Source organism: Cydia strobilella, chromosome 19, assembly GCF_947568885.1.
Source record: "Cydia strobilella chromosome 19, ilCydStro3.1, whole genome shotgun sequence".
Taxonomy (NCBI): Eukaryota; Metazoa; Arthropoda; class Insecta; order Lepidoptera; family Tortricidae; genus Cydia; species Cydia strobilella.
This window is the reverse complement of record NC_086059.1, coordinates 8,686,590-8,758,678: the sequence shown is the minus strand read 5'-3', so window position 1 is coordinate 8,758,678 and position 72,089 is coordinate 8,686,590. Positions and strand designations below refer to the sequence as shown.

Sequence of the window (72,089 nt, the reverse complement as noted above, 5' to 3'; positions counted from 1 at the left end):
CGAGAGTAAAAAGTAAAAAATATCAGTTAATACCCCAGTTTGACAAAGCAAAAATTCACCAGTGTCCTTTTGGTTGACAACGTCACATTTAGTTACTTAATCAATAGTTAAGTAACTAAATGTGACGTTGTCAACCAAAAGGTACCACATTGTCGCTTGTTGATAAGGTTGATTTCTAATTGAAGCTACATGGAAATAGTGCCTTACTGACATGAGACAATAAGTACCCTTTTGGTTGAAAATGGCACAAATATCGACACTAAGTGTTATCGATATCGATATGATGCAAAAGGATATCAATTAAAAACGTCAGCTCTTTCATTACCTACTTATAAACCTTATTCTTTTGGAAACTATAATTGTTATCTGAATTTCGAGGTTTTACTCACTGGGTTATTATTACTATAGAGACGACATACCAAACAATGAAATTATCGCAATCACAACCTGTACCACACGACCAAAACGTCGTAAGCGCGAAGTCATGAGATTCACGGTCCGCTTCTATGTTTTGATGCCAAAACGGCAGCAACTCATGGCGCAAACTACTTGTTCTCTGTGCCGGTTCCATACTTTAGTAATAATAGTTAATTGGTTTTACTATAGTTAAGTGGTGATACTAAAATATATAAATAATGGTAAAAATAGTACCATTTTCATTAAATTTAAATGGAGCTACATGAATCAGTTGACAACCCTATTTGTGGATAGAACGCTTTAGTACTTGAGCGGACGTGAAGCGACGAGGTAAATAATCGATGAAATATTTCTGTTGAAAAGAATATATTCGTCATGAAAACATCTGTATCTTCTGTACCATATGTGCTGCTTAAAGTACCTTCAACTAGAAATACAATTATTATTGTATTTTTTTTTGTGGTGACACTGGTGACATTACTATGGGAATACTGTTTTGAGATAAATAAAATCGCTATAAATTAAAACGTATATTATTATTATCGACTTAGTAACAAAAATGTCGTTTTATAAATATATTTATATTGATATTGCAAGCATGTCTCCATAAGTCAGTTTCTTAAGAGGAAAAGGGACGGCCGTTTCTCCATACAAACGTAGTGCCCATTTTCCTCTCTGGATATTGACGTTATGGATTTTTTAGATTTTTTGATTATGATAAAAATTTTGAGCGAAAAACCAATTTTATACTATTTTTTTTAATGCTCTTATAATAATTAAAAAATTGAAAAAACAATCAAACGTAGTTGTGGTTGATATACAACAAATTGTGTCAAAATATTTTCTATACTGTCAATATCTAGAGAGGAAAATGAGGGCTACGTTTGCATCAAAAGGCGATTACGCGCGGGTCCTCCACTTTCGTCTCAAACACCAAGATAAATTAGCTCAGCGGCCAGCGTTCGCAGGCGGAGGTAAGCTAACCAAAGAGGTTTGCCGCACTACTATAAACATAAAAATATAAACTGAAATACAGTCATGCCATATACCTACTAAAGAAGAGGTGACGAAGCCCTTGAGTGGTCGAGGCCGGAATGGAACCGGCATGTTGAGCTAAGGCCCGGGGGACCTCTAGGACCTCTAGACCGGGTGGCCACAGCCGTATCTGTCCCAAATTCAAAGATTGTACTCGAGAATTTGGGACACCCGGAAACCGAATATCATTCTTCGAGCTCAGAGATTTTAAGCATTTTAATGAGAGAGTGCCAGAGGTATTTGCGCGAAAACTAAATGTATAAGTATACAGGCTGGCTTAAAAATAAATGCATTCCCGTTGCCAGGGAGGTTTTGGGATTATACTGAACAACTTTTACTATGGGATCAAATACAAAATCGCGAAAAAAAATATTACCCTCCATAGACACTGAACCAGCCAAAATGTATGAAACAACCATACCCCTGTTTTTTTTCGCGATTTCGGGGTTGGTCCTATAGTAAAAGTTGCTCAATATAATCCCAAAACCTCCCTAGCAACGGGAATGCACTTATTTTTTAGTCACCGTGTATAATATGTAAGTATCTAAACTATTAGTTTATATTTGAATTTTCAACTCTGATCCAAGAATGTACTCAATGTTGGCTTAGTTGAGTACTGAAAAGTCAGTCACACGTAACAGCCATATCTTCAATCACACCTTACTCAACTACAATGCTTCTTATATCCTCAGTTAAGTTTACCGCATACAATCCATTTTCTTTGTAAATTGTCCCATTTAATGCATATTAGAGTAGAAAGCTCCTAGTATTATCTGGAGCAATAAAAGTTGCGCTCAGATAACTGCAACTTATAGTTCGAGGCTGGGTATTAACACTGGCTTTAACGGTTCCACATTATTGGTATCCGTGCCAATATTTTACAATAGATAAAAAACTTTGCTAAAGCCACTCTGGTATGTAGTTCTGTGTCTGTGTATAGTTTATAAAATAGTAATAAAAGTTATGTAGTGTTTGGTGTTTTTAATGAAATTCCGGTTAGCGGAACACTTAATAATTTACAATTATATAAATGCATAAATATAAACTTTAAACTTTATAAATTTACAATTATATCTTACGTTGCATTTTTATAGGCCTGAGGCAAAGAGGGCACATGGTCCAATAATTGACAGAACAGATAATATTAGATTGGTAACCAAGGGATGAATAATGCTTTTTACCAGAGTTAAACATTCTAATTTTCATTTCGAATAAGAGGAAAGTAAAATACATAATTTTATTGGTTACCCACTAGCATAAAATTGTAAAAAAGAGCGCTTTCTCGCTAACAAACTGCATAAGCAGTTTGGCGAGTAACTTTAAAATTGATCATGGATATATGTGCCTTTAAAAAATAAATGAAAAAAAAAACGTAAAAAAATAGGTAGGTACTTACTTGGAAAGTAAAATGCTTTAGAGCAGAAACGTACCACTTTCTGCACACTTCATAGAACAACAATGACCCAATTTCATGCATGCCACCAGCATAAGAAATGAAATTTTTTAAAGGTACGTTTCGAAACGTTTTATAGCTACACGTGCGGATACAATAACCACAGATAGAATTACAAGTTGTATTCCAGCAGCTAGTATGCAGCTTAATACTCATAGTTCGAGGCTGGGTATTAACACTGGCTTCAACGGATCTATATTGTTATCGGTGGCAATATTTTACTAAGGCAGGTACGAAACTTAGCTAAAGCATAGAGAAATAGTGGGTGCTCTTACATAGTTGTGTCTAATTCACAGAAAAGTAATAGGAACAAGTTGTTGTATAACATGTTGTTCTCTAGTGTTTGACTTTTAGTAGGTACTTAGATTCATTTCGTATCTTCGTATATGTATACATATACACAGTAGCGGCAAATATTCTTTATAAGTTAATTAATTAATTTAATTTTAAAATTATATTTTAACTTTAATATAAATAACGTTAATATCCAGAGGAAAATAAGGACTACCTTTGTATGAAAAGGCGATTTCGCGCGGTCCGCCACTTTCGTCTTAACCTTCTTTAAGGATGACTCACGTTAGACCGGGCCGTGTCCGGGCCGGAGCTTCCGGCGCTTCGTTTTCTATGGAAAGCATCACGTGATCACCTGCCATGTCATAGAAAAGTAAGCGCCGGAAGCTCCGGCCCGGTCACGACCCGGTCTAACGTGAGTCACCCTTTATGCGGTATTATAAACTTCTCACCACGTTTCCCTAATGTTTCACGCTCAAATTGGCACAGCCAACCGCCGACAGTTTGCAAGATGCCGTCATTTATACACGTCGTAGGCGCGTCATATTTCATCGTTAGTCGGGTTTGAGACGATTAATGAATAACAATCTGTTAAAGCTATACTTAATTTGGACACCTAATAAAGTTTGGAAGGATTTAGCAGATTTTATTAAACACTTGCACCATTTCACTAACCCGGGTTAACCGGTTGAACCTGGAGTTACCATGGATATCAGTACAATTTGATACTGGATTAATGGTTTAACCGCTTAACCCCGGGTACAAGTACAAGATACAAGTGGCGCTTAACCGTAAAACTACCACGAAGCCCTAGTGTAAATTTCATTCGATAGCGTGATGAGCGTTCGCGTTTCCGTTATATCTATTTTTGTATGGGATTTCAAACAGCGCGCTCAAATCAAAATCCTATACAAAATGACACTTAACGCAAACGCGTCATGCCAGCCCAGCTCCTCGAGGAATCCTATCAAATCTTTGCTTTTGAGTAGAACCTCGGGGAGGTCACTCAGGGATCCGAGATGTTTTGTCCTGTATGGGGCCACTCCGCCGCATTCCAGCACCACGTGGGAGGCTGATTTTTCTGTCTCCATGCATACTCGTATGGACCTCGTGCAGCCAGTGGTGGCCGCGCATGCGAGCCTTTGGAGTATTTGTAGCTTGTCTCCTTTAGTGTAGGCATGACGCTACGTATGAAAAGGTTACGTCTAATTATAATTTAAATAATAATTTAAATATTAATAATTTGTTTAATTGTTAAATGACATCTAAATGCCAAGCACGTAGATGACTATATATAGTATATAAACCCTGTATTTCCGGCGCTTACTTTTCTATGACATGACAGGTGATCACGTGATGATTTCCATAGAAAACGAAGCGCCGGAAGCTCTGGCCCGGACACGGCCCGGTCTAACGTGAGTCATCCTTAAAACGTCAAAAACTGACCAAACAACGTAATAAAATTTGACATTTAAACAATAATCAATGGTGAGTGCTGTGTACTATACACACAACTTTACCTAATTAATATTTGATTCACGAGTGTACACACACACACACACACACATACCGAGATACTCTCATTCGATCATTCGGTCCATTCACGTCAGGTTTGGAAAATCGACCAATATCTAGTAGGTAAATTACCATATCAATTATCCCTTTTCCTTTCAAAAGCCGGTATCAAATAAACTTCGAATCGTACTCCCGAGGACGCCAATTCGGTAGGGACATCCTTTAAATGTGAGTTTTAGGTTTCATAAGTAAATATCGAAATATCAGTAAGTTTCTTAACTCGTGACATAACCTGTACTCATTTAATTCTTGACATGCGTAACTGAACTTTGAAGTTCTTTTTGACTACTAAATTACCACATTCATGCTTTTAATAAAACAAGAAAAAGTTAATAATTTCAACTTTGCGTAGCACGACTAGCACCTTGGCAACCCATCTAAGCTAACTTCTGTTGCACCGCCTATAAGTTATCTGCTTTGCCCGAAGGTTGACCGGTAGAGAATGCCTTGTAGCATTAAGTCCGCCTTTTGTACATTTGTATTTTCTTTTGTGCAATGAAGAATAAATAAATATCCAGAGAGGAAAATTGGGACTACGTTTGTATGGAGAAGTGGCGGTCCCATTTGCTCTTAAGGCAAAATTAAAAATAAAACGAATTCGCCTCCAATTTACAAGCACTGAACAACTTTAATTCAAATTAAATATTCACTTCGGCATATCTTTGGAGGGATAATTCTACTGTAATTATGCCATTCCGATCTCATTTCATTCCTTTGGAGGGAGATAACGGTAAGTTGAGTTCCAAGGGTTATTGGAAGGGCAGCGGACACGTTTTGAGGTATAATGAAGCCTGCACAGAATAAATAACAGTACTACAGTACAGAAAGGAAACTTCCTACAAAACCGAAGTCTGACAGCGGTTCAGGGTCGAATCGTGTTGTCCCTTTCTAATATATGGCACTATCCCTTTCGGCTTTTTAGGGTTGTAAGAATGCAAGTAATTATCTTATCTGTGGTCGTGCACGCAAAGGGACGTCAAGTTGTGCCAACTCTAATAATTTCTCGGAGCAATGCTGAGTCGAATAGAGCCGAGTTTGCCCCAAGCGAGGAGTTTCGCACCACTGCTATCATGCGCCCGCTAGATTTTACTTGTCAATTTGACGTGACATGACGTTAGGTACTCGTACATAATAACGAAAGTAGCTATATCAGGCGTGCCATCTCGAGTGAAATGAGCCCTCAAAATTGTTCTGACGGCCGGCTGTCAAAATAAAATATTATATCACGGCTTTTCTAGAATAAGCCTGGTATTTACTTTAATTTTATTATGAGCTGTTAGTCTCCAAGTAACGACAACTATTTTATGCTTCGCAGCATCAAATAACGCCTGATATGAAAACCAATATGGACTATAAACTGTACGGCACTTATAAAGCTTTATTGTTTTAAGGGTAAGTCCTTTCTGCAATATAGGGATGCTCTTTATACTTACATATATAATAATAACAGTTCTATAGTAGAGGTCTATCTTAAGTATTTCAACAAAAAGTCTATGGTATAGAAATAAACACCTCAACGACTATACATATATTATTTCCAACGACTATTTCTGTTGAAAATTCATCGGTCCCATGCATCGGTCCTTACCGCTATCAAAACTGTATGCTGGTTCGGTATTTCAGGGTGTCTAAAACGAATCCCAAAAGTCAGCGATAGTCTTCTCAAGCGTTTTATTTTTCAAACTGTATTCATAAACGGTGTTTTTCTGCCAACCCTCTACATCTTTGGCGTATCTTTAGGGTTTGCATACCTACTCAACTGTGAGAAACCTTAGCGTAAGGCTTTAACCATAGACTAAGACCTTATATAATCACTGGCCGTCTGCGGATGCAATAACATAAGATACCTTCGTATGATCGAACAACACTACTCCCAGATAGCATTATACACTTACTGCCAGTAATGCGCTTATACGGTTCCATCAAAGGTAGTGCTGGAAAGTTGTTTCATATAAAAGAATTATAAAATATAATTATATGTGCAAAAATATATAATAGCTTCATAAAATGTGTCATTGCTGTGAGTCGAAAAATGCCCTCCGGCTGCGTGGTCAGATTTCAGAGGATAAGGAATTTTAATTCCTCACTGTCCGAATACTCGGACTTTAAAATGTTTTTCCTACTCCTCTACTGTTAACTGTAATTTATAGATTCATGAACACCAATATAAGAACATACATAATAGGTTTGAAGAAAAGTCCATATTGTCTATTCCTCATAACAGCACTTTTGTGCTTTAAAACTTGAGGCATTGTACCAAGGATGCAGGCGGCATTTCTTCATTGTATTGCAATGCTGATACATTGTAGGAAGCCAACAGCTCTTTGGTCATCAGTGACGTCAACCAATTGACTTAGCAATAAATACCAAAATCTGCCATACAAAACAAAGTGCCAACCCTGCCGGCGCGTCTCCGACCGGTGCGCTCCCGACCAGCGCACTCCCGACCGGCGCGCTCCCGACCGGCGTGCCCCGCGCCCCCGACGGCCCGAGTACAATTTTATTTAATATTGAATAATACGGTATACGGTAAAATAACCTACAATATTGGATATTTTTGTATATTTTACTCACAATCGAAGTGAATAGCAGTGTATAACTCAGGCATCCTCGACTATATTGGTCCTCTCTGCGCTCGGACCAATAAATTGCCTCGGATAAAAATGGATCGCTTTATGCCCTTATTGTACAATCTACTATTTCACGCATGTTCCTTATTGTTGTGTGCAAGGTCATTGCTGCGAGTCCAAGAGCTGCATTCTCAACACGGCGGGCTGAAGTGCATTAGTGCTTAACCGCCGTAATTGAAGAGGCACTCGGGATGCAATTACGCGGCGACACGAAGCTACGTTTTCTGAAATTGGTTTGAAGTATATTCTGCAAGATACAATAAATTATTTTTCAACAAAATATTTATTTCTTTATTTAATGGCATAAAAGTATACAATATGGAACAGTATAAAAACATCACAAACAAGACACAAGGAGTTTCACTTTTTCATGACCCTTTGCCCTATATGATGTCACTGTAAATGTTGTATTGACTTGTGAAAGAGCCATTAAACCTATACAGAATATTTTTTTGAATTTTGGCTTACACACATACGCAGGAAAAACAGAAGTTGTCGCTTCTGTTCCTGAATATAATGGAGTCCAATATTGACATTTTGCGACTCGATCTCGATGTGGTTTTGGTCTGTACCAAAATTATGGGCTTCTGTATGATATTCTTTTTATTTATTTTTTCTTTATTGACTACAGCTTTACGGGTCCTGCGTGGCGAGTCAGACTGCCCAGAGCTGGTGTGCCGCCTGGTACGACTGTTTGTCCCTGACGTTCCCAGGATGGTTCTCAGGCCCCGCCGACGCGACTTATTGGCAGTGCCGGCGGCTCGCACTGTGTCGCGTAAGAACTCGCCACTTCTTCGTGCTCTCACACTATTGAATGCGCTCCTGACATCAGCTACTGACTGCGATATGTTTGCGTGGCGATGGACGGCTGTGTGCAGTGAGTGTCTGAGGTTTTGTGAGAGGATGGATGATAGGTGTCGCGCCTTCTATACCCAGCTATGCATAATACAAGTGCCTGAATCCAATTGGGTATAGATTGCTCTGGGCAACAAAACATATCATCATGAATACACATAACACCATGCTACATGAGAGTAGGAGAAGGAGTCGACCTACGACCACACTGTTACATGTACAAGTACATTTACTTCCGAGTTGGCATCGCACATCTGTATCAATATGAGAGTGCAGTCTACTGGCCTATCCAGAGTGACTCTCCCGTACGATTCGGTTCGCCTCCAGACTAGGTACTACCGTCTAGTACCCTGGTGTCCTGCACACCACCTGGACGTGGGGGCGGTGCCCCCACGGGATCCTCCATATGCCTGCCCCCTAGATCCGGCCCTTATACTCCAACTCATAACCGACCGTACTACATGCCTGCCTGTGTGCTTCCGGTACACACTCAGGGAAGCCCCGGGCTTCCCAGTCCAATGTCGAGATTGGACTGCACCTTAGTGAAACTACGTTAACCAAGGACCGTTGGTTAACCCCTTGTTCCACTCCCATGTAGCTAGGATGTCGATTATATACGCATAAATAGGTGTATAAACACTCACCTGGGCAGGCTCTCGTTAGAGCGTGAAGGCGCACCGTGTACCGACTCAGTACACCCAGCGCCGTCCAACACCTCATGCACGTACCTCCATTTTTTCTCTAATGGCGGCATCGTGCTTTTCCCCGCCATGAGAACTGTCATTCTATCTGTCAGTGTTGCCACATGACAAAGTAGAACCTGGTTGATACCACTTACTAACTTACATCGCGCTTGGCGCGACAATAGGTGCTCAACTGTAATAATTTAGTGTTGTAAATATATCATAGTACTTACTAGTTGTAATTTAAATGTAATTAACTTTCATGGCACATTAGTTTTACACTGTGATGTCATGTAAATGTGTTTCAATAAATAAATTGTAAGGGGTTGGTCATAGCTGCATTCTCAACTCGTCCAAGCTGAGTGCATTAGTGCATAACCGCCGTAATTGGAGAGAGGCACTCTTGATGCAATTATGCAGCTAGCCGCAGTTAGGTTATGCTGAAGGGACACATACGCAGAAAAAAGGTCCTTTCCGTTCGTCAAGATACTGATATGTCATGACAAACACCAACCCTTTTCCTGATTGTAAGTTATTTCTTTTCTGTGTTTTCTATAATAAAGAGTTTACTTCAAACTTACATCGTCTGAAATCGGCCTCGATGTGGGATGCGGTCAACATCAATAAACGCGCCAAAAGTATTTGCCACCCGAATACTTTTCTAACTACACATAAATCTCTACAGTTTGCATTCAAAAGTATCTTGTGCTACTATTTAATTGTTCTTAGAGATTTCTTCTCTTTTAGTTAAGCTGTTAGAGAACTAGGTACTACTTTTTAGGGTTCCGTACCCAAAGGGTAAAAACGGGACCCTATTACTAAGACTCCGCTGTTCGTCTGTCCGTCTGCCTGCTCTCATGAACCGTGATAGCTAGACAGTTGAAATTTTCACAGATGATGTATTTCTGTTGCCGCTATAACAACAAATACTAAAAAGTACGGAACCCTCGGTGCGCGAGTCCGACTCGCACTTGGCCAGTTTTTTTCTTTTAACGCGTAGTCTGATCCGCTACTTTTTGATGCTGTCTGTAATCTTTTTTTACGAAAATGTTATTGTAAGGCATTGCTGTATGTGTATTGGTCATAGCTGCATTCTCAACCCGTCCGAGCTGAGTGTATTAGTGCATAACCGCCGTAATTGGAGAGCGGCACTCGGGATGCAATTACGCAGCGGTCCGGAGCTCCGTAGGTTGTGCTGATACAGCTTTGTGGAATCTTGCCTCGTATAATATATGTAACGCTTTCAGGGAAAGTACCGTGTCCGTTACTTGTCTAGAAGGTGTAAAGATTCTATGTGGCTATAACGTGCGTATGTCATGTATATTTATTAGTCAAATAAAATGTCAGTACCGGTGCCGTAAACGACCAATTTCGAAACATTGGCAATGCAACAGAATTTGCTATGGACATAATATTTTCAGTTCAGGAAATTTGTAAAGTATGTAATATGTAAAGTGGATTTTGGCCTTTGACACCAAGGTCAGCTATTTTTGTCTAGTGGATCATATCACCGCTAGACAGTACAGACTGCTCCAGAATCTTATTTCTAAAAGGAATTTGAACTTAATTGCTTTGAAACTATTTCCATCTTGGCATCAGAACTTAATTATCTCCTAAACCATGTAGCCTAGGTGCTTCTACACAGATGGGACGAAATGAGCTCATCAGAAATTCAATTAGCCGTTGAAAGATCTAAGTCAAGATTAGGTAATCAGGGGTAATAGTTTCCCTAGCACAAGCAAGTGCAGCATTTAGAGGAACCATTATAAGTGCTCTATCTGTTTACTTATGTTGTTACGGAAACGGAAAATATTACTCGTAGAGCCCAGAATATACTAGCTTTACGGATTATATTCACCTGCTCCTACCTCATTGTAAACAATCAAAATACGCGCTCAGGAATACCTACCACGCGTATCTGGCTAGAATAAGTCAATTATTGCCAACTCGCTGATAGGGTTTCTCTGAAAATAAAAATTGTGGCCATTGTCACTTGTGTGATCACGCTATTAAGTCTTAGCGAGGTGACTCGTCAGAGTACTTAGGTGATTGAAGTTAGGGCTATGTTGAGATAGGTAGTCTAGTTTAAAAAAATACTGAATGTAACTAGACACTCACTAACTATGACAACACTTACACGACTGTTTTATTGCATGATGGGTACCAAAATTACGTATATTTATACGTAGTTTAAATACAACTTTCAGTCATTTAGTTGCTTGATTGTGATTATGGTGTTGGAGAAGAGGAAGATAATATACCTATCACAATAACATGCTAATTAAATAACGTTGTTTGTGTTGTCAGATATTATTGAGAAGATACAATTGTTAAATGTCATGTAAATGCCAACGCACGTAGGTGACTAGTTAATAAACCCTGTACATCCTCAATAAATCAGTTAGTATTGTACCACACTTCTAAGTATCAATTACTACCCCTAACGCCGCACAACATAATAGGTACGTTTTCGTTTAAATATCGAAGCAAATACTTAAGCTTGCTGTTATTTACCTAAGAACTTAGCAAGTCATACTCAAGTTTCCTTAACGTTGCTGCCAGATAATTTCGGGTTATGAAGGTGCTTCGTAGTAATTTACTCGTATGATATATAATTATATAATATGTATGTTGGTAGATGTAATATCACAACTATCCTGGGTGCTCATAAGCTTGTCTACGACTTAGCGTGGGGATCGGTACCCGTAAAAACGGAGCTATAACTTTTTTATATCATATTTGTGTTCATGTAAGGTTCAGAGGGGGAGGAGGAGGAGTTTACTATTTAGTTAAAGTATATTTTTTTTTCATGAAAAATCGATCTTCCTAAATCAAAAAATTATGTCTATGTATAGGTAATTGGAAAAAAAGTTACGAAAAAAAATCAGTCAACTCTGATTCTTGTATTGCTCATCAATTGTTAGTTGTCGTTGTTCTAATCTCTTACTAATAAAAAAAAAATTGTTTATGCCTTGGGCGCTAGCGGTATCAAACGCCTTTCAACAATTCCAAAAGTAAAATAAGGCCAATTTTATTGAATTTTCACTCAAAAGAATTTGAAGCTTTTTATAGAATAACTTTTTTGGAACCTTGGGAAATATTCCAAATGGGAGTATGGCTAGAGATTTGAAAAATTGCCGACATTTTTCAAGTCCGCTAAAAATATCGCAGAGAGACTAATAAATTACATAGTGCCTATTTGGTCCCTAGGGTCAGTTGAAAAGAGCTTGCAAAAAGGACAATTAACAATGGGTCCCTCGTGGTGCAGTGACAGAGGTTGTTTATCGCTGCGTATTTTGGTAGGAAAAATATGTTATGGGCATATTTAAACTTATTTTCAGTTGAAGTAGAGAACTGAAAAACAGAAAAAGTCGTAATAAAAATATTTATTGATTTTAGAGGCTAAAGGATGACTCACGTTAGACCGGGCCGTGTCCGGACCGGAGCTTCCGGCGCTTACTTTTCTATGATATGAAAGGTGATCACGTGATGCCTTCCATAGAAAACGAAGCACCGGAAGCTCCGGCCCGGACACGGCCCGGTCTAACGTGAGTCATCCTTAAGTATACCTAAATAAAAGATATAAATAAGCACTAATGTATGAGTTAATTCATAAGACCTAGTGCGAGATATGAACTAATTTGTCAAGTTTTCATATAAAATCGTGGCTTTCGTGAATCAACCTAGTACTTAAGGCCTGTAATTAATAAGTAACTATTATTTAAATGCGTACCTATTGTTTTTTTCTATATTATACAATTAATTTATTTGTCAGGGCTAAATTCTAAAACGTATAAATATTAGTTTTTACCCAAAAAATATTTTTGTCATATGTCTGATCCTTTCCCAAATCAGTTAAGCGGGGGCGTAAAGACAGGAAATGACAACAGGGTTAAAAGATATGGCGCGCCGAGCGAAACTTGCGACAGTAAAAATTGCCATCGCGCGGGTTTTTTCTCAATTACTCTTAAAATATATACCTACTTCCGTTTAAAAAAAATCTCATCAGATCCTTGGCAATATAGCTAGAGCTAGCAATTGCTATGGTATGTAGGAGGGTAACGATATACAACTGAAAAAAAAAACATAAACATGTTTTCGTGATTTTTTCTATCAAGCCAACTTTAACCTATTAAGGTGTGAATTTTTCCATAGCATTTGCTCTAGATTAAATTGTGTAAAAATTCAATAATAAAACTATATATTTGCGTTAGCCCCCTCTTAAAAGCCTATCCCGTCCCTTATTAAGAGCGGCGTAAGCCGTTGTTCCCCAGTTAGTTTCCGGCGAAGGGTGTCCCGGATATTGTGTTGTTCACCGGAACTCCTAGCTCGTGTGTTTTTCTTTCTCATCTCAGGAAAAATGTTCACTTTGAAGATGACTGTAAGTACTTTGAGTAAGTATATAAGTTTGTTTTTCTTTTAATTTATTGATTTTTTTTCTCTTTCTGCACCAATTGTGTCTCTGTTTGGCCCTATGGTTGACTGGTAGAGAACGCCATTTGGAATTAAGTCCGCCATTTGTACATTGTTGTATATATTATGTGCAAAAAAGTTTAAATAAATATAAATACAAGTAAGGCTAAAGATGAAACCACTGATGAAAAGCAGCCAGAAGGTTGGGTAACGATAGTATAGTAATCTAATTACATAGATTTCGTCAAACCCACATTCGCATTTTAATGCCATTTAATATGTAGCAGTCATATAAGTTATTATAAAAGTTTTAAAATGTAATATGCTACGGATCTATGGAGAATTTGTTGACGTTTAATTCAGACGTTTCGACAAGCCTTTTACTGTTCAATAAAAGTAATGTTTTGTTTTCAATGTTCTGCTATTTCTCATTTACGATCAAAAGTACATGATTACTGGTATCAGACTAAATAATATAATTTAATAATGTCTATATATAATAATATAACCTTATTGACTTTGTCTATCGTGAGCCCTACTATGACTGGCCATACAGTACGTCCCTCCAAATAGAAACATTTTTACTTGTTGTACTGGCAATGTACGGGGAATTGTCATTGTCACGAAGGTGACAATTTTCGCAGTGAACCAGGGGCCTGGGGCCTATTTCACGCCATTGACAATTGAAATCAGACACTGACAATATTCTGTCAATTTTTGGGTCGATAAGTAACGGCAGTGTAAGGCACCTAGCTTTAATATTAATTTATTGGACCAGCGATGGACCAGCAATGTACGATGCATTGTCATTGTCACAAAGGTGACAGTTGTGACAGTAGTGAAACAGGGGTTTAGAGGGATCCAATTTCAAATAAAGCAACCAGTTATTCACAACGCTTTTATTGCACCGCTTAACTTTTGTATAAAGATCTTAACAGACAGAGTCGGGTAGAATGCAATGCATATTTATGAGGATTTTCCTCACATTAAATAATAAGATATGATTTAATTCTGAACACATCAGTTCACATAATGTATATTTGTAACATTTAATATTTTTACCATTTACTTAATACATTTTTCGTAGATCGCAAAGCTTTGCGTAAAGTTAAGTCTACTAATGTTTTGAATGCGAGTGCTTCTATTGTAAATTTGGTAATTTTGGATATTGTTATTCTGGCAGAAAGAACATTTGTATAAATATTGACTTTTTACCTATGTAACAAGTTAAATTAAAACTGATTTTTGTTAAATCCAGTGAACGTAGATGTATTGGTTTAACATTCACACGGAATTGTTATCAGTTAAATGACAAGAAAGCAAAATGTAATAGTGAAATTAATGAATTTAAATACATTCTGCCCAACTCTATAAACACGATGGCAAACATTCAATAAACAGTTATTTCTTAGTTACTGCAAAAAATAAATATTAAAAATTGACAATAACTTATTATACTATAGCGAAACATAATATTACTTTTGATTAGTAAAACTGTACAAGAGAAATGTAATTTGATAATTCGTACATTTTCTCAATAACATGTACGTATCAAAATCAAAACATGCGATATACTTTTATGCAAGTAAAAAGCCAAAATAACTTAAATAAACTATGATGTACTACTCTTATACATTAACAGTGCAAAGACCGGACCTGTGTAGGTATTTGTTGAAATATAATATACATTTAATTCTATTAAAATTAGAACCTAAAAGAAACAGACAAGTAATTGCTTTCCATTCTTATTCAATCTAATAACCTTAACAACAGCTACGCTACTAATTTCTTTTCTTTCACAGATAATCTTAGGGACTGCAACCAAGTAAATAATTGGTTAAAATATATCAACCTTTATATTTTTTTAGACAGAACAACACTATAGGTATAAAGATTATATTTAAAATAGTTTTATATGCTGGCCATATATTTATTTCACAAAGTGATACAAAACTTGATAGACTAAGAAATACCAAAATTATAATGAAAATTATAATTGTGTAGAATTCGTATAGCGATAATTTACACAGTATATATGAAGGTTTCTTAAAAAATGCAAATTTTTGAAACTTACTCAATAATTGAAATCTCTGCAGAGAAAAACGATTAAGTTACTCTTACATTTTTTGATATTTGGCATTAACTTTGTATTTGGCAATATTATAGTTGTACCTATGCATATTGAAAAGTAATTGTATGTTTAGCCATTTAGCCTAAAACATTAACAAATTATACCTAAAACATTTTTTACATACTTAAAATAACTTTTATCAAATTATCACATATGAAAAACACGTGAGTGTAACCGCTAAGTTAGTTAAGTTATCACATATGAAGGTTGCAGAGTCTGTGCGGAAAAAGATGTGTAGAATGTAAGGGAGCCCATACATTCTACGACTCTTCTCTTTCCGCACAGACTCTATTTAGAATTAAGTAGCTCTAAATATAGTACAACTTTAGAGGAAGCACGGAGAAGAAGCACAACACGGAGTAAGCGAAATTAAGGTGCTAAAAATTTCAAACATCAAGGCGCAGTGGGTTCATCCAGCAGTTTTTGAAAAATCGTAGCGCTTTATTACAATAGGTTCACATAATACGGTCACCAAAAAATATCGATAGCAATCTTGAGGCCCTTCTCTACCGGTAACTTTACCAGTTTGAAACTTGATTAAACATTAAACAACTTTCGCTCGATAAAAAAAAAACACGAAGGGGACGATTTTTGAATTTCGACCGCCCGATTTCATCACTCGAAAAGCAAGGGCCTGACACTCTTTGATAGAGAAAGATAGTCTTATTGCGATTCCTTTAAGAGGAAAGAGAAAATAGTGCCATGCTTTGTCCTTATCACCGACCGGGTTTTTTTTCATGGTCGGGTTATGGCAGCATAGGTAGGAGGCGATGGCGAAATACCGAAATTTATAAGAGTGAAAGAGAAAAAGGATTATGCTGCCATACATTAACCTGTCAATATATTAATATGTCTTTCTCTTACCCCTGGTCGCTCGTTTTCATGTCTATAACTACTATACTATGTCTATGCTCGAAAATCTGTAGAAAACGGCAAATTCATATTTTCGAACAATTAGTAGAAATTAGGAATCTAGTGGTGTTGACCACTCATTTTTAATTCTATTAGTTGAATTTAAATGTTTAAATCAAACGGAACGGAAAAAATATAACGGGCGGGCAAAGCTATAAAATACATTGGGGACTACGTTCCTATGGAAAGGCGGTTTCGGAGCGGTCGTCCACTCTCGTCTTAATACAGCGAGTACTTACAATAATATAGTCAAAACCTATTTTAATAGCAAAACTTCCGTGAGGCACGGACATATTAAGTATATTAGACCGGGTCACTCATGTTTATAAAGTCGATGATTGCTCGACATGTTTCGCTTCATAACGAGGAGCATTTTCAATGAGCGCTCGCCAAACCTTTTTTGTTGTTGTTTTGGCTAAAGTTTTGTTTTACGCCATTGGAAAAAACCGCCTTATTTTTAAGTAAATTAAATTAGAAAAAAATTAACAATGCCCTAACCGAAGGGCAAAATTCTTTCGTCTATTGGACAATTTAATGCGTTTCCACTAAAAATACAAAAAAAATGAACGAGGAAGTATTTTCCTTAAATTTGTAATTCTAAAAAAAGCGCATTTTTTACAAATGGACTCATTTCACTTCAGATGAAAGTATCATCATCACTTTATTTTATGCTTTTTAAATACTTATCAATTTTGTTACAGTTCGAGTCTAAGTTATCCTTGATTTTAGAATCAGTAAAGTTTGGAGTTATGAATAGACCTAATACTTAATTATTATTGTTATTTCTTTTTTTACACGGATAACATCCTTATCTAGAGGTACTTTATACTTGATAGTTTAGAGTAGGTACAAAAGTACAAAAAGTACCCTGGAAAGAACGTTTTTAAATTGTTATTGAAATCTCATAAGTCAAGAAGTACAGTTAGTTTATTATGGAGTGACTTCATAATATTTATAAGTAATAAAAAAAATCAATAAGCCGATTACTCGGAACGTAGTATAGAAAACATACTTTAGTTGTTTTCTAAAACTGCAATTGAGGTTCAAAATTGCAAATTATTCGCAGTACATATGTTTTTTTACACATCAATCATAAGAACTTTTATATACGAAGAGAAAATATTTTAATTCAGAGAAAAAACATAACGCGTTTCCGATCCTCAAAGAGAAGAATTAACGTTAAGCTAAATCATGTTTATTCGAATAGAGTGACTCTGATAAATTCTTACATAAAACCTATTACAACAACTGTATTTTAACATCGACAACACTAATCTAGTGTGCGTTTCTCACGTATGCTAAAACATTGTCCAATCTTAACAAAACCTTCTCCATTCTAGCTTTAGGCGTTCCTTATAAGTCTTGCAATGGTGCTAAGTAACGGTGCATCTGTTTTCGGACGCGCCTCCCGCTGAGGAGTCAGGAGGGGGCTCGGAACTCCTCCCCCCACCGCTCCACTCCAGAGCATCAATCATCTCCATCAACTCTTTAAACACTGCTATTACCCTCCAGTTATATTTAGCCGAACACTCCACGTACCCACACTTCCAATGCTTGCGAACAAGATTGACTATATTCCGTCGTTTTTCTCTAGAATCTCCACAGGCACTTTCAGCTATGGCTAGCTGTTGTAGACCGCTTGCGGCTGACGGCGTGTTACTGCACAACAAGTCTTGCTTATTCCCAACCACAAGAACGGGAACATTCCTCATGTCTCTACTCTCAACCATTTGGTCTCTGAGTGTGCGGATGTATTGGAAGGTCTCCACGTTAGACAGATCGAAGACTAGAATGTACGCAGTGGCGTTTCTCAGTCCGTAGAAGCGATAGTGTGCCCACTCATAGTATGAGTTGATAGGGAAGTACGGGATGACTGGTACGTCAGTGATCTTGACTTCGTAGAGGTGCTCGTTGATGATCACCGAAGGATAGAACGTGTGTTTCTTGTCCGTCGGTATGTACTCCTCGGAGAAGTCACTCCAGACAAATTGCTGGAAAGAGAAAGAAGTTTTAACGAAACGTGTTAAATAACCTAATTGAGTTGTGTTTTTTATATTTATATTTTGGTCATATCATAAGAAATCAAAGAAATTAATCGTAATGCTTATTTCTACCAGCATAAAAGCAGGTCTCCTTCATCAGACCAGTTCGATATCATTAATATGGCTCTGCTGCTCTGTTACTATATTTTACAGCGGTGCAATAAGTATGTACTGCAAATAGGCGTTATCTAAAATAAATATTGAAAATCTGATTCTCACAGATCCAGGATGGAGAATGCTGGCGATTCTGTGTAGAATGAGCCCAAGGATGTTCAGATTTGAAATCAGATTTTCAATATTTATTGTAAATAAACCTTTACCCCCTTATTCATAAAACTTTACGACACTGAATTAGTTGAATTATGTTTAATCCCTTTCTTACAAAAACATAAATAAATGACAGATAAAGACAAACAATTCATAGCTAATTCAGGCTTGTAATGCGCTTATGAATAACGCCCTTAGTATTTTAAGATGCAAGCAAAGCTAATTCATAAATAAATTTAATGATTTTATCCTACCCATATTGTATCTAGTTAACTAGACAGTCATATTCTGGAATCGTTTTTAAATACAATTTATTAAAGGAATGTTATGCAGGCAACCAGAACAATTTGCATTTTCTACTACGAATGCACATAAATTAAAAAGAAACATAGGGGCTATCGGCTAAACGGAGGCGCCAACGGCTAAACGGAGCTTTTCGGAAATTAGGTCGCCACTAGAACGGGTAAAAATTGTTTAACTTTCATATATTATGCACAAAAAAATAGCTATCCGAAAAAATGGTAAAAGAGGACTAAAAATTCGGTCAGGAATGTCAGGATCGTTATCCTACACTGACAAGGAGTTAATAAATTCTAGGTACTAAAGAGAAAACACAGTACACATATCGTTGGATACTATTTTGCTGGAAGCAATTTCCGAAAAAACTTCTAGCGACAGAGCGCGAGCTGTTAAATAAAGCCTGGCAACCAGCAACCAGATTAATATTTTTAACAAAGGACTACTTTATTATTCTATTTACTAGCCTTGCCTGTAAACGGGTTTACGTCAACCAACAGTGTGAATTGGAGAGTTTTGGGACTTGTATACTTTACCGAAATTTTATTTCAATGGGCTACGAAACTAAAAATGGAGTTTTAAATTTTTGAAGGATGATTATTAGTTTAATTTACGATATTTATCTTTTTTTTCTCTTTTTATATTAAGTGTATATTATGTTTCAGATTCACAATTTATTCATAGGTAATTAATTACATGTAAGTTTACCGCCTATTATCTTCTTCGATACATTGTTTATCCTTAAGCTGTTTCTTTTACTTAGGTGGTCCAATAAAAATTACTATATCTATTTAAAATTTTAAGTGTTTATTCTATTTAGATTTCAAGTGTTTATTCCTTTTAAATTATTGAGTTGAGAAGGAAACAAGAAATATTTATGATTAATTGGGTTGATATGTATTACTGGCCCCTGATTTATTTACGAGTATTTGCAATATAAAATATCACGGAGTAAAATATGTATAGTAATAAATTATTCTACGGGTACGGTTGGTCTGACAGCTGATATTGTGCACGGATGGAGTAGAATAAAATATTCATATAACGAGAAACTTGCGAGAATGACTAACTTGGCACTGACTTAGTCGGATGAAAGGCTGAGCATTGAGAGATATTTTAACGCTGTTATGACGTTGGCAAAGCGCCCGAATGCGTGTGAGATAACACCCAACCAAAAAGAAGACCCAAGAAGTATTTAATGGATAAATTGTACTCTGCTGTACCAGTACACGGAACTCAAATTTTGAGTAACATGTTTTTTTGTGCAGATTGGAACTGTTTCCTTTATTACTTTACGATGAAGATCCTGATAAGTACCTGGATTGGAATTTGAATAATTTACTTACATATATATTTTTGTGATGAACTGATGAAACCTTATTATTGACCGAGCGAAGCGAATCGTTTCAGTTTTTGGACAAAAATTCTTTCTCATTTATGTCCGGAGGTCCTCCTCGCATATTTCAAGATTTTCTTGTTAAATTTTGAGAGCAGGTTCGATAGTTATACTTATATATTTTTTTATCGATTCAGTTAAAAAAAATATTTCAAAATGGCGGACTGTGCGCGAGGTCTACAGAGCCACTACTAGCACTACTAACAGTACTAGTATACTAGATACTTTTTTAGTAGAAGATTACTTTGTCTAGGTGGTAATTTTGTCGCAGCTTTTACGTCAGATAAAATTTGTCATTTTCCTTTACGTCCAGGCTTACACGGTTACGACGAGTAAAATACACCGGCGTATATCATCAACATTGTTGATGGCTTATACCATAAAACTTACTTGTCAGACTGTCGGGGAATGGAAAAATATTTCTAGTTACAAAAATTCTTTCTCATTTATGTCCGGATGTCCTCCTCGCATATTTCAAGATTTTCTTGTTAAATTTTGAGAGCAGGTTCGATAGTTATACTTATATATTTTTTTATCGATTTAGTTAAAAAAAATATTTCAAAATGGCGGACTGTGCGCGAGGTCTACAGAGCCACTACTAGCACTACTAGCACTAGTATACTTTTTTAGTAGAAGATTACTTTGTCTAGGTGGTAATTTTGTCGCAGCTTTTACGTCAGATAAAATTTGTCATTTTCCTTTACGTCCAGCCTTACACGGTTACGACGAGTAAACTACACCGTATATCATCAACATTGTTGATGGCTTATACCATAAAACTTACTTGTCAGACTGTCGGGGAATGGAAAAATATTTCTAGTTACACGTCCAGGTTATAATGTCTACCTACTTTGCCAGACATTGCGATATACTTATGTATGTGTCTAAATAACATCAGTGACATCCTACAGTTTTTAATTTATCATCGTTTTATCAAGTTTTTGTGAATATGAATATCAATAACACAGCAGCTAGGAACTTTGGTATCAAAGTCAGTTTCGATTTAAATTATTCATGACGGCTTACGATTTCTTTCACGTTTCTGCTCATCCTGGAGGCCGATTCTGGTGTAACATTTTGTTAAGATTTAATATTTTTGATATGACTCTGATTGTATTTACAGAGCACCAATCAGCGTAAGCACGTTGAAAACAAGATCAAATAAATATTTATTTAACATTAACAGAAAGGAATTCCAACAATAGTAGATTGTACAACAAGGGCATAAAGCGATCCCTTCTTACAAGAGGCAATTTATTAGTCCGAGCGTAGCGAGAACCAATATAGTCTAGGATAAAAATGGACATTTATGCCTGAGTTATACATTGTACTTTTCACTTCGATTATGAGTAAAATATACAAAAATATCCAATATTGTAGGTTATTTTACCGTATTTATTCAAGACTCACTAAACAACTAAAATAAATAACTAAGTAAAATTTCCTTTTTAGACAATATTAACCTTCATTTTACGGAACCAAAAAATACCTCCGAAAAGGAACTATTCGCACAATTCGTTTCAAAATGGAGGAAAATGTTGGGTCTGATGTTTGATCTATGGCACTCATAAGTCATTTCCTCTCAACTCAACTCATATAAAAGGGGGTCGTAAACTTCGCTCTTAATTTAAGGAATTTAAGAATAATATAGTAGTTTATGTGAGTGCTACATAATGAAAGGCATTAAAATTTAAGGAACGAACATAGTGAGTTTCTTAAAAGGATCACACGAGTATTTTAATGCCTAATTATGTACAGTTTTTATATATTATAAACTTTCTATTATACACGGTGTTACTTGAACCACTGAAAACCTGAGACACCCCAAGAGTTGTTTATTTTGAACTCATCTTGAGTATTTATTCTTTAATCCGATAAATATTTAAGCGCGAAGCGCGAAGCGCTGGTGGCCTAGCGGTAAGAGCGTGCGACTTGCAATCCGAAGGTCGCAGGTTTAACCCTGGCTCGTACGCTCTCAATGAGTTTTTCGGAACTTATGTACGAAATATCATTTGATATTTACCAGTCGCTTTTCGGTGAAGGAAAACATCGTGAGGAAACCGGACTAATCCCAACAAGGCCTAGTTTCCCTTCTGGGTTGGAAGGTCAGATGGCAGTCGCTTTCGTAAAAACTAGTGCCTACGCCAATTCTTGGGATTAGTTGCCAAGCGGACCCCAGGCACCCATGATTCGTGGCAAAATGCCGGGACAACGCGAGGAAGAAGATGAATCCGATAAATATTTAAAAAAATATTAGTTGTTTAGTTTTCTCAATTCTATTCGACTGGTAATTCTACACAAGATGCTTCGTCGTTTTAGTGACAACAAACAATTGCTAGTTACCATCGAAAACACTGTTAACAGACCATAATTATGCATATCTTACTGCAACGAGATACGGTTTACCAATGGCCAGTTAAGGGTGTTGCTCATTGACAAATAACGTGTCAAATGCTAGTTATTGATATTGTTGCATTACAAACCTGTAGAATGGGCATGTAAAAATAATAAAAAATAATAATAAAAATACCCCTATTAAAACATAGCGCGATCGATTATCCTATCGATTTTGAACAAACCGTTTTTAGGTTTTCAGTGGGTCATGAAACACCGTGTATATTTATTAATAAAATAACCAAATATTTCAGCCGACATGGGGTATTGATGCTCTCTGGCGGAACTCGCAGATTTGAGAGGTGGCGTCTACGAAATATCTTTATCGCTTATTTTACAGGAAACTTTTGCTTTAAGTTTGTTTAAAAACAAGAAAACAAATTAATTTAATATTTAAAACTAATTAAATGGCGGTAAATGAAAACTTTTTTCACGCATTTTACGGATAAGTAGTTTTTTTTTAATTCATAGGCAAACGATTTTTCACGTCACGTCACTCGAGATCAAATTTCGTGCGGTTTATATTAAAAATCTGGTTACCCCTTTCAACCCCCTAAACTTTCCCCTAAAATAAGTAATAAGCGGTTGTGACTTATTTACAATATTAATGGTGGTAATTGCTATAACTATTTCAAATTTTAGGTATCTACGTCAAACGGTCTCTGAGAAAAACGCATTTAACTGATTTGCAAGACCGAAGTGATCCCATAAGTGTTCCGTTTGTCAAAACAAAGTTTTGCACGGAACACTAAAAACATACTGAATTGACGTTTCGTATAACTGTTTTAATATACTAGAATAGATACTCACTTGAGTTCTAAATGGCGCCTTTTAACAGCTGTTCCAAATTTAAACTCATAACCTTACAAAAATAACATGAAAGTACAGATTTTACCTACTACCACAGACAAGAAACTTCTCATTGTAAAATTGGTTGTAATAATGCTGATCATTTCCTATGGTTTCTGAACGCATTTTAGAGTACATGCGTATATGCATGCATGATATATGCGTAGATAAAAGAAGGAATCCGATTTTTATTTATTTTAGAAATGCGAGAACTTGGCTAACTACGTACGTTTCATTAAAATGGCGAATGCTTATTCCAACATTTTATAGAATAACCATATTTTAATTAAACTTGATTAGGGATTTAAACAAATCGTCAGATTAGTTTTTAAATTCTTATAATAAATCATTAAGGACGTAACTTGAACTAGATTTTGTATTTTATTCCAGTTATGTCATCTTCTCTATTACCACCCTCCTCTAAAAGGCTTCACTCAGCAGAATAGAAAAGCTTATTGCTCGATAAAAAAGACTGTTCAGAATATTAGATAACATACGGAACATAAGTGCCATTCAATTCCTTCAATTTTATTTCCCAGTGAGACGTTAACTTCTGATCCGAATAATTTAAGAAGCCGAGCGGAGAGTCTGCAATTTTTACGACCATGTACATGTATCTGAACATGTACTAAAACGTCTTGGTAATAGAGGCTTTACTGTTAGAATGGTTAGAAGTATTAGAACAAATTAAATTATTTTCAGAAAATACTTTGTTTTATTTCAAGTAGAATCACTACTATATAAATTATAAACTGAAATAAATGTCATATACTAAGAAAAAGTGACCAAGGCCTCCAGTACCCCAAGCTGGAACCGAACCAGCGTCCTCTGCTTACGCGGCAGGTGCCTGTGCCATTCGGCCACTGGCCCACAGCGGCATAGGTCGACATTTTTCATGTATATGCACTTATTTATTTCAGTTTATAATAGAGGCTTTGTTCAGATATTTGTGAATACCTTGGCCGTTCCGATAAACTGTTGGCGATTGAACGTACTCCTTGGCTATTTTAATAACAATAACGAATAGGAGGATTTCGTGACTGTCTTGCGACTACAAGAGACCTATTTGACTGCGTTATTATTGGTGCGCGTGAGATGTTTAGGATGTAACGAGCTAGTATGTAACCTAATGTCAAATCTAGGTATCTATAAATCAATCAATATATGCCTTACAAAAATGCGAACATACCAATTTACTTTAATTACTTTGTAATCACGCACTAGAACTAGAACTTTGTAATTAAGTACTTAAATCTGTTTCAATTTTAGTGAAAAAATTTCACATTTTTTTTTAATTATGAGTGAAATGCTAGCTAAGTTTTCAAATTTGTTAATGTATTTGTAAATTGCGTGCTTTTAAGCGATCAAATAAACGTTTCAATCCATCTATCTATAAAATTGTAAACTATTTCCATTAAATGTTTTCTAATTATATTTCACGTAGGCAATGGAAAAAATTCATAGAATTTTACTGATATTCAGCAGATTTACTGTAAAGGAATATCGCTTCATGAAAATTCTAATTGAAATGACTACCATTTGACCTACTTTGCTTTAAGTAATTTAGATAAAGACCCGTTTACCTGTATGATACTTGTTTTGCCCACTGCTGGAGCCCCGAGCAGCACCACTTTGATGAGATCCAAACTGTCCGGGCTAGGCTCCACGCTCGGCGCACCCACTGTCATGGTACCGCCTCCCCCACGCTCCAGATAATCCAGGTCCAACTCTGAAATAAGGATACACGCATTTTAATATCTACGTGGACTAGAAATAACTAATTTCGCAGGTTAGATGGCGCTGACGTCACCGTAAAGTGGATGCGTTCGGTGATAGATAGGGCCGTGTTGTACGGTTGCATTCGTGGCCTACAAATGGTCTTGCCGGAAGACCAGCGCTGACTTTAGGGTTAGCATTATGCTGAGGCCGGACCATTTCGTGGTAAACTAGGTATACCTATACTTTTTGTTTTAAATATACTTTTTCTTTGTAATACGTTTGTATGAAATGTAGTTTACCATGAATAAATGAATTCTATTCTATTCTATTCGAATTCAATTGCCGGGCAATTCGTCTGAAATACTTCTCTCGCTATCATACGAGCTCAAATAAAACGCAAACCACGTGATGTCTCAAGTCCCATTTATTATTCTCATGTTTACGCATTACAATCCTACAAGTTTCTGTTTAGCCTAATAGTTATTAAATCACCCACCATACAAGCGTTGTTGAACTTACTATGAAACTATGTAGATTTGTATAAGATGGTGCCATCATCTTTATTGTAATGTTAAATATATAATAACTACCATTCTTCTGAGGATTATACTAAACCATGCTTGATACATAGAATAGTATGAGATTTTACTCGTAAGCACAACACATAGTTAGATTTTTCGGCAAGTATGACGTCCTTAGACAAGTTTAGTAGTGCAATACAGGGAAAACCTACATACAAATACAAAATTACAAAAATTTATTTCGTTACCAGGCATATAAGATAAAACAAATCGGTTTCACTTACAAATATGACAATTTGGTTAGCAGTAGCCCTCACACTAGGTCAAGCCTGTGTCGTGAGGACTAGGAGAAATAATCGAACATTTAGCTAAAGTACTTAAAAAGAAACCAGAAATGGATAGCGTATGCCTTAACATGTAGGTATATATTGTAAATACATAGGTTACCAATACCTATGTATTTACGGTTCATGTACAATAAAGTTGTGTTCGATCCTGCGCGAACGGTAACATGCAAAACCTTTTAGGCGTCCTCGACGATTAAAGATAGTGATCGTTAAACCTCCATCCTTGTGTTACTCGTTATTTCGAACATTTCTAAAATAAATAGTTTTTTCGACTAAAGATACTTTTGCGCTACTCTACCGGCAAATGTGATCTCATGAGGAGCAGCAAAGCAATTTTTTAGTGTCCGAATAATACTTGGCAGCTCCTTTTACAATTGGGATATGTTACAATTCTAAATTATACCTAGGTATAGCAACGCGATTACCTTAGCGTTACAGTAACTTTTTTATCTGAGTACGTTACTAAAAAACCTAACCTACAATGACAGCCTCATTACGGTATCAGAATAGATTTATTACCTTCCGGGAATCATAAGGTGTATTTACTTATTAAGGGGCCCACTGATTACCAGTCCGCCGGACCCTATAATATCAGCCTGTCAGTTGGAACAAAAATTTGACAGTTTTGAACAACTGACAGGCCGATATCTTCCGGCGGACTGGTAATCTGATCAGTGGGCCCCTTTAGACATTTGAAAAAATGATACATATATATATCATTATACACGGAGGCCGATTCGAAATTACGAAAAGAAATGTTGATCCTATTTTGATTAAATTCATCTTTCTCGTATATTTATATCCTTCTACATTTATATTAATTATATGATTCTAAGGGGGACGTAAACCGCCCTAGTAATTATAAAGGTATCAATAAAAAAACATAAAATGCAAATCCGCTCTTCTAAGGTAAGTGATAGCTCAAAATATTAATCTAAGTAATTCAAAAAATCGAGCCCTGTGTTTCTAGATCATGGTTTCGTTAGTAAGCAAGCAAAATAGCACTGAAAAACTGAAGAAATTGGGTCTATTGTACATTGCGCGCACTAGCGCCTAATTGCTTTTACTAAACTCTTTGAATATTGTATTGCACAAAAGTTTGTTAGGGGATTGCTGTTTTAATTAAAATTCTCGACAAACTGATGTAATAAGGACTGTTCATTTTATTAAGCGGACACCCAAAATTAGTATAAATTACTTTTTTAAATTCTGGAATCGCTTTATTTAGATAAATATATTAAAAATGGTAACCAACGCAAAACATTTTAATGTTGGTATAATATAATAAAATCGGTAACATTTTCGAACTTTTACCCGGTTGGGCAGTAAGTAAGGTTACTATAAAACATTTATTGCACAATGTTCACTGAATCGAGTTTCACACCATGCTTTTCATCACATTGAGAGGAAAGAATTCATTTTCACCATAAATTAAAATTACAATTGTCCCTCATTTTCATCATCATCACGCCACGCCAGACAAGCTTAAACATATTCGACTTAAAGGGCCTACTGACTATCAGTCCGCCGAACGATATCGACTTGTCAGTTGTTCGGACCTGTCAAATTTTTGTTCTAACTAACAGGCCGATAACGTCTGGCGGACTGATAGTCAATGGGCCCCTTTACAATCAATCAATCAACAGCTACAATTTTAAAAAGATTCTATATACAATTATAGTATATATATTACTTTTTACTATTTTCTAGTTTCCATCGACAACTTCAGCTTGTCCTCCGACATAGGCCTCTTCCAAGTCCTTCCAGGTACCGCGGTCTCTTGCTTTCCTGGGCCAATCCACTCCGCCTATCCTTTTAAAGTCATCTGAACATCTACGAGTAGGCTTTCCTCTCTACCTTTTGTGCCCTCTTGGACTCTATAAGGTCTTTTGTCCACTTTTCTAGCCCTTCTCTGATGATCCGCCACTTCTGTTGCTTGACCTTTTTGACCACTCTCCCATACTTTGATCTGGCTCTAATTATGGACTTTTACTCTATCCTTGAGTTTAATGTTTAACACGCTTCTTTCCATGTTGTTTTGACATGTAGCAAGCCAAGAAGAAGAAAAGATCTTGTTTTCTCGTAAGTGCCCAAGTTTGGCATCCATAGGTGAGTACAGGTACAATGCACATCTTAAAAACTTTAAATTTACGCCTTCATAACATTTTTTAATTACCAAAATTTCTTCCATGCATTTGATATTCGTTTTTATTAGGGTTCCGTACCCAAAGGGTAAAAACGGGACCCTATTACTAAGACTCCGCTGTCCGTCTGTCCGTCTGTCTGTCACCAGGCTGTATCTAATGAACCGTGATAGCTAGACAGTTGAAATTTTCACAGATGATTTATTTCTGTTGCCGCTATAACAACAAATACTAAAAAGTACGGAACCCTCGGCGCGCAAGTCCGACTCGCACTTGGCCGGTTTTTTATATTATTTGACCAGGGTATACATACTCAGATACATATTCTATTGTATTTCCGTTTATTTTGATTTGGTCTTTGGAGTTTTTGTCATTAATTTAGTTTTTGACATGTTCATGGACAGGCCGACCAGTTTGCTTTGTGTGTCTAGTTCTTCCAGCATGTACTGGAGTTCTTTGGGATTAGACTGTTAACAGAATCAAATCGTCTGCAAAACGTAGATGTTTACGTTTTCTTCCATTACTATTAAAAGCGACATAATTATTCTGAGTATAATTTTATTATCAAATATTAGATCAGAAATGTTAGGCAATTACCTATGAAAAAAGCTTTTTGGTTTTTCTTCCAGTAAGTATCTTTTTATTTTCACTCTTAACACCAATTCATAAAAGTGAAGACTGAAGACTAAGAAACAATCTACTTCATAATGGCAAAGGTAAAATTAAATTGTCCAGTAATGCAGGAATAAAATTCTATTTTCATTTTCAAAGTTAAATTAACACGCCCTAAAAGAAGGAAAGAAATGAACGTAATTTAGTCCGCTTTTGTGAATTTGGCTTTCATGTTGAATTTATATGATTGAGGTTGAAAATGTGATTATAAATGTGACTGATTTATTACGATACGATAAAAATTCAAAAATAAGGAAATAAATTTAAAAGCCTATCATCTGCACGCGTAGCGCATAGCTTGCGCTGACATAATAAAAAAAATGTTCCAGTAAAAATATTTTCAATCCCTAAAAGTTTCTGTATTTTCTATACCTATTACGTTAGGCGTACTTTAGAAGAAGCTATACCGACTGGGTGTTCGAGTTACTGAATGGTATATGTACTTAAAGTTTTCTTGCATGTTCTTAACAGAAGGAGCATGGTACATATTCAACGCCCAGGTTTGCACCCTACTCCGAAAAACAGCATTGACGTGGCAACCGTAAGTCATAAGAAGAAGAAAGAAAATACAGTTATTCAATGCCACGAAATTGTACATAAAAAAACCGGCCAAGTGCTAGTCGGTCTCGCGCACGAAGGGTTCCGTACCATTACGGAAAAAAACAGCAAAAAAATCACATTTGTTGTATGGGAGCCTCATTTAAATATTTATATTATTCTCGAATTCAAACTGTTGTGAGACATACTAATATTAAATCATTTTACGGTTTAGACTCACTTGTTTTAGTCACTCGCGCGACATGTTTCGGAGAGCCTAGGTCTCCTTTTATATTATTCTGTTTTTAGTATTTGTTGTTATAGCGGCAACAGAAAAACATCATCTGTGAAAATTTCAACTGTCTAGCTATCACGGTTCATGAGATACAGCCTGGTGACAGACGGACAGAAGGACGGACAGCGGAGTCTTAGTAATAGTCTTAGTCTTAGTTTTTACCCTTTGGGTACGGAACCCTAAAAAAGGAGAAGAAATCTAAGACACATGGTGCGCGCGAGGTACGCAATACGCATGAGATATAAAAAACCATTGGACGCTAAAGTAAGATCCATAGCATAATACCGCAGCAATCTGTGGCGCTGGTTTTCTTACTTAAAACTATGAGTTAATGGCGACACGTACCTCCGTCCCTGAAGCTTTCACCTCCATTATGTGAATCCGATAACACCGGGGTTTTCATTAATACTTTCATTAATTAAAAGTCAAATTAAACCTTGACTTTGTTTTAGTTAATATTATTATTCAGCTCTAAAGACAAAAAAATATTTTTTTATGAGTGACAGCTCCAAACATTATCTGCCGTCAATGATATGCCTTTATTGTTTGGTTCAAGTTGACAACTTGACAGTAATCACTATTATAGATGCCCCGAATAGTAGTTTTGGCCGAATACTGAATATTTGGCCCCTCTCTCGGCCAAAGCGCCGATTATTCATGACATTTGTACAATTTGAGTCACATTTGTTATTAAAACTGTTCGACAACATTACAAAGCACAACGTTTGCTAAGCTGTAAAGTAAGTAAGTAGTCAGAGTCAATAAAATCGAATTCGTGTTAAAACTAAAATTATTAGTAACCAAAAAATGCTCAAAGAAACAGTCTTCGTATCTATCAACTTTCTAAGAAAACATTTTATATAGTAAATTTAGTGGTTCGCGGTTATTTTATATTGTGTATTGTGTTCTTGTGTAATTTATCTATATAGGTGTAAAAGATATTCGGAATTCGGCCGAATAGTAGGCAACAATGGCAACATTAATACCGAATAGTTGCCGGATATTCGTGGCATCTCTAGTAATCACGTCCCGCCCGTCACAGCCCGGGTTGTCAGATCAGGTATTCTTTTGTGTCATAAAAGGAGGGAGCCTTGCTTGTATAAAGTGTGAGGCCGATTCTAATTTAACAATATGTTACGGGTTTGATCTTGTTTTGATATAACCTTGATGATCGTCACTACGCATCTCACGCGTACCAATAAATGCGAACGAGATGACTATTGACTTTTATTGCATTACGCCAATGCACCAATCAGCATCAGCTATCGTCAAGGTTGTATTGTATTAGAACAAGATCAAAACCGTAACACATTTTAAATAAGAATCGGCAGCTATATTTTGTTGAGTATTTGGAAGGCTTGTCGTAAGCGTCGCGGTGTCAACTTTTGAAATTGTTCACTGATCTGAAATCCTTTGTTTAATTTCCATTATTTTGACAAGTTGTTTCACCCTCGTAAATCACTAAAGAAGCGACTTTATCTGTCAGTACCTATTGTTTATTCAAGTACTTACATATTGTAAAAGTTTTGAGTTGAACAATACTTGTAATATTATTATATTAGGTTTTCATAAGAGTTAATATAAATCCTACAGACCCTACGGATCGAGCCGCCTGGACCGGAAATTTAAAAAGCATTAAAAAAACTTATATTGTCTGTAATGTTGCTGACTTAATGTTTTAGTTTATTTTTTACATGAGGAATTTGACGTTCGACAATCTCAAAGGGTAAAAACGGGACCCTTTTACTAAGACTCCACTGTCCGTCTGTCTGTCTGTCACCAGGCTGTATTTCATGAACCGTGATAGCTAGACAGTTGAAATTTTCACAGATGATGTATTTCTGTTACCGCTATAACAACAAATACTAAAAAGTACGGAACCCTCGGTGGGCGAGTCCGTCTCGCACTTGTCCGGTTTTAACCGACTTACCAAGAATTTTTGTTTGTTTCGTACAATTTCCCCTCGCATTTTCATCTTCCTTGTCCCTTTTAGTCGTACTGTCAAATCTGTTCATCTCAGAACTAGCCGGCGCCACACACACTCGATATATTCATACATTATACTTTAGTTCACTGTTTTATTTCATAAAGCACATACGTTCATATTTAACTTTCTCGTTCTTACAAACTAAAGACACTTTTCTTCATAAACACAACTTTTATCCGGTCCACAATTTATTTTAGTTGATATTCGCTTATAATCGTATACTATAATTGTTTTACACTGCACATGAGAAGATATTCTGATAACTTTCCTTGTAGCTTTTTTTTTCTTTATCTGAATACAGATACCAAGTAACTAGATCTATTAAATTACACTTACAGATTCACTGACACCAAAGTTTATTAAGCTAGGTACATTAAATATTTAAAGTCATACAGGTAAATAAATAAACACCTCACAAAACTAAGCGCAGCTTACGCGCGTTAGCTATCGTAAACTACTAACGCGTAATTTTGGGGAAACTGTCGTGAATTACAAGTATTGTGTCATTTTGGCGGAAATTTGTCGTTGAATTACCGGTGTCGCGAAATTTTGGCGGGAGTTTACCAATACAGACACGAGCATCCCTTAGGGGCGTCACGGGAGCGACTGACGCGTCCCGACCGACGTCCCGTCCTTGTTCCCGCGAACGGCACAATAACTAGAGAAAGCTTTTATTCGTTTTTTAAGTCGAAAATTACATAATTCCTTCGTGTTAAGAGTTCATTTTCAGTATTGTCCGAATACACCTTAATAAATTAATAAGTATTAAAACACGATTGTAAACTGTTACTGAATAATCAAACGAACTAAAACTGAGATGCCAAGAATCACCGATAAAGCTGCTAAAATAACGACCGAACCCATTTTGTCTTATTAATTCGTAATACAGTGCTGTTAAATTTATCAAATTCAGAGCCGAATTGTTCGAATTGTAAAATCTCACATTTCACATTTCCAATTTGTATTCAGGTGTCATCGCTATAAAGCAAGTAATAGCGAACTTGAGCCGATAATTAAATTCTGTTACCGCTTTTAATATAACTGAAGTCGCTTGTCAAGATTTAATATTCGCGTTTTTCATCACACTTGTGCGAAATAGTATTTTATACAATCGTGATATAATAGAGAGCTTTTCAGTCGAGTACCGTGTTTAAGCAACGAAGCTTGCTGAGTTGCTTAAGTTAAGGTACGAGATTGAAAAGCTTGATTATATCACTATTGTATACAATACTTTTTCTACGAGACAAAAAAATTATAGTTTCAACTAGTAGAATCATATACTTAGGTAAACAAACCAAAAGTATACAGCTAATTAAGATACGCGAGCTGCCGCGGCCCGCGATACCTTCATACTCGTACGCGCCCCGGCCGTGGCCGCCGCGGGCCCGGCGCCCCCGGCGGGTTGGTCAACGACATCTCCTCGTAACTCATAAGGCCCATGAGGAGCAGGTCCGCGCTAAATTCAAATTTAAGACAGTTTTTTTCTCGATTTTGGCCACCGTAGCCTATGGAGACTAACAAGCAACGCTAAGCGGTTTTCGTAGGATATGGATGTTGCTATATGAAGGGTGTCACATGCGCGTTTATGAAATATGAAGCAATTGTTGACCACCCAATCACAAAGCAGATGCGACGCAGCAGCGTGTTTAAGTAGGCTAATTTGCATTGAATAGAGTCTCCTTAAAGAAGAAATGTTTTACTGAAATGTATGAAGTTCTATTTTCAAAATTTTTATAATTGACTAAACCGTATCGATAAAATTCTTATGCTTGAGTCGGAAGTGCCATAGACTATCCAACGTTGAAAAGAGTAAGGTTGTAGTGTTGCATAATTATGAAGTCGTAATACACAGATTATACTCGACGAGTAGAAAAAAGATCTTATTTCATGCATGGTGTACTGTAAGGAAAAGGTCTATATTGTTCCCGCGGGAGTTACGGATTGTGAAAAGTTTCTTTTTAATTATGTCACTAATTCAACCGAACCAAGTAGGTTAGATATAAGTAAAATACTTTGTTAAAAAGTCAAGGTATAAGGGAGTTTTACTTAAAAATACTGACGTTTATAATTTAATATTTATATTTATGTTCAAAAATATTTAATTTGATTAATTTAATAGCCGTTCAAAATATTTTTACCCAATTTTCAATCGTGGCTGAATGCCGAAGGTCTGTGCCTTCGATGCCTAACCTGTCAATAAATGAAATTTCGCTTAAAATTTAGTTTTGTCTTCGCAAGTGTCATGAAAAACATTGTGTTACTCCGAGGGTAAGCATATTGTAACCTCGAGTCCTTAATTCACTCCAGCCGCAGGCTGTCGTGAATTATAGACCTCGTTTGCAAAATCTCGCTTAGCCCCCTCGTTGCATAATGTAGGTACTACTGATTCTTCCCGATAGCGAGTACAACAATTACTGACCAAAAACGAGATTATATTGATAATATTTAATATTTTTTCAACACACTTGCTCATAACATGCAAGTTATTGAACCGCTTTAGGCTCATAATCCTAGATATTAAACACGCGTGCCTTTTCATTATACATACCTATTATAGAACTTGTTAGGTAATCAATGATAATCCGACTGACTTAAGAAGGTAACTGATTGCTTATAATATGTATGGAAACGGAGCCTCCTTAAATTTGTCGAGTAGATTTTACAACACGGACAGGCGGGCGCCGGCGCTACGCCGACCTCTTGCCGGGGCGCGTATTTACAAAAGCTAAACTATTTCAGTCACTACTCAGATTATAATAGGGGAGCTTTTGTTTATGCATATTAGTTAACAATATCTATACCGTTTCGGTAAAAAGTAGTCACTCAAATGGATTAGCTTTTTGCTTACATATTTTCAAATATTATTCACGACAAAACCTAGTCGAGTTTAGTAACGTCAGTATCGTTTGAATATGATATCTAAACTTTAATAATACTTATTTACTCAAATGGATTAGCTTTTGTCGCGATAATATTCAAACATTTTGCTCTCACAAAACCTAATAAGAAGTACGAGTACCCTTTAGTACCGTTTGATAACTAAAAATTGGTAACCGGCTTCGAAACGGGAAAAATAAATCCCGGGTTGTAACTGGTTACAAAATGGGGCTTTTGAATTACCGATTCCTAGACACGGTTGGCAACTGTCTACAAAATGGGAATCCAAAATTACACTAAATCAGTAGGTAGGTTAGGTTCGTTAGGTAGCTTCAAATGCCCGAAGGGCAAACCGCCCAGAAATAGGAGCCCCGCGAAGCGGGGCTCCGTTTAGATAGCTGGAGTTCGTCGAACTGTCTCTTTAAAAATAATAATTTACTTCACAACTTAACTAGACGGAACCCCGCTTCGCGGGGTCCTTTTTCTGGGCGGTTTGCCCTTCGGGCATTTGAAGCTACCTAACGAACCTAACCTACTTACCTATTGATTTAATGTAATTTTGGATTCCCATTTTGTAGCCAGTTACAAAACTTATTTACCAAACGGTACCACTCTGGCCCAATTCGTAACTGGCTACATACAGGGAATTTTAGATTCCTGTTTTGTAGCTAGTTACCAAATTTAGTTACCGAACGGTAACACGCTGGCCCAATACGTAACCGGCTTCAAACTGGGAATCTTGATTCCCATTCTGTAGCTGGTTACGAAATTTTGGTTACCAAACGGTACTAAAGGGAGTACTCGTACCTATCAATTGAAATAATTCTGAAAGTAAAAAAAAATCTTAGGCATTGTTAAGTAATTTGCAGTTGGCGTGCCGTCGGCAGTCGGGTTGCAGTCCGTCTGTACCGGCCCTAAGATGCCGCAGTCTTATGGCCGCTGCTTAATCCATCATATTAGAGATGTTATAAATGACACCCCTATTTCAGTTTCACTAAATCTCTAGCACAACAATAGAATCTGATCCCCATGGGATTAATAGGGGATGTATAAGAACAATGAAATGGGTCCGGCCAAGCTTTTGTTTAGACTCCTACCGCACCTCTCATTGTTATATGCTTTGATTTCTTAATAGTGCTATTAAATCTATTATTATTAATTAATGGTAGTTATCTACTAATCGTAATAAACTAGCGTGAGACATATTTTAAAATATTTAGATCACACCGGTTACACTCACTTGTATTTTGTTGTTTTTTTGTCGCTATTTGCGACACGTTTCGGGCCCGTCGGGGGTCCTTCTTCAGGCTCAAGTGCTCGCGGCGGCAGCACTCCGTGCCGCCCGCCTCGTCGCTCGTTGCACGCGCGCTGACAGGGCGGGTGAGTAACGGGTCCAGATCTTTGTGTGGCACTACAGCAAACACGTCGTCCACCTATCGCCACCACAGTCTGGGTCTATGTGGGCAGCTCTCCAAATCCCTCTGCTCAAAATCCTCCATAAAATAATTGGACGCCTATTACGCCGGAGGTTTAGCATTAGGGCAATCTTCCGTCAACATACCAAGGTCAGGCAGATGCTACGGTCTCAAAAGGACAAGGATCCGCCATGGGTATCAGAGATACCTTGCGATTGTGGTAGGGCGTATGTCGGTGAGGCCGGAAGAAATGTCTCCGCGAGGTTGTCGAAACACATATTCAGCGTAAAGAACCCGGACACCAGAAATTCAGCGGAGGCAGAGCACGCGTACTATACTGGCGCGTCCCATTTCATTCGTTTTTATAGAGCGAGTTTACTGGTTCGGGATAAATGTTTTGTACCGAATAAGATTCGCGAGGCGATTGAGATTGGACGCCGCCCTAAATTCAATCGGGACGGAGGCCGGATGCTGCCACCTGCATGGAAGCCTATAATACCTATTGTTAAGCGGGAAGTTGTGTTTGTTTTTAGAGCTCTTATTAAAAAAGTGGCCAAGTGCGAGTCGGACTCGCGCACGAAGGGGTTCCGTACCATTACGCAAAAAATGCCAAAACATCACGTTTGTTGTATGGGAGCCCTACTTAAATATTTATTTTATTCTGTTTTAGTATTTGTTGTTATAGCGGCAACAGAAATACATTATCTGTGAAAATTTCAACTGTCCAGCTACTACGGTTCATGAGATACAGCCTGGTGACAGACGCACAGACAGACGGACGGACAGTGGAGTCTCAGTAATAGGATCCCGTTTTTACCCTTTGGGTACGGAACCCTAAAAACGGTTCGAGTAATCCCTATAGCATGATTTTTCAAAGGGTAGGGGAAGGGATAAATAGGTACATAGTATTCCAGTTCCACGTGTAATCTGAACCTCCCCCAAATTTAATTTAACACACGTGCGCAAAACAGCGGGAAACGTATACAGATTGAACAAATATGATACAAACGTAATATTAAAGGCTTGTGTAGGTACCTCTAAATAAAACTAAGCGAAAAAGCGAACATATTTTTGGAAGCTGCTCTTTTAATAATTAAAAAATCAAATTAAGGGGCATAACTGTGATCATTGATCATATTTAAATAAATAAATAATAATAAATAAAAATGTTACTTATTTAGGTATCAACCCATTACATTAAGAATAATAATAATTATTAATCTAATTTATACATTCTAATCTATGTTAAATTTTACTATTCTAAACTAAACTAAACTAATTATTACCTAATCTAACACTAATTAAATATTTGCAGCGGAGGCCTTGCTCATACAGTAGCAGGTTGCGTACACTACGCTAACAATTTTTGGACAACCACGTTAGCGCAATGCGGATTAGGGACTTCACACACCCCAATTAATGTATGTTACTAAACTTATAAATATTGTATTTCTTATTTAAAAAACACTCAAAATCGAATCTTACCAATAATAAAACCTAGATGGATTGGTTTTTCTGCCTCGTTAGCCTCTGGTTTAAAAATTAAATGGCATCATTACTTTACAATTTAGTTGCCACCGGGCTACCGCGAAATCTCGGGCAAACTAATTATTTTCAAAATGAACCCTAGCTTAAAAGAATTGTCTTTTTCATACGCCTTTAAATTATAAACTGTTAATGTATGTACTGTATGTATATGTACTCAATAATCCGACAACCACAGCAAAATTAAAGGAGAATATTCGTCAAGAAATCCTATCAATATCTCCGCAACTTTTAACGAAAGTCTTTCAAAATTTACAAGCAAGACTGGAAGAGTGCCGCAACCGCTACGGACGACATCTTGATGATTTAATTTTTAAAACGTAAAATTTATTTCTTTATCCCAAATTCCAATTATAATTTTTATTTAAAAACATAAAAATTGATTATTTATTTAAAAAAAATTAAATGCATTTTTCATTAGCCCACCCTGTATGTTACATCAGATAACGTTCATACAAGTATGAACGTACGTTTATCTACGCATACTTATAATTATCATAAAACCTCTATATAAAGATATGTGTTTTATTACAACAAATTTCTTATCTGTGAAGTTATTAATTGCGTAAATAATATTAAATAATTTTACGGTTTTATGTTTCGGAGAGCCTAGGTCTCCTTTCTCAAGCACTAACAGTGCATAATAATAGCCTCGATATCGATTTAATATTTAATGGCATTCAGATTTCGACCATCTCTGAAAAAAAATTATTTTTTTTCACCAAAGGAATTTGATTTTACCGAGGTTGAGTGTGTGATCAACAACATACGATTTCTGAACACATCATAGAGAGCTTATAATAGGTATGTAGATACAGCAGTGTATGTAACCGTATATAGGTACATAATTAGGCATTATGTAGCAGTCACATAAACTACAATTATACCAAAGCAAAAGCATATTACTATAATCGCTTGCTGCCTACCGCCTACCTGTGCTATATGTAAAGGGTTCACGGAATTTACCTAATTTTTCTATGAAAGTAAACAAACATTAAGAGGCCCTCTCGATCCATTAACATTTTACGGCTTTGGGGAGAAAATTATTTCTCATTAATAAAACATTGTTGTAAATAAAGGTACAGAATACTTTTTCAACGTCAGGATATTTTCGCGAAATGAAAATGTAAGCCTAATTGAACTGCTTTTACAATGGGGATAACTCCGAAAACGAAAAAAAAAGTATCTGTCTGACAGAAACCTTTGACATACCTATTCTAATAAGGTGTTTTTATCTTTATGAAACTTGGTAGTAAGATAAATACAATTTCAAGTTCTAACATGAGCAGAATTCACCTAAAAGCGATTTACTGTGGGATATTTATTTAATTAAGGACAATATTTTTAAAACAAACCAAACTTATTGGCGTCGAGCGAAATGAAAAATATATTTTCACCACACCAGCTGATAAAGGCTCTTGATTGTTCAAAAACTGATGAGAAAGTTGCATTTTATCAACATGTGGGCACAGATTATATAATAGTTCTTACGAACAGATACTTATCTCTCAAAGAAAACACAAATACCTACCGTTTTGATACCTACACAAAAATACAATGGAGTGACCTTCAACGCGCCGCTCCCCGCACCGCGCGCACCGGCACAACGCTAGGGTTGCCGATGCTTCTTTCAAATACTTAGGTGTCTTAGGTAGATATCTAGCTATAAATGTGTCGTAAAAACATTACCTACATCTTTAAAACAATTTAACAGTACCTACGTAGCTTGTAACTATCGTAAAAATAATAACAGTAGGTATATTGAGAATGTCTCGACGAAGTGACGAAGACATTTCTTTGGTATAGCGCGCGGTGACGTGCGTGCGTGAGCGCGTGTGGCAACCAACTGGCTAGCTTGTCCCGCCGGCGGGAAGCGAGTCGTAGGTATAAATCCGAGCTCGCGCGGAGAGTTCCATAGGCCTGATGTGGGGCAAAGTAATCAAATGCTGAGTTGTTTCCTTATGTTAGCTGGTAGATAACAATTGACTTTTAAATGATGATTTTGAATGATAAATATTTAATGACATTAATTTTGATTTGATTTGTTTTGATTTTGTTTGATATCTTACAGTTAATATTTTCTTCGGGTTGGTGTGGTGAAAAGTTTGTGTTTCACTCGGGGGCAAAATTATTAAAAATTATTAAAAAGTTTTACCCTCGTGCTTTTAAACCCTCACAACGCTCAAGATTTCACTTTTTGAACCACGAGCGTAGCGAGCGTAATTTTGGAGTATTTCGCTTGCTCAGCGCGAGTGGTAAACAACAACTTTGCCCCCTTGTAAAACAAATAACTAATGTTTTTCACCTCATCATAGAAGATCAGACATTCCGTGCCTCCTGGCTAATACCTTGCTATGTCCACTGAGAGGTACGGGTCTCATTCGTTTCGGAGATATCATTCAACGAATGGGTCTAGATTTGAGTCAGTACAGGTCAAACCGATCAGAAAAGTTGACGTGTTTCCGATGGACATTCTAAAAGTTAACGATTTGGGTACTTACATTTTACTAAGAACATGCCTAAAGAAAATTAGGCTTTAAATTTCATTTATTTTATGATGTCTACAGGAAATTCGGATAACCTTAACTCATACAAAAAAAGTTTATGGCCGGTAGTACGTTACGAAATCTCGCATTGAAGTAAGTATCTTGACTAAAATACTTGCTCTTAATTAGGTATTGACAGAACCTTCACTTGGTCGTATTTACTCCGACTTTTATTATATATATATATGTCGGAGCGAGACTCCAGAAGGACACATTGCAGCGTTACATTTCAGTTTTAGACGCCTGTATACAATCGATTAGCAAAGTGTTGCTATGTATTACTTAGTTGATAATGTAATTTATCGAGTTATGTAGAGAGTAACGCCATCTATTGGCATTCTTGTTGAAATAAGATTAGGTACAGGCTTCGGAACGTCAAGTGGTTTAGCTTGCGTGAAGTTAGGTACGAGTTGGCAGTTTTGTTGGTAACTGGTCAAGTAAGTTGGCCTACATTCACTTTGGTGGGAGCGATTTAGGCTCCGCCGCTCCGCGGCATTCATTCGAAGATTTTCGATCGGACCGTGCTAGATATCGGACGTTAACCAACCTCGTGCCTAAACTCACTACGTTCCTGAAGGCCTGAAGACCTGAAGGATTATTTTGAAAGTTATATATTCCAACATAATTTAATCATTTAGCTAAGTGTTTTATCCCGAGTGTTAATTTGATTTCTCATTAGTCATTAGAGGTTTACTATTGTAAAAATTAGAAAATAAGTGTTGTTTTGAAAAGATGTGTCCCGCCGAGTTTGTTGCCGGTCCCATATAGGGTTAAATCTTCTCGGGTTAAGAGGTGTACGGTTGGAACCGGAATAGCTTTGTTTGACGTTCATAATCGCATTGTAATATGCCCACCTACTTGAATAAAGATTTGAACGTTTAATTGTAATTCTTTTATTTTAAATTAAATCGATTTCCGTTGCTAGAGTGACTAGTTATTTTATCATTCAGTACGAAAGTATAGTAGGCACTAGGTTGATGAGTCCGTAGTATTATTTCATACACTGGTAGCAGTGGTAGTATACTATTTAGCTGTGTAGGCATACATCGATGTACTGCGCCCACTACCGCCACCGCTATAGACCACCACACCCCCCAATTATCCCCGACATCAGAGCGTGGGATTTAAGAGCATCATGTATTGCTTGCACAGCCACGTGGGATCGTGGTGTACTCGTATTTCCGGATTGTATTCGGGGACATACATGCTTAATCTGGACACGTGGTAATGGTAAGCTCACGTGTCTGACCTACATTGAAAGGTGAGTGAAGTTCATTGTTATTTGGTGTGAATTATTGTGAATTATGATTAAGGCAGTCGACCAGAGCCGTCGTAACGTGACCCTATCTCTGATATCACCACGTTTCTTTGTTGTTGATTTGTAATCCGTTAAAATTAGAGCGATCACGTGTTATTTTGTTGTAATATCATTACGTTTAGTAACAATCAAGCATCAACTATTACGACATGTTATTATTTCGTCGCTCAATTGTGAATCTACCCTCGAATTTGAATTTTCATGAAAATAAAATTGTGTCGATAGAAAATAATCCGGCCGATTCGCCAATGCATAAAATTATGACATTTTAGTTCTGTAACGTTTTGTAGTTAATAAATTGGAACTAATTATTGCCCGTAGTGCCGTGATAGACACAAATCTTGTAGATTATGAAAACATGAGCTACGCGTTTGAAAATTAATGTTACAGTGTGGTGCAGCCTGAGCCGAGACAACTTACAGACGCCATCACGCGTGTGTTTCAACGCCTGAAGCAGCTTAACAGCCAGCTATGAAAAACCACATCGTGCATCTCGCCATCTGCCGCAGCAACGGCAACTGCAAGGCGGAGAGCATCGGCCTTCGTGCTTGGACCTTTGAGGACGTGTGCAATTGTGCATCATACCTACTTTATTGGCTGGTGAGCAGTTCCCATTTCGTTGGGTTTATAATGTTTGAGAAGTTTTACTTCTATTCAGAACTCATGTTCACCTGATGTTAAAGCTAAAGTAAAAAGCGATCTTATGTGATTTTGATCAGTAATGTTCAGTTTCAGTCTGTAATTAGGTCAAAAATATACTGACACAGATTTGACTTTAAAATACCCCCATTATCAAATTAGAAAAATGCCTGAGCAACAGGTACAGGTTGCCATGAGTTGGGTATTAATGATGCTGATAGTGCCAGTGATTCTGAGTAACATGATTGTAACGCTTGTTTTTATTTTCTTTTTGGGATTTACTGTTAACATTTTATTTTGCTTTCTACGGACTGAAAGCCTGTACTTTCGAAGGACTGAGAGTACGCCCGATGGACTGGGCACTACTGTTTTGCTTTCGATGGACTGAAGGCAGCCCGATGGACTGGGCACTACTTATTTGCTTTCGATGGACTGAAGGCAGCCCGATGGACTGGGCACTACTCTATTTTGCTTTCGATGGACTGAAGGCAGCCCGATGGACTGGGCACTACTCTATTTTGCTTTCGATGGACTGAAGGCAGCCCGATGGACTGGGTACTCACTTACTGTTTTGCTTTCGATGGACTGAAGGCGCTCGATGGACTGGGCATTGTCTACTAACTGCATCAGAAGTTCCGGAGCATGTAAGAGGTGCAAGTGGTCTGCTTTTTATGTGCAGTATACTCTTTGCGAGGAGTAGCACTTACGCGGCTGAGATGGTTAACTTCTGATGAGTTGTTAGATTCCAGCAAGCCGATGGACTGGCGCATATCCGTATGACAGTCATATGTAGTCATATGGAGTCATATGTAGAGTCATATGTAGAGTCATATGTAGAGTCATATGTAGAGTCACATGTAGGAGTCACATGTAGTCACATGTAGAGTCACATGTAGAGTCACATGTAGAGTCATGTAGAGTCGTATGTAGAGTCGTATGTAGAGTCGTATGTAGAGTCGTATGTAGAGTCGTATGTAGAGTCGTATGTAGAGTCGTATGTAGAGTCGTATGTAGAGTCGTATGTAGAGTCGTATGTAGAGTCGTATGTAGAGTCGTATGTAGAGTCGTATGTAGAGTCGTATGTAGAGTCGTATGTAGAGTCGTATGTAGAGTCGTATGTAGAGTCGTATGTAGAGTCGTATGTAGAGTCGTATGTAGAGTCGTATGTAGAGTCGTATGTAGAGTCGTATGTAGAGTCGTATGTAGAGTCATATGTAGAGTCATATGTAGAGTCATATGTAGAGTCATATGTAGAGTCATGTGTAGAGTCATATGTAGAGTCATATGTAGAGTCATATGTAGAGTCATATGTAGAGTCATATGTAGAGTCATAGCTTGATTTTGTTTGATGACAAATGAGACCGAAATTGTGGGTCAGGAATGACCGAGCGATTGAAATACTCTGCTGTGTGTTTTGTTTCAGAATCAAATGCATACACCCACACACGAGGACGTGTGTACCGCAGGATGGCCGTGTCGGAGCGAGACTCCAGAAGGACACATTGCAGCGTTACATTTCAGTTTTAGACGCCTGTATACAATCGATTAGCAAAGTGTTGCTATGTATTACTTAGTTGATAATGTAATTTATCGAGTTATGTAGAGAGTAACGCCATCTATTGGCATTCTTGTTGAAATAAGATTAGGTACAGGCTTTGGAACGTCAAGTGGTTTAGCTTGCGTGAAGTTAGGTACGAGTTGGCAGTTTTGTTGGTAACTGGTCAAGTAAGTTGGCCTACATTCACTTTGGTGGGAGCGATTTAGGCTCCGCCGCTCCGCGGCATTCATTCGAAGATTTTCGATCGGACCGTGCTAGATATCGGACGTTAACCAACCTCGTGCCTAAACTCACTACGTTCCTGAAGGCCTGAAGACCTGAAGGATTATTTTGAAAGTTATATATTCCAACATAATTTAATCATTTAGCTAAGTGTTTTATCCCGAGTGTTAATTTGATTTCTCATGAGTCATTAGAGGTTTACTATTGTAAAAATTAGAAAATAAGTGTTGTTTTGAAAAGATGTGTCCCGCCGAGTTTGTTGCCGGTCCCATATAGGGTTAAATCTTCTCGGGTCAAGAGGTGTACGGTTGGAACCGGAATAGCTTTGTTTGACGTTCATAATCGCATTGTAATATGCCCACCTACTTGAATAAAGATTTGAACGTTTAATTGTAATTCTTTTATTTTAAATTAAATCGATTTCCGTTGCTAGAGTGACTAGTTATTTTATCATTCAGTACGAAAGTATAGTAGGCACTAGGTTGATGAGTCCGTAGTATTATTTCATACACTGGTAGCAGTGGTAGTATACTATTTAGCTGTGTAGGCATACATCGATGTACTGCGCCCACTACCGCCACCGCTATAGACCACCACACCCCCCAATTATCCCCGACATATATATTGTCTAATAACACATTAGCAAATTAACTCGAAACCTAAAAAGTTATCTTAATTCTAACCAAAATTAATTGAAATTAATTCTTGTACGTTATAGTATAAAGTCCTAAATAGAAAAGCAAAAAGTGACGACGAGGGGCTACACTGATTGCATCTACCCTTATCTTACATGGAGTCACGTTCGACGGACTAATTAACGATCCTATTACACCCTGTACGAGCTCATTAACGTATTGGCTGCTTGGAGAACGTTTAATATTCCTTATAGTAACTTATTTGTTTACTACACAATATATGGGGCATTATCTATTAAAAGGGACCTTATTGTCGATGGCGCTTACGCGGCACAGCGTCGCGCGGCATTGTATTTATATCGGACCATCGTTTATAATGGCGTAAGCGCCATCGACAATAAGGTCCCTTTTTATAGAAAATACATTTAAAATCAGGTAAATCGGGTTTGCTGGGACATCAGTTAGCCGCGACCACGGTACATAAAGGTAACAAAATAAATTCGCGATAGACCCGATTTTAAATGTGATTTAATATGTGTTCAAAACGCGAAAGTTTTTAATGTTATACACAACATATAATTTGTAATTTGGTACTAGGATACGTAGGATATGATCGGTGCATACTGTACGGAAATCTGGCCATCCTTCGTAGTCAGCTGCAGAGATAGTATACCCCCCTTGATAACAAATATCTATGCAGGGGGTCAGTTATCTATGCAGCTGATTGTACATGTTAGACTTACGTGTACTATGTAGCTACTGTACTTACCTGTGAACAAATTCATAGTTTAATTAAAATTACTATTCTTTAATATTACATTGAGTTTTTTTTATTTTCTTTGTTATTGTACAGGTAAAATAATAGTTAGTTGTTTTACAAAGGGGGCCAACGTTGTTAACTCATCTTGTTAATAAGAGCGACTTACGTAGAAGTACTTTCCTCACAAGGTTTTCTTTTGCCCCGAGCAAATTAAACTATGTTTTTCTTACCCCACCTGACCTTACCAGATTAAGCTCTTGATTGCGTCTAAATTTATCCGTCTAACACTAAACAGTCACAGTCACATACACAGACAAACGAACACACACACACAATCACTCAAACAAAACACACACACACACACGTTATGCAAGCCATATCCAGTTTATATAAAATGCTTTTTTACTACTTTTTTTTGTATTCTCTTGTTTCCACTTGGCTAGTGCATGTTAGTTGTACTTTTGTGGACATCTGGTATTGGCTATGTTTTCTGTTTACTATATTTTTTTTTGTATTGCTGTTGATGCCCCAAATAAATGGAAATAAATAAAAAAAGGCCTTTCTTCTTCTTCTTCTTTTAAAATTATGGCTTCAGCCCAGTGGGACTATTTCGCCAGTATCAAGGTATTGAGAGGTTTACAAACGACAAAAATTGTACGGTTGTACAAGACAGTGTACGGTGATTTGTTAGCTCTTGTAAATCGATAGCTAGACTTTACAAGAAGCACGTGGACTACCGGCCGTTGACTCCAAGATGGTGGTTAAACGCGCTTCAAAATTAATTCTCCATTCACTGCACACTACCACATTAGTTTACTGTATAATAAGCTATCGATATTACACTTTAAACAATATTAATAAGCAAAAAACAAAGTAATTAATCACGATGCTAACTATCAAGATGGCGCTCGAACCGGAAGTCCAAAAAGGCCTTTCAGTTAGAACAAAAATTTGACAGTTCCCAAGATCTGACAGGCCGATATCGTCCGGCGGACTAATAGTCATTGGGCCCCTTAAGTAGAGCCGGTATGGAACTGGATGTACAAACTTTCGTTTTCCAGTATATCTCTTTAAGTGACGATCTTCAAGATAGGTACAGAGTTCTATTCAAGACTTTAAATTTTAAGGAATTTAAGAGTATCCCGTTAACCTACTACTTTAGTTGTTTTTGGGTAGATAATTAAGTAACAAAGCTCTTAATATACTACTAATATAATAATACTAATATATAAATTTGAATAAGCGTAAGATGTCGGCATCACTTTGACGTGCGTTCCTTTTTCAGCTATCCCATACAACACCATTCCCATCCCGAGAGACGAAATAAATCGTGTTGAGATAAAAGGCACTAAAACACCGTGAATAATTTCAGGTAGCACTAAAATCGCTGGGTACCTGTAGTTGTCTGTATATAATACAATACAAATCCTCTTTATTGCACAACCTCAGAATAAATGTACATAGAAACACACATAATACATGAAGACAGAGGTAAACAACAGGCGGCCTTATCGCTAAAGAGCGATCTCTTCCAGACAACCTTTAGGTAGTGGAGAAATGAAACTCATAATTCAACTAATTAGGATTTCTATTGTCCAAAATTTCAAGGGGATTCAATATCGGGATTTATATCAAATATGAAAAATAATAATTATATTTCAATTATTTTCGGTCACTATGGATTTGGCCCTTCTGGCCTATATTACCCTAGGTTTGTGCAAAATATACCGTTATTTAGTTTGAGCAAACTACACAGTAGGTTTTCGAAGCACTTTCAACTTTAGACACTGCCACTTTTCCTCACATTTTTTCTAAGTGGCCACCTGCGTCGTCTCAGTTCTTCAACTGTCAAATTTTTGTTCTAACTGACAGGCTGATATCGTCCGGCGGACTGGTCTGAATGGGTGGGCCCCTTTAATTGGCGGTGTGACGTGGGTCGAGAGCTTAAGGATAGAGCAAATCACTTAAGGGACATTTTGGGGGAGTAGTTCATAGTTATATAAGGGACACTGAGTGTTTACTTAAACATATCTATGTTTAATTTCTGCAATGAGGATATAATAATACAGAGCGGTACTGTCATAGTAAATTTTGTAACCACTGTAAATTCACTGCCATCTATCGACATACTTTAAAACTAAAAATGAAGATTTATAAAAATACTTTAAAATGTATTAAAATAACAAACGAAACAGTCAACGCCCTCTATACGAGAGTAGGCCAAAACTAGTGGCGCCATCTGATCGAGAATCAAATTTTCGTGATTTTCGAGGCACGTTTTTTCCTTAGACTGTATCCATCTATTACGGAGTTATATCTATCTTTGATTTCTGTTAGTTACTATTTGTAGTCTGTATGGATTTGTACATAATTATACATGTATAAAAAATATCATACCATTTTTGGGTAGATTGTAATTCTATATAAATAAAAGGAGACTCCTATTGTTTCATATCTACTTCCAATTAAAATCTTAAATTCTGATTAACAATAGGTCTGCCACTTATATCCCAAGCGGTTGGTAAAATGGTGATTTTTTAGTAAAAGTTCTACAAGTACCTAATAGAAATCAGTTTCATGTATCAAGCCTTAAACCAGCCTAGCTGACCATAATTATTTCTTACCGACCGCCTCAGTAAAATGGTAGACCTATAATCCGGTCTGGCCTAGTGGGTTCGGATCCCGGTAAGGGTATTTATTTGTGTGATGAACACAGATATTTATTCAACTGGGAAACAAATCAATTTATTTTGTTTTTTTTATGTGTTTTTTTTTATGTAGTCACAATATTGTGGATAGGACGTTAGCTGCGTAAGCTGAAGATGCGGGTTCGATTCCCGCCTCGGCCACCGGTGGACTTGGTCATTTTTTTAGGGTTCCGTACCCAAAGGGTAAAAACGGGACCCTATTACTAAGACTCCGCTGTCCGTCTGTCTGTCTGTCACCAGGCTATATCTCATGAACCGTGATAGCTAGACAGTTGAAATTTTCACAGATGATGTATTTCTGTTGCCGCTATAACAACAAATACTAAAAAGTACAGAACCCTTGGTGCGCGAGTCCGACTCGCACTTGGCCGGTTTCTCTTTAGTATATGTTATCTATTTCAGTTTATAACAGATATTTATTCTTGAGTCATGAGTGTTTTCTATGTACCTATATAAGTATTTATATAATAAGTATGTATAATATATCGTTGTCTGAGTACCCACAACACAAGCCTACTTGAGCTTACTGTGGGGCTAGTCAATTTGTGTAAAAAAATGTCCTATTACATTTATTCATTTAGAATTCACTGATTTCGTAGAAATACTTCCAATGAAGAAGTAAAATATTTTCCCGTTTCGATTTTCCGTTTGTTCCTAAAACACGGAATGTGCAAAGTTTCCGAACCCGATGATTCGCGTAAAGGGGAATATGGGGCCTAACGTGATAGAAAGGAAACTTTTAAATTAAATTTATTTGAGGAACTTTTTTCTTTTAACATGGTTCTACTGTTAAAGATTTTTTCACCGATTAATGTTACTATGTACAGCGAACTGCAAAATTGCATGGACACATAATGAATGGAATTCATTCATATATTGGTCATGCACTTTTGCAGTTGGATGTACATGATTTTCACAGATTAATGTTACTATGTACAGCGAACTGCAAAATTGCATGGACACATAATGAATGGAATTCATTCATATATTGGTCATGCACTTTTGCAGTTGGATGTACATGATTTCATCTATTCGCGATTTAGTAACATCGCTAGTCTCTTAAGGAATACTTTACAAAATGTTGGCCATCGATATTTTATATACTCACTAGCAAACATAAATATACGTACTTTCGTATTTACATATATACGTATATCAATAAAACATATAGTATATAAATCAGTAAAACATATTGTAGTCGCAAGTTCGTGTTTTTTTTTTTTTTTTTTTTTTTTATGTGATGTTCAGCAAACGAGCAGACGAGCCGCCTGATGGGAAGCAGTCATCGTCGCCCATGGACGTAAGCAACATCACAGGAGCCACTTAAGCATTGCCGACCCTTGAGAACCCTAAATACCCGCTTCTTGAAGAATCCCATGTCGTAGCACAAAGGAAATACCTCAGGAGGCAACTCATTCCACATTCTGCACGTTCTGGGAAGAAACGAGCGGGATGCCCGCTTATTCATGGTGTGCCATGTGTCTAAGAAGTGAGGATGAGCTTTGCTCCTTTGGCGGGAGGTGCGGTGATAGAAACGAGACGATGGCACCAGATCAAAAAGTTCTTCGGAACATTCCCCATTGTACAGACGTTTTACTCGAGACAGCGAATTTTTCTATTTTTGCTTTATTTCTTATCTTGTATATTTAATTTATAATCATTTATCATGTTAAGCAATCAAACAACGTTGTTCGATATTCACTTACAATGTTATTCCGAAAATTAAACAATACAAACTCATTGTAAGCAATTTAGCACTTTCTCTAATGATTCTCTATTCAGCCAGCAAATTGTGACTCAAACGCGTTAATTTGACCTGTCAATTGCACGAGTTTTCGTTTGATTGAAGCTCAATATTTTAAGCTTTGGTGACAAGTAGTAGAGCCATAACATTGTTCTATTGGAAATTTGAAATAAAGGACGTTAACGAGTTTCAAGTAAAAATATGTTTTTTATAGTAAAAGATTTTTTATGGTCAGGCGCTAGGTAGTTTTTATTTCGCTCTGTATTTAAATTATTAAGTTGGTACCTACCTATATACATTAGTCTGAGTTGTTATAAAATATTCAAAAAGGTAAGTGTTTTACCATTTCATAACCGTCGATCAAACTAAAAGCTACAAATAATGTCTTAAATATTACTATCACAGTCATGTGAGTCATGTTTTACTAAAAGTAACGTATCGAGCAAATACGTAATAAAAACGTAAATGATATTATAATATATTCATGAGTTATTTCTTATTCAATAAGGCTGAAAGTATATAAGTAATATACAGTAACTTTGCGACCTCTAATAATAACCTCGAATCGAAAGTACTGATGTTCTCTCGGAAAGTTAAAAAATTGCTAAAAATTCCACTGAAAAATTTCGGAAACTTATGTTTTTGTACAGGAATCGCAATTACCGTTTGCAAAACGGTTTTTTAAATTTCCTGTGAACTTTTCCTACAATTCGGAAACTTGCCCCAACTTGCCTCCAGTCCACTACAACTTGTTTTTTATTTTAAATCGAGAGTAAATAGACATCTTTTAGGTAAATAGTGTGAATTATCTCAGATAATTTTATCGGGTTCGGGCCCTAATCTGTTAAACAAAATATATTATTTTCTTTATGAAGTGGTTACACTGCTTACTGATAATAAATAACCTTGGCATAAGTAACGGGAACAAGCCCGTTTAAAAAGCAAATTTACCATTCTACTTATACGGTTCAAATTCATAACACGTTGCTATCTCCAAAGAAAAGCCCACCCTGATTGTTCTCTGAATGAGCTGTCACATAAATTTGAAGCTTAATACTATCACGATAGTTGCTTTTTAAACGACATGGCTGCTTTGGCACGTGCTGAAGACCACTCTTTGCATAATTATGAACTCGGAATCTACTTAGGTATCTCCTGTCTATTTCTATTTACGGAATTCAGACATTTTAAAATTCGCCTCTTCTTAATCAATCGGGTAAAAAGAGATAAGAATTATCGTAACACAAATAATTACTTAACGAATTCGTGAACTCCAAGTAAAGCATATTTTAAACGGCAAAGTTTCTAATTTTATCAGTTAAAAGAAAGTTGGAGTCAGTTTCGATTTAATAAAATCTTCAGCTTTAAGCGCCTGCCGGGCTAGCACATGATTGGCGCGAGAGTATCTCGCCGCGACATAGCCTACCCGTCCTCCTTTAATTCATACAGTTAGTAAAAGACGGGTAGTCTATCTCGCGGCGATCAATCATCAATCATGTGCTCGGCCTACTGACAGTCTAAAACTTCTCCACATTAATTAAAATTTGCCTTGTTTTATCAGTCGGCCTTAATATTTGAATACTTAGTGATACCTTCGGATAATGTCGCTATAAACCCAGTAGGAGAAGGGGGGGATGACAAGGAAATGCCCATTTGACAAGTTGTTGCTACTTCTATGATTTGCTTATCCGACATCTACACCACATAAGCTAAATAAGGACATGCGTGCTAAGTTTCATTATTTTCTTTTTGGTTTGGACTGTAAGCTTATAAGTCGTAATAATATGAAGGAAAACCCATTAAATTATTCAGCATATTCCCGACCGACAAATCCCAAATTCAATCTTAACATTACGCATAAGAACTATATGGTGTATTGACAAACCGGTGTGTTTTTAGATTTTAATTTTTTTAATGCTGCTCTTATTATACTATTAAAATACAGAACCTTCAAAGATAACTGTGAAGTTTAATTAATAGTAACTTCTTAATTATTTTTCACCAAATTCTTGTTATCGTGATTCTGAAGGACCTATCGCGTTTCAGCAATCGAAAACTTTTAATTACTTAACTTTTAATTGAGTCCTTGAAATTTTGTTAAGTGAAGTTAACCTTTTCAGCAACGGTACTTATATTTTAACTAATTGTAGCATACTCGTATAATTTATTTCGGAATTTACATGTGCGTCCTAGGTACCTATCGCCGTGGCTTATCAAAACACAAGCGATAAGAATATGTAAAAGACGTATATATTTAATTCGCCTATCAGCCAAGCTCAGAACAAGCTTACATTCAAAAGGAAGTTGCGTAAGCATTTATTTGAGAACATTCGCGACTAAATGTCTACGTGATGTCTCACACTAGGTACATAATTATTAAATATATGTATGTTTATTTATATATATATATATTAAATTTGTATATATGTAGGTATATTATTATTTTCTTTATGGATATTTGTGTAAATATCGTATCATAGTAGTCTGACTTGGATATTTTTAATATTTACTCTTTACAATCCTGCACCAAACTAACTGTCTCTGTTTAGCCCAATGGTTGACTGGTAGAGAATGCCTCAAGGCGTTAAGTCCGCCATTTGTACTCTTTTTGTGTAAATTTGGGCAATAAAGTTTAAATAAATAATTGGTACCTATGTCTAGCGAGCGGGGTTATTTTATCTGCGTTATAAAATAAACGTAATTTTTAACACCATGCAGTTGAAAGAGTCAGATAAAGTGTCATTAAAACGCAGTTACGCAGACAAGTGCGACCATCAAACGTTTTTGTCGATTTATTCAACAATTTGAATGTCTATGAAATAACTAATAGGACACACCACTGCTGAAAATCGGTTAACGCACTGTTTAGTATTTACCCAGCAAAATGTAGGTACTCGTATGACAAAAACGCATCGCATAATACCTACACCACACTGCGTATGTACGCTGCTTCAAGTAACGACGTGTTCTTAACTTTATTTGTAAAATTACGTAATTTAAGAAATTAAATTCATATTGTAAGAAAAATGTCATATATTATTTTATACTAGCGACCCGCCCCGGCTTGCCGCACGGGTGCAATGCTGATACATATAAACCTCTTTCTCTTGAATCACTATATATTAAAAAAACCGCATCAAAGTCTGTTGCGTAGATTTAAAGATCTAAGCATACAGGACAGACAGACAGCAGCAAGCGACTTTGTTTTATACTATATATTTTATACAACGAAACACAAGAACAAAATATAAATTTAAATAAAAACACAAATCAAAATATAATAATATAGGTACACTTGAGACTTGAGAGGGCGCCCAGAAGGCTGGTCGCACTGTCCCGCTAGATATATATATATACCTAAATGTAATGATTATACCGGGTGTTTCCTGTAACAGGAGCAATAGATTAAGCTATAGGCTGTACTCCTCAAACTGACCAACATTTGTTCCGCAACTTTAAAAAAAACTTTTATGAAACATTGGCAAGCTACTAACTAACTAACTAATAGTTTTAATTTCGTTTACTTCTACGTATCTGAATTATAAATATACAAACAGAATATAATGACCCAAAGTTACATATATTATATTACCTATGTTGTCTACGTACCTTCCCGTGACACACATTTCAAGTATTCAAGTAGTTTATTTGCTTTCATGTTGTTGTACATAGGTTCTTATAAGGTAAAAGTATCAAACATGAGCCCCGTTAGGGCACGGCAATTCTTAAAAGTAACTTAAGCTAACTTAAACTAATGTTTTTTATACACATGGTAACAACTGTAACTAACTTATTAAACAAAAAATTACATTTTAGAGTTGGTCGTTTAAATATTCTTTTACAGAATAGTAGGTTTTTGTTACAAGCATTTGTTTTAATTTCTTCGCAAAAGTAGTTTCTTTTTCTTTTTTTTTTTAATTTCTTCAGGCAATTAATTGTACAATTTTATTGACATTTTTAAGGGGCCAGACGAATGTAGTTTCAATCGGGAGGATGGTGGCATTTTGTGTCTTCATTCCAAAAAAAATGGCTATATATTCAGCCGTCGGGTAAAAAAAGGGATCAAAGCCATTGTTTTCCCGGGGCGCAACGTAGGCCGCTTCGGTTTTTGGCTGTCACCCAAATATTTGTAAACTCACACGAGACTAACAATGAAAGTACAGTCACAAAATTCTATTGTTAGGCCATTTTGAGTTTTCATCACATTGGTTATTGTACTGCTCATTTAATCTTTTGCAAATTAGCATGTGCGTTATAAGATATTAGATGCATCAAAATGCATCATTCATGGGATGTAATTGTATTTGCAACGTAGTCACGTAGGCACTATGATCAGTGCAATGTAAAATAATAAAATATTCATGTCTTACCCATCACGGAACAATGGTGTTCCGGACCTTTGGGAGGCGTGCGCGGAGCGGAAGCCAACACGTAGAGGCCCTTTTTACACTTTAATGAAAAGGGGTACACCGAGCGGATGCTGCCCTTGTCATGGGACACACGCAGAGGCAGTTCCCGCCAGGGTGTAAGGACTATTTAGAGTTGATGGAATCTAAAATTAACTAGGTTATTGGGTGAAAGCGATGGACTAAGTACTGAGCTATGGGATAAAAAACCGGACGCCTGCCTAATAAAACGATATGGAATTTTATTTCCGGAAGACGGTGACTCTCCCTCATAAGATGGGCCCCCAGGCCCCCACAAAAAGCGACATCTAGCATGGCTCAAGGGCAACACCGGTGTGAGCGGCTCAGGGGTGTCGAGAGGTGTGCGCCGCTTTCTACCCAGTGGCTAAATAGACAGTGCAATTAATATTCATTATTATTATCAATTAATTAATATTCATTTTAATATGTTTAGTCTCACGGGAGTTTTGTGATTAATTATCTTTATTCACTTTAGTCAAATATGATACGACTGCCTCACCCATCGTCAAGCTGTGAAAAGAAATACGCCGGCAACACTTTTCTATAGAAGTGTCTGTATAGCAACTAGAGTGAGTTCTATAAATCTCATCATTAATAAAGATATATACTTACCTTTTTTTTAGTATTGTAGTAGTTTTCGCTTGTTTTAGATAAATATGAAAATACTCTAAGAACAAATTAAATTATTTTCTATGAAAATATTTTAATTTGTGGTTTTTCAAGTAGACACACTACTATTTAAACTATAAACTGAAATAAATGTCATATACGAAGGAAAAAATGACCAAAGCCTCCAGTGTCCAGAGCTGGAACCGAACCAGCGTACCCCGTTTACCGGACAGGTGCCTGAAACGCTCGGCTATCCGGCCACGGTGGCATGGGTCGAAATTTCCAAGTATATGACAATTCCCAAAGGCTTGTGGGGCCCCCTGCCTAACTTATTATTGTGAAATATGAAAATGAATTTCACCCTCTAAAAGATTAAAAACAAAGGCGTTTTTCCGAGCCCTTTCAGTCTCAAATTGTATTTGGCACACCTCAGCACTAATATGCGAGTACGAAAGAGATGCATAGAAAGTAATTACGTTCTCGATAGCGTTTATGTCAGTGCAAAAATGGTGGTAGCCACACTAAATTACAGACAGTAAAACTTGTAGATTATCAATATAAATACTTTACCATCGCACACAGTTTGCTATACACTAGAATAATAAAGACATGCGATCAACATGTTTTAAAGCAATTCTCAATACAGAACATTTCAGTATAGACATATTAAAAGGGCATTGCCTTCATAATAAAACTAGTTTTGCTGGATATATTTTATTCATACAACAATATAAAGTAGAATGGGGGAAAGAATATGTTGCGAATCGCAATTCTTTTCATTCGCAATTTGCGAATGAAACTTTTTTTCGGCATCTCTACATACAGTATTTAAACGCAGAATGACAAGGTAAAGTATTAACTCAGTAAAATAAAAATAAAACTCAAGCATAGTAACAATATAAAGACATATAGGGAGAATAGAGGAAAAAGGATGTAAGTATGTAGGGAAGCATGTAAGAGTTAACGAAGATGGTTGAATTAGTAGTTATCAAGACGCCAGACAGGCGGGGGTGAGGAATGTTTGGACTCAGTCCAGCGTTGCGGATTGCGGAACAAACGTCCCCTAGGTTGTAGAAACTTGTTAGTACGACGGCATTAGATAGAAAAGAACAAGACTAAGTACATGAATAAGGGCTCTACTATGGGCTCACAACTCACAACTAAGACTAAGAAAAAGCTAAAATCGTTAGTTGTAGAAAAAGCTTACTACTCGATCGACGAATTCATACTGTCTATGCGAAATGATCATTGATTCCATATCGTAACTTCCTTTAAACAGCTATAACATTTATATTAACTTATTATTGTGAATAATAATTTTATTTTTAAGAATTGAGTGACTTGTAAAATGTATCTATTTTACCAATAAAGATCTGTATATCTGTATATCTGATAAATTAGAAAATATGCAGATCAGATTTTTTTAATTACGTAAATTGTCAACCATAAACCTAAACTCAAATGTAAAGGTGCAAAATTCAAAATTTGCAATATTTTACCAGTTAGTTATTTAAAACATAAATACCTACTTGTGATCAATAACCATAGCCGCCAAGAGCTTAACTCAGCGGATTCCTTAACACCAGTTAAACATATCACAAAGGCTGTGACTTCAGGCAAACAATCCGTTCCTAGAGTTAAATAACTACTACGGGGATATAACCCTTAGGAAAATAATTCCATACTTACTTAATAGTTTGCCTGAAGCCATAAGACGTGAAAATAATAAGCCTAAATTTAAACCTATGAATACCAAAATATATTGTAGTAATGAATTACCAACAAGTTATTTAAGTTACATAACTAGAGACTGATGACCCCACAGTCAAACGCATTTTTGAGTTTTGCGGGGCTATGACTATATTTAAGAATACCTCTGTGTTTTATTAAATAAAATATATAATAATAATAAGATAAATGCAGACGCTTAGTTTAAATGAAGCAATGAAAAAAAAAACACGTTTGGGCAAAACAGAACAAGATAAATGTGATGAAGCATTGGACATGGGAAGTCATAATTACATTGCCAGTCGTAAAATTAGCTTATTTCTACCAAGAGAAATATTTCCTATTTAAAGCGATTCCGTATGTTTTCCTGTCATCTCAGTGCTTACTTAAAAGATGTACTAGTATACATTATTCTACAGCAAGGGCACATCGGCAAACGTTACATACGAGGCAAAGGTTTAATAAAGGTTGGAGTTGACTTTAGGCAGCCTTTGTTCGGCCAGGCTGACGGCGCAAGGCTCCCATCACACGGGTCCGTAACGTGTAAATACATAATAATTTATCTTACGGTATGTGAAATGATATATTTATTTATTTATTGAATCAAGTTATATAACATTACAGCTTACGCCAAAGCGTTACATAGATTCATGACTTAAAACTACTTATATACTAATTAAAAACTAACTTACATCTAAGAATATCTGTCTTTCATCCTTTCAAGCACTCCCTTCCATTCAGATATCAGCCTCCCTATCCCTGTCGCAAACTGCTCTTAGGTACCTAGTGCCGTGAGTAAGGAGTTGGCGAGCGCAGTTGCGCCCAACTATCATATACGTTCAGATCTCGCAATTGAAGGCGCTCCGTAGATACATTTATGAGTATGTATATATGACTGTTACAAACACTGATACAATATGAAACAAATCAAGCGTTGAAGTTTCTGCACTCCACATGATAAAACTAACAAGTGGTAAGTGTTTCGATGCCACATAAATTCTAGAAGAGGAATTACCAAGTTGGACAGTGTAACACTGCTGCCGAGGCCGAAGCGCAATATATCTACTTCACTTAGGTATTTAATCGGGACTTCATCAATATATGTATAATATAATATTAGGGGCCCCAAACTAAGCAAAGCTTGTACTATGGGCGATAGGCGACGATATACATACTTATATAGATAAATACATACTTATATACATAGAAAACACCCATGACTCAGGAACAAATATTTGTGTTCATCACACAAATAAATGCCCTTACCGGGATTCGAACCCAGGACCATCGGCTTCACAGGCAGGGTCACTACCCACTATCAATGATACAAAATTTAGATATTATAGGGAAATAGGTATGTTATTTTTTGAGTAACTTATTAGACTGAACTAAACTCTTATACCTATAGACTGATCTTTTTAACTATGAAGTTCTGTCCATAGAAAATAAACCTAGTTACGATATTGGTTTCCTGTAGACTTGGTTTTACCATACGGTTGACTAGTAACATTTTTGTAATATCAAAAAAAAATGCATACGCAACGGTGTAACAAAAGGCCTTCATTTAGTAGTTGTTTACATAACGCTTTGCTGCCCGTACCCAGTTTAGTGCGCTGTAACATTTATTGCCCTGTTTCATAGTAACTGCTTCCTGGCGAATATAAAGCAGGGTGAGCCTTTATCTATTTATGTTTGAGTTGTTTAATGATAATTTACTAAAAGGCCATCGCCGAGAATGAAAATTTTTGTACAGTCAACGTCAAAGATATGTTTACATGCAGTTTTTCTCTCTCCATTGTAATCAAAAGTAAAGTGTAAAAGTGTAAACATATCTTTGACGTTTGACTGTACATCAATATCTATTCTGCAGTGGCTTGTAATTAAGATTATTCTGTTTGTGGCATCCCAAAACAAAGTGGCCCGATAATCGAATGTGGTCAAGATTTTTAGATATCCAATGAGGATAAAGGCTGGTGTAAGGATATTTGGATAGAAACCAGTAAAGTAGAGGTGTACCGAATGATCTGATGATGATGGTAACCTCACCCACATTTAAATTACCGCACCTTTCTAGATTGCGGCAAATAGTTACCACTTTTACAGGTTAATGTGTGAATTGTACCAAAAATATTATGGAGGACGTAACTTTCACAGGCTGTATTCTGATTTTGAGTAGGGGAAAACCATTTTTTGGAAGTGGAGTATTTTAGTAGGTACCTATCAAATTCGTTAGTTACTTCTGCAAACTACGAAGAAGTCGAAGAAACTTATCGACCTAGTAATAACGATAGACTTGTAGCTGAAGTTATCTTGCTTCTCCCAGGGCTAGCTAAATTCATGTAACATCCTAATTTTAAGTTTTTAGTATTAAGTACTTATGTTGCTACACCCTTCCAGGGTACATGTTCACAAAAAATGGTGTAAATACTTAATATGTTGTCCATGTGTGCAAATAAATGAAATGAAATGAAATGAAATAATTTAACACAGGCTGCATCTTACTTTGAATAAAATAATAGAAAGTAATAGAAATTCTTGCAAATATGTACAATTTTTTTTACGACAAAAATACACCAAAACCATGTATTTTCTCCCATAGCATACGTATGATACCTATGCGGGATGAGTGCGGAATGCTCCAAATGCATATTAAAAGCCAAACACACTCGTACACGTACACAAAGGTAAGAGTGAAACCATAAGTGAAACACATTAATGCGTTTTCCGAGACAACTTTATGCAGTTCACACACAGGTGAAGTGCTTCAGAAGCTCTGCATGTATATATGAAAGACACAATAAAAATTCAGTGACGTCATTTCATTGAAAACCTTTGGAAGTAAGATAGGTAGGTACTTAAAATGCGATTGCTTGAAATCAAGCATCAAATTTCAGGATGTAGTTAGACATCACTTCCTTTGTTGCTGGTTTTGGTAATTTACAGCACAGTTTTTATTTATTTAAACAATAATCTTATCACTTTTTAATTTAAAAAACTTAGGTGTGAGACGTGAGTAATGTATCAAGCTTAAATGGAATTGGTCGCGACAATATATGTTACCAGGCAGTGATGGCAGGTGGACCAAAATGTTAACGGATTGTGATGGCTGCTTTCGGATGAATAAAGTGCCTGGCGTCCTCCAGCTCGGTGAGTGAACGACATTCGAAAGATCGCCGGGCGCTTTTGGATAAGACTAGCTTAAGACCGGGATAAGTGGCGTACACGAAGACAGGCATACACTCAACAGTGGGCGACAGAACACTAAAATGGTGATGATGATGATAATTAAACAAAAGATGACTCCACAACCATCAGTGATACTCACGGATTGTATACTTCTTGTCGCAGTGACGTGTATTTCTTGTACTCTGGGACGTACGCCGTTTGTACCGCATTATGGGTTCTGCAACAAAACAAGTACATTTGAAATAATAAAAAATATAAAAATACTATAGTAGTAGGTATATATTGTATTGTGCAAAGTAGGACGTAAGAGTTCTGATTCTGTATTGAAGATGACGGTCTGCTTCTATTAGACCGTCATCTTCAAAGTTCGTTGCAAAGTGGAGGGCTATTGTGATCAGGGTGCGTAGCCAACGTGCCAATCGTTAATGCTCCGTAGCGTATCGTAGTGATCTCTCTCTATCACTTTTTCACACTAGTGCAACAGTGATAGTGCGTTTCGTTCGCTACGCAGGGTGCGGATTCAAGTAGATACACAATATAAAAACACGTACACACATATTATGTGTGTGTGTTATTATGTGTACTACTTATATTATCGACATGTCAATAAAAGTCGTTGATCTTAATGCCATTGCCCAAAAATACATTGATAAAGAATTCTTATGAATAGGTATATTTCTTATTCGTTTATCTAAAATGAAACGTATTATCTTCAAAATATTTTGATTTGATACACAAACATAAACGTTTTTTAAAACTGTAAACAATAGGTAAAGTAAAAAAAAATCTCATCATATTGTTGAACCCATACAAAAATATTCCTTAGGTATAATATGATTGAACTATATAAATGCTAGATGATAACGCGTGCTACAGATTGAGCTATCAATCCGCAAACCACAGTAAAGTTTCCCTACGCCAATGTGCATTCGGATTTCAAAGCAAAAGTTAACAACTCAACCATTCCACTAACAAACATTTTAATCAATATGAATAATGTGCTAACAAACTTTCAGTCAAATTACAAACTAGACGTTGTCATAACTACTATTGTTTCGCCTGGGATCCAATCTCGTTAGAGAAGTTGTGTCAAATCCAAATTGTATAAGTTTGGCACACTAACGAGCTATAACTCGAATCTATTGGACTTGTTAGGTAGTTTTGATTCGGATAATTATGATGTGCATCAATTACGCATACGAAATATAATATTTTAATTACTGTCCTATGCGGATCCTATAACAAAATACTTACACCATTTGTAGTTACGTTTCTGATATGTAGCAATATGCAGCATATTGTACCTTACCTACATTTGAGATATTAAGAATTTTTAACTGACACGCATTTCAGTCACTCGTTTCATTTGTTCTCGCGAGCTACGATTATTCGATTGTAACCCAATGATTATTTTGGCAGCCTCCTCCAAATTAACAGCTGCGTTTGGTAGACAATAGAATTTGCGTCTGAACGGGCAATTGACTTGATTACAGATTCCGCGCATTCAGAATTGCCATTCCGTTGTCCACAGGCGCTCAGGAATTTTCTGTTGCATAGCAGCTAAATAAAACGGCACATTTAAATATCTAAATTGAAATGTGTATAAATAAATAACAAGTATTAATCATCATTTATTCAGGTAAAAGTCAATACAAAAACAAAAACAATTCAATAAACTTAAGACTAAACTTAAGCCTAGTCAAAAAGTCCCCCACGAGTTGTCCCCGGCGCAAAGGTGCCCATCACACTAGCCGCGTTACCGCGTTGAATTGCGATGGACAACCTTTGCACCAGGTGCGAACCCGCGCGGGCGTCAGACCCCCGCTCCCTAATGCGACGTCCCACTTCCCTAATAAAGGCAATGGCCTCTGACCCCCAGCACCCAGTAGTCTCAAACGCCAGGGGTACAAAATAATAACAAGTAAAAAGTTTGAAAACTATAACCGGGTGTTTTTCGTACAGAGCCTCCTAAATTTTGATAGTCGGTTCTAAAGCCTGGTAATAAAAAGGAATCGATTGATGAGCCATTCTTCAAAATAGGTTTAATAGTTTCCTACGTAATATTGTCTTCGGTTACCGCGATAGTTACTCATGAAATAAAACTATGAAAACGGATTATATCGCGTATATTGAATTTATAATACATCCCGACGTTTCGAACTCTTTACAGCGTTCGTGGTCAACGGGTGACTGACACGGGATGTATTATAAATTCAATATACGCGATATAATCCGTTTTCATAGTTTTAGTTTCCTACGGTTTTTTTTTAAATGGCTGAGCCATGAGGGATCGTGAGATCCACGGCTCACAGAACAATTAATTGACCGAGCGAAAGCGAAGGTCCCAGTTTCGGCTTGGTCGAAAATTCTTTCGTATGTCAATTTGTTCTCCTCTACAGCTGGTCGCATTTCTCAACCGATTCTTGTGAAATTTTAGTGAGCAAGTTTGAGATTTAAATAGAATTTTTTGTCGATTGAGTTTTTCGAAAATTTTCAAAATGGCGGGGATTGGCGAGGTCTCGCGGTCGAGGAGCCAATAGTTTAGTAGTTTTGTTAATAATTAGTACTTACTTCAACCAAATTAGCAATAATGACACTTGGTTAAATTTAATAATTACATAAAACTAACTCAATATTAAAATAAGATCGAATACCGGTAAAGTGCGAGTCGGACTCGCGTTCCAAGGGTTACGTACATTACACAATTTAAACAATGTATTTTTTTATGTGAAACGTGAGTGAAATGTCTTTAAAAAACCCGTAGGGGTCGGATCAAAAACTAAGTAATTAAGTCCGACTCACGCTTGACTGCACATTTCTAATAGGTTTTCCTGTAATCTGTAGGTGTAATCTTTTTTGTGTTTTTTTTTTTCAAAATGTTTGACCCAGTAATTTCGGAGATAATGGTCGTTTTTTGCCTATTTTCTTGAATAACTTCTAAATTATTTATCCTAAAATTATAAAAAAAAAACATATTTAGGATTCTCACAATGAGCTCTTTCATTTGATATGTAACACAATACAGTTTGAAAAACTTTATTTTTTAATTTTGTCATTTACGCCCCAAAAGTGGTCCCCGTGTATAAAATTTATTTGTTTACGTTACATGGCCGTCTTTGGGTCCCAAACTTACATATGTATACCAAACTTCAACTTAATTGGTCCAGTAGTTTCGGAGAAAATAGGCTGTGACAGACGGACAGACAGACAGACGCACGTGTGATCCTATAAGGGTTCCGTATTTTCCTTATGAGGTACGGAACCCTAAAAATCATCAGCAAAGGTTGTTCTGTATAAAATATACAAAACAATAATAAGGAAAACAGTTTTTGAAAAAAAATTACAGGTTTTACTTTGTCTATGGTGTAATTGAAGGATGAATCCAGACTGCGTCCAGCTCAGATACTTCGCTAGATTATGGTCGGGATTGGGACAGGGGATTATGGGTGTCAGATCAAAGCCGGCTGCCAAACTGCCAATATGGTGATTAGCTAAAGGCCGTTAATTTATATCAAAGAGGATATAATAAGATAGAGCGGTACTGTCATAGTAAATTTTGTAACCACAGTCAGTCAGTCAGTTTGATTGTTTTTGTAATGTCACTGCCATCTATCGACACACTTTAAAACTAAACATGAAGATTTATAAAAATACGATAAAATGTATTTAAATATGGATAAATGATTTTTTTTATTTGCATTAATTATATTTATGATTTTGACCCGTGTTCTTTCACTGATATGCGTTGAAATTGTTAAATAACAAACGAAACCGTCAACGCCATCTATACGACAGTAGGCCAAAGCTAGTAGCGCCCTCTGATCGAGAATCAAATTTTCTTGATTTTCGAGGCACGTTTTTTCTTTAGACTGTATCCATCTATTACGGAGTTATATCTATCTTTGTTTATATTATTAAAGACACAATATTTGGACAGCCTTACACTAAGGAAAATGTCCGAAATATTAATTGATAAAAAAAAACATGATTATAGAACATGCTCGCGATGCGAAATTTCACGAGATCCAGCTGAGAAATGCAACCTGGGCCTACCGTGGACCACGTTCAACGTGTTGCCTCCCTGTCACACTTACGTAAGAATTTCTAAGTGCGACAGAGAGGGAACTCGTCGAACGTGGTTTCAGTAGGCCCTCAGTACAGGAAAATAGCCGAATGTAAGAAAGCAGTTTTACCCACCTTTGACTGACGTTATTGAGTCAAATAATATCAATCACAGGTACGAGTACATAAATATATCCACTCCTTTAAGGACAGAGTTATATATCCTTACATATATTATTAAAATAAAATCGAAAATACTAAAAACCGAATTAGGTAAGAAGTAGGAAATTATGAAAAAACGCCATAAAGTGCCACCATTTAAATGTAAAAGTAACAAGGCGCCGTATAGGTAGACCAATGATAAAAAGCACGTTTTTTTAAAAGAAATTACAGGCTTTTTAATCCTGTTGTGATCTTATTGATGGATCAGACTGTATGTAGCTCAGAGACTGCTAGATTTTGGTGGGGACAGGGATTATGGATGTCGGGTCAAAGCCGGCTGTAAACTCCCGACACGGTGATTAGCTAGCTGATCATCAATTATATTGACTGCCTATCGAGTCACAGATCAGTAACAGTACACAACAGTAGACCCAGGCTAATCAAATTATTTTTTTTAAAGAATTGATTCCCAGCAAGCTGGAAATCGTTTACCGATATTTGATCCTAAATGCGTGTAATCCGAGTTTGCTCCATTCCAGGAAGGTGTGCATAAGTTTTTGCTCTATTTCAGTTTTTTGCTTGTAGCTCGAAAACGGTACGTCTGACGGAAAATTTGTTCTAATCATGATGAAAATTGATATCTGAGGATCCGAAAGGTACCTTAATATGAATTCGTAATCAAAGTTTACCGCCACTTAGTTTTTTTTTGTATAAGCATGTTAAAAATCCGACAACCCTTTTTACCAGTGTCTGATTCAACAAACCTTGCTGGTAGTACCATTGTAATTGGTGGTGAGTTCCTGCTAAATCGAGTGGTTTGGCAATTTAAGGAAAATATTATCTCCTAAGGTTCCCAACATTTAATGCACACCTCCTAGGATAGAGCAAACTCAGATTACACGCATTTAGGACCAAATAAAAGTATTAAAACGATTTCCAGCTTGCTGGGAATTAATTCTTCAAAACGCTATTTTTGGATCTAATTTGATTGGCCTAACCTAGAACTTTACATTTTCTCCTGGCAATAAAGTGCTAAAGAAACTTTTATTACTGTTGCTTCTCTGTATCTTTATATTTTTAGGGTTCCGTACCCAAAGGGTAAAAACGTGACACTATTACTAAGACTTCGCTGTCCGTCTGTCTGTCTGTCCGTCTGTCCGTCTGTCACCAGGCTGTATCTCATGAACCGTGATAGCTAGACAGTTGAAATTTTCACAGATGATGTATTGTTGCCGCTATAACAACAAATACTTAAAACAGAAATATAAACCTTGTTTACATACAAGATATATACAGTGGTACTACGTAAACGAAATTAATAACTAGCTTAAATCTAAAATAGGCCCTTGAGGCATTGTACCAAGGATGCTGGCGGCATTTCCCCGCTGTATCGCAATGCTGATACGTTGAATAAAAATAAAATAAAACAGAAAAAAATAAATATTTAAGTGGGGCTCCGATACAACAACGTCATTTTTTTGCCTTTTTGCGTAATGGTATGGAACCCTTCGTGCGCGAGTTCGACTCGCATTGGCCGGTTTTTATTTTTTACTCATTTCGCGGTACACACAACACACTTCTCCGGGAGAACTATAATATTAATTTAATGAACATTGTTATTAAAAAAATATGCCTATGTACCTAAAGGGGCCCACTGACTATCAGTCCGCCGGACGATATCGGCCTGTCAGTTAGAACAAAAATTTGACAGTTCCGAACAACTGACAGGCCGGTATCGTCCGGCGGACTGATAGTCAGTGGGCCCCTTAACATAAATTCTCTGTGGCCCTGAAAATCATTTAAATAATTCGAGTATACCACATTAATAGGCTCTTGTCTGTTCGTGTTAAAAGAAAACATTAGAATTACAGAGACAAAGGGTCTACCTACTTAAGTTTAGTACTCACCTTTAAAAATAACACCGATATTTATTTTAATACACAACCTACGACACAACTCTTTGCCTTGATATTTTAAGTAACAAGCTCAAAATCACTAAAACTTGCGGAAGACTAGATTCAACAACAACTTTACAACAATCTAATACAACAATTATGTTAACAACAACAATTAATAACTATAGTTTATCAACATCCAGAAATAGTAGTCTCACTCATGTTGGTTATAATAAATAGTTTACAATGAATTAACACGGTGTATTATTATAGACTTCAGTCAGAAATGTTCCATTTTCATACATAAATAAATGGAAATACAAAATAATTTGGAGCGTATTCGCTCCATATTTCGCGACATTTGACACTTCGAAACGGTGTTTCCATGTTGGCCATTTACAAAATCTAGGATTTTCGAATGCTGGCAATCGTAATTTCTTGCATTTCGGTTTAAATTTTGAAATTAAATACCTACTTATTATTTTTATAAAGATTCCATGGTAATGTGGGATACAGATAAAAAGAATCAAGGGTATAAAAAATAAGGGAATAGTACATATATTTTTTAGCTATCGTTAATTTTACTTTAAGATGAGAGTACGCTAACTTGAAAATTTTAAGGTCGTATCGGTTCGGAAATACCACGGGCGACAGTTTAGCTGTGTGAGGCAGGAAGTTTCTGGAGTAACACACAGTTGAGGACTGCCAACAATCTAAGTGATTCGTTCAATGTTTAAAATGATTAAAGGAAGTTGAAAATGCTGGATATTACCTCCAGTACCGATATTTGCTGTAATCCTGAATACTCATCCGTTAGAATATTTTATCATAAAAAATAATGTTCAAGTTTTTTGAGCAGCTCTACACTGGCAACTCCGTTGTACGCAGGCGCGTCAGGTTCCCGGGTCCCGCCAGCTGTTCGAGTTTTGGCAGTTTTATTGATCTGCGGACGGTGACCTTAATACTGACAGATAACCAGATACACCTTAAGGTATTCATTTAACTTCACGGAACCATGTCGGATAAAATTCAAGAAGTGTCCATTGTCATTATTATATTGTGTACCCATGCACTTCATTATATAAATTAAACTTTACCTTCAGATACGTTATCTTTTCTTTTAAGTTTTTCATTCATGTTCATGTTATATGTATTTTACCAGACATGCCAAAGTCGTATTTTTGATTTTGAAAGCTAAATTAGGGTATATAAAAATAATTCTAAACCATTATCTAGAGTATTTATTTATAAGGCTCAGAAGGCCAATTAACACGTACTTTTTGATATCTAAAGGTGTCCACTGACTATCAGTCCGCCGGGCGATATCGGCCTGTTAGTTGTTCAGAACTGTCAAATTTTTGTTCTAACAGACAGGCTGATATCGTCCGGCGGACTGGTAATGGGTGGGCCCCTTAAGTGATGTCGTTTTATTGTCATTTGCCCGTGCTTCTCGCTCGCTCCAATACATGTAGGTACGAACCGTACGAACAAGTACGAGTGAAATTCACGCGAACCATGATAACAAAATGACATTTTCAACTTCTTCTTTTCCTCCAATGCTAGAGGTGATCCCCAGAGACGGTCGAATTTAATCAAAGAAAATGGCCTGCCGATTCCTGGCCGTCATAAAATAAGGCCAAATTCCGTTCCCGGTGGGAACCAATTACGGGAAACTTGTGTGTTTCTTGGATTAACACTTTAGTTTTCTTTTAGTTGAGGAGCTAGAGAAATATATAAATTGGGTAACAAGTCATGTCATATTAATGGTTTTGCTCGTTACTGGATGACGAAAAAATATTTTTACAATTCACAAAAAAAAAAAATCGAACTGGCTGAATTAAAACATAAGATATATAGGGTGGATTTTCTTAGTGGGTCAGTGAGGGCAGCTACGCGAAAATGGTCTTAGAAGACCTTCCCTCAATTTCAAATTAATGAAGATTGACGTTAATAGATTTTGGAAAAAACATACAAGTCTCATTTTGGGTCGCTGAGCCGACGGAGTAAGTACGTATATAAATAAGAAGTACTTACAATGTTTGCAAGCAATCAGCTTCACGAAAACAACTGTTATCGTCGCATTGGAGCAAGAGCATCTGATTTTCAATCCGGAGCTTGTGGATTCAAGCCCTGGCACGTGCCAGGACGTCCTGGCTCGTACCAATGAGTTTTTCGGAACTTAACTACGCTATATCATTTGATATTTACCAGTCGCTTTTCGGTGAAGGAAAATATCGTGAGGAAACTGGAGTACTCCCAATAAGGCCTAGTTTCCCCTTTGGGTTGGAAGGTCAGGTAGCAGAGGCTTTCGTAAAAACTAGTGCTTACGCCAGTTCCTGGGGTTAGGTTGCCAAGAGGATTCCAGGTTCCCATGAGCCGTAGCAAAAATTCGGGACAACACGAGGAAGATGAGATGTCAACATACACACAGACGACACAATTGAAAGCAAAATTAAAAATACTACTTCATTTCTTATGAAGCATAAAATGCAATAGAATTTAAAAGATTCTACGATCCACGATAGTAGATACGACAGTAAAAAATTGCAGTGTGTTATTGAAGCTCTACTACACAGTATGCACCAAATCTGTTAAGGTCAAGGGCAGAGTGGCTCAGGAGTGGAACAAGTGACTATCGATCAGTAGTGCTCAGAGCGCAGCGTCTGCGCGCACGCACGCTTCGGTATGTTCTTTTGTTTTTGTTTTGGTTCTAGCGTATTTTTTTGAATGAGAGTAACATAGTATTATGTGATTTTGTATCCTAAGTTTTGTGTATTTTAGTAACTTCAGATTATTTTAATAATTCTAGGGTAAAATGGTGATGGTTTATTGCAAGTTTATTTAGAATTAAGGATCATTAATTAATTATTATGTGTTTAAAATGCTAGGTTTAAAAATACGTATTTCATGAGTGCACTCTAATTGAAATTCAATTGAAACAGGTAATATTTCCTGATACGTGACAAGAATATATTTTGCCGGTATAAAATATATTATGCGAGATATTTATAATACCTACCAGAAAAGGCGCGATGGGAAAACCGAACCCGGTTGTTCCGTGTTTCGTTTTATATTGCTATTCCAACTTAGAAATACTTAATTCGGTATTATAACGTTGAACGAATATACAATTATCAGACAATCCTATTGAATTGAGTTTCTTTCTTTTAAAAGTAAAGTTCACTTTGTTGGTTACATTTATAAGTTTTAATTTATTTTTCACTACACCGGCTGGTACAGGCCTTCTTGATTGTTCAAAAACTGATGAGAAAGTAGCATCTTATCCACATATGGGGCAAAGTAATCAAATGAAATTTTTGAGTGGGTTTCTTACGTTAGCTGGTAGAATTGACATTTTAAATGATAATTTTGAATGATAGATATTTAAAAACATTAATTTTGTAATGATTTGTTTTGATTTTGTTTGAAATTTTACAGTTAGTATTTTCCTTGTGTTGGTGTTGTAAAATTTGTCGAGTTTCACTCGGTGGCAAACTTTGTTTAACCCTCGTGCTTTGAAACCCCCGCAACGTTCAAGATTCCATTTTTCGAACCACTCGCTACGTTCGTGGTTCAATTTTGGAATGTTTCGCTTGCTCGGGTATCAATGTTAGAGGGTCAATCATCAATCAATGTTGTGTCCCAGAGGTTGGCGATCTTATGCCTATTTATGCCGTTCTATCCGTAGTCATGCGAATTAGTTTTTCTGTACTGTCCACGTCTAACCAGTGTTCCTTGTCCATGATATTCTCCTATTGCCACGTCCTCGTTTCCCTTCAATCTTCCCTTCAATTATTAGTTTTAACAAGTCGTATTTTAAGCTTCTATACCTATATATGCCCGAAATATGAAGCTTTCTTTCCTTTAATAGTTGTTACGACTTCCATCTTTTTCTTCATTATTAACATGACTCTTTCGTTATTAACTTTGTCGGTCCATTTTATCGTAAGCATTCTATATACGATAAATCCACATTTCAAAAGCCTGTAATTTACTGATCAAATCTTCTGCGCGACAGCTTTCGGAGCCATACATGAGGATTGGAAGAATATAGCATTTCACCATTTGCACCCTTGTGAAACAAATAACGATTAAAAATATTTAGATCACTACGGTTTCACTCACTATTATTTTTAGTCGCTTTTGGCGACATGTTTCGGACTCTTCGGGAGTCCTTCCCCAGGCGGCGGCTGTACCGTAGTGATCTAAATATTTTTAAATATGTCTCACGATAGTTTAATTTCAAATAACTATTATTTTTCTCGTCCGTGTGTGCCGGCGCATTGCTCTCTCCAATAACATTTTACAAGATAAATTACCCACTTTCCCATTTATATAAGAAAGTTAAATAGATTATTTTTTCTCCTCCACTATAGCACATTATAGTATGGTTTTGTTTGTTTTAAGTGTTTTAACTTTTAGTGAATGCGCATTAGTTTTACAAGGCTTGTAAAACTCATAAAAACCGTTCTATTGTATCACTATGGTCGTAACTGTCGTAAGTACGTAAACCAACCTTCCTCGTATACCCCACGGTACTATGTTCAATTCTACAGCAAGTGCCAACTTGAGTAACCAACTGTAGCACAAAAAAAACCGGCCAAGTGCGAGTTGGACTCGCGCACGAAAGGTTCCGTACCATTACGCAAAAAACGGCAAAAAAATCACGTTTGTTGTATGGGGGGCCCACTTAAATATTTATTTTATTCTGTTTTTAGTATTTGTTGTTAAAGCGACAACAGAAATACATCATCTGTGCAAAATTTTAACTGTCTAGCGGTTACAGCCTGGTGACAGACGGACAGACAGGCAGCGGAGTCTTAATAATAGAGTCCCGTTTTTACCCTTTGGGTACGGAACTCGAAAAAGTGGATACTTATTTTAGGGCACTGACTGTACGTATACAGTCAGCATGAAAAGTAGCGTATCAGATTACGCGTTAAATGTATGTCCATTCTCTGATAAATTGATAACTTATCAAAATAGAGTTACGTATACCCATCTATATAAAAATACAACAATTAAACTGTTGCAAATAAATTATACCAAATATAGAATTTATCCGTGTAATCATTAATTAAGTTTTTTTTAAGTTACGAGACATAACATGACATGGCATTACGAGATATTACGAGCTTTTTATAGTAACTGCCAACAAACGTTGACAGTTACTTTAAAACGCTCTTATCTCGTGACTTGTGTGTTTTTTACATTGCGGGACGATTTTTTTTATATGGTCAATATCTTTATTGTATTTCTGAGCAAAATGTATCTCAATATATACTTCTTGGATCCTATGCTAACCACCGTTTAAATATTCGCTCGTATTGAATTTACACACTGCATGTATATCCCTATTTGGAATCATCCGTAGTAGCTTCAGGGTAAAACCAATCAAAGAGAAGCTAGTGGAAGGTCGACCTAGATCGTACGGGCATGTAATGAGTCACCCACCCGACACAAGAACACAAGTACTCGAAATGTTTCCGGCGCAAAAAAGAGGAAGAGGAAGACCCCTCCAAACATGGATAGCTACCATAAAAAAGGACATGAAAGATGCAAATATCACATCTGCATGAGATAACCCGGGACCGGGACAGAGCGTCTTGGCTAGGGAATGCTTCCGGTATTGAGTTTGTATGGCGAGAACCGGGAATTCCCGGTCCCGGTATTGTATTTGTATAGCTTGGCGAAGAAGGGAGAGCCGACCCCAAATGATGGGATAAGGCTATAGACAGAGAGAGAGATATCCCTATTTGAAAAAGTAATCGAGGGGGGCAGGGGCTTTTAGCGTGTTGTTGCATACACTACTATCAAACAGGATATAATAAGATAGAGCGGTACTGTCATAGTAAATTTTGTAACCACAGTAAATTTACTGCCATCTATCGACATACTTTAAAACTAAGAATGAAGATTTATAAAATACGTTAAAATGTATTTAAATATGGAGAAATGATTTTTTTATTTGCATTAATTATTTTTAAGATTTTGACCCATGTTCTTTCACTGATATGCGTTAAAATTGTTAAATAACAAACGAAACCGTCAACGCCCTCTATACGAGAGTTGGCCTAAACTAGTGGCGCCATCTGATCGAGAATCAAATTTTCGTGATTTTCGAGGCACGTTTTTTCCTTAGACTGTATCTATCTATTACGGAGTTATATCTATCTTTGCTACTATGGATG

The 72,089-nt window shown here is 36.6% G+C and overlaps 1 protein-coding gene across 2 annotated transcripts; it reads right to left on the bottom strand.

Moving 5' to 3' along the window:
* Window positions 1–17,592: 17,592 nt before the first annotated feature.
* LOC134750150 (ras-like protein family member 10B) lies at window positions 17,593–66,235 on the bottom strand. 2 transcript variants are annotated; one of them, XM_063685272.1, is made up of 4 exons: window positions 65,911–66,235; window positions 59,919–59,996; window positions 25,224–25,369; window positions 17,593–18,386 (listed from the first exon to the last, which is right to left on the bottom strand). In XM_063685272.1, exons 2-4 carry the CDS (start codon window positions 59,986–59,988, stop codon window positions 17,769–17,771), a joined length of 834 nt encoding a protein of 277 aa, XP_063541342.1. In that variant the 5' UTR covers window positions 59,989–59,996; window positions 65,911–66,235; the 3' UTR covers window positions 17,593–17,768. The 2 variants fall into 2 exon arrangements, with proteins under 2 accessions (XP_063541342.1, XP_063541341.1); XM_063685271.1 differs by lacking the exons at window positions 59,919–59,996; window positions 65,911–66,235 and adding an exon at window positions 31,806–31,977.
* Between the last annotated feature and the right edge of the window lie 5,854 nt (window positions 66,236–72,089).

Bases quoted from the DNA above. Each gene is read 5' to 3' on its own strand.
- LOC134750150 (XM_063685271.1), bottom strand. From the start codon at position 31,890: ATGAACAGATTTGACAGTACGACTAAAAGGGACAAGGAAGATGAAAAT. The intron at 25,370-31,805 runs GTAAGTCGGTTA...TCCTTATTTCAG, and splicing joins GAAACAAACAAAAATTCTTG to AGTTGGACCTGGATTATCTG. The intron at 18,387-25,223 runs GTAAACGGGTCT...TTCTCTTTCCAG, and splicing joins GCAAAACAAGTATCATACAG to CAATTTGTCTGGAGTGACTT.